The sequence below is a fragment of the Sinohyriopsis cumingii genome, chromosome 2 (assembly GCF_028554795.1).
Source record: "Sinohyriopsis cumingii isolate HCF-2022 chromosome 2, ASM2855479v2, whole genome shotgun sequence".
Taxonomy (NCBI): domain Eukaryota; kingdom Metazoa; phylum Mollusca; class Bivalvia; order Unionida; family Unionidae; genus Sinohyriopsis; species Sinohyriopsis cumingii.
Window position 1 is genome coordinate 28,155,382 of NC_142962.1, and position 66,627 is coordinate 28,222,008.

The window sequence follows — 66,627 nt, forward strand, 5'->3', positions numbered from 1 at the left end:
TCCAATACTACTTTTATTACTTGAATTTAACCAATATTACTAGTAATTACTACTACAACAACAACAACAACTACTACTACTACTACTGCTACTACTAGTACGGCCACTGCTACTATTACTACTATAATAATAATAATAATAATAATAATAATAATAATATTAAGTACTCCTGCAGTACTCTTTCCAATTAGCAATAACACGGTATATTTCTTCTTAAATGAATAAAATCGTTTAAACAATAAGGTAGATTTTGCCTGACCAAGGTGGTGTTCAACATTTGACGTCATGGGTCACGCGGATCACGGAATCTATCAAAGGCCAAATCTTGACAAATTCTATCGTACATCATCAGAATAATGTTTGATTCAATTGTATCGCCAAATGTGTCGATCTAAAGCAATTTCTCGTCGATCTTGCTCCTGTAATTGCAAACGATAATTATTTCTGTTTTGAGTGCGGACATTATGACCAGTTACATTTATTTTATTTCAAATACTCCTTTTTTCATCATCAACCTTGACTCGTCATTTATTTTATTTAGAAACAAATCTTTCACTACTGAACCAAATCAAAACACCAAAACAGAAATTCATTATAAGAACGATGACCTAAACTTCAACTTGAATTACATTACATTTGTGTCAATATATAGGTTCATATGTAATTGCTATATTCGTTTATCTCTTTATTGTTTTTTTTTTTACTAAGACCAGCTTGTTTTAACGTATACTGTTTCTCAGACGTACATACTTTCATCATAGTCAATTTGTTTCTCGTGATTACTGTCTTAGTATCAAGTAATTACGACTTAATATCTCGTAATTGCGAGATAGCTAAATCACAATTACGAAACACTATGTCGTAATTACGAGATGCATATCGCAATTATGGGGTTGCTAACTCATAATTACGGGATAGTAAGTCGTAATTAGGATATATTTAAGTCACAATTACTAGAAAGCAATTTCATAATTGCGAGATAATAAGTTATAATTACGAGATAAGACTATATTTCAATGTAGCACTGACACCGACTTCTGTAATTGACTAATGTTTAAGTAGTAAGCAATACTAAATAATAACTAAGACTGACTGACCACACAATCCTCTCCGCTACCTCTCTCTCTCTCTCGTTATTATTTGTGTCATTTATAAAACTGTATGTCTCTTGTTTTCATTTCCTAATCTGTATAAATGGAGAGAGATAAAATTGGAGACCTTTCGTTCTAATCGTTTTGCCATATATAACGTTTACTACCTGTAATAGCAAAGTATCTTTAAACGAATTAAGATACTATATTAATGAATTATATATCAACTTCATTGGTATCTTACTATATAATTTACTAGAAAGCCATACAAATATATTAAAGTGTCATAATCTAGGGTGTCATATGAAAGCATGAATAATAATGGTGTTTGGTCTGATGTTTACTTGTGGTCTATCTTTCTTCGTTTTGATATAATGTCACAGCTCTTGTCATAAACTTGACGATACGTTGTTCGGACGTGAATACGGTGAAATTTAATCTGTATAGCAGTTTATCTCTTAAGAAAGGTGACAAAGGTGTGCTTGACAAACGCTCGTTAACTTTATTTAATTTTGCAGATTTTAATTATCAGCACTATAAAAAAGGCAATGGTGACGCCCGTACAGTCTGAAACCATTATTCTGAAAACAGAACAATACAATATCCGCAACCGACGGGGCATCCAGGAGAAAACCAAATAATAGAAGACTTTGGTGGTATGGGAAGTATGCTAGACATAATAATACTAAATAACAATGGAACAATAAACCTAAAACCCATCATGCCACATAAATAATAATACTAAATGACAATGAGGCAATAAACATAAACACCACCATGTCATATACAGTTTACAAGACGATTGCTGGTATAGTAATATAATTAGCGTGGCGTAACTGCAAATATCTACGCATATTCTCGTATGATGAATATGGAATAAAAGCTGGACGAAGACTTGTACAGTGTCCAAGTATCATAAATATATAACTTTAAATTGTACTCCCTCTCATATGAATGAGCATTTATTCACTTCTTCTCATATGAATTGGGAAATAATTGCCCAGTCATCCATTTTTACTGAAAAAAACTTATATCAGCTGTTCGCTGTAATCATTTCTTGACTGGACTGCTAAACATGTTAAAATATGCGTATTCTTGAATGAATTTGTCTTAATTTCAGACTTGTTGGATTTTTCCTTAGGCTTGTGAAATATTATCGAGATTCTTGCTTACAGTTAGAGCAGATCAGATGGATTTATAAATGACCAGTAATGGAAAAGCTGCAGAATTTATAATTTCAACATTGGGAAAGTTAATGTTCGTTCATCTATAATGATTTTTGTATCAGTACTTTGGAATATTTAGTGCCAGCTGAAAAACAAAGGAATTTAATGGGAATATTGTTAAACTATTGTCATTATTTATATATAAGCATATTTTTATATTGCATTAGTGCGACCATCATGTTTTCATATTTTGTGTTTCCAAACATTGCCTAATTATAAAAATCATTAACCAGTTACCTATTTGGAAGAAGGTGTATATTTGACTATCGTTATATAACTCATTTTCCAAAATGGATTTTTGCTAATGATGGAAACTATATAATCCGTAGGCAATTTGGTTGTTGTTTTGTGTTTTAAACACGTAAATACAAGTGTGATCTTTTCCTCAGGGTATCGAAAGCATTACTTTTTATTAATATAAAGACAATAAAAATATAGCATAAAGATAGGAGCCGGACCTGGACGTCATATACTATTTATATTGACTTTGATCTTGAGATTTTGTTTCGATCGTTCCGTAGACGAAATCTATTCATAAACGATATAATTAGTCCCTCATCTTAATTTCAGTTCTTTTTCTGACTTTATTTGAAAGAAATTTCTCTAAAAGTTCATTGTTATTGACATTTACCTGATGTCCTTCATTAGACTGTTTATACTGTGTAACATCGAGAAACAAAATGGAAAGTAACTGGTCAGTTTTGACAGTGGAGAAAAGTTTTGCAGGAGAAAAAAAATCAAGGAAAAATTAATAATATATAGTAGATTCTTGTAAATACAAGTCTACCAACGTTTAAAAATGCGTGTTGCAATCATTGGATTAGTTTCGATTATACGAAAAATTCAATAGGCAGAGTGATTACAGACTGGAGCATGGATTATATTTTTCAGTTCGTTTTGGCCTGGTTTGGTTTTGGTATTATGTGGGTTTAACGCCATTTTTCAGCATATGATAATATTAACCTTAGTAACTGTCGGTCGGTATATCTGTTTGAGGAATGACCCGGACAAAACCGCGAAGAACCACCGACCCACGGCAATATACTGGCAAGCTTTGTAATGCCCATTTTGACCTAGCCCAAGACTCAAACTGAAGCATACAAAGGTGAGATATCAGTCATTAGTAAAAGGGACAGCCTTAGACCATCAGAGGCCCCCAATTTTTAATGGTAACTTACATGTAACGATTGCTAACATTTATAGATATTTGATTGTTGGTTCATAGATATTCAAAACAGAACAGATCGTTTATAATACAAACGGTTAAAAAAAAAAATCTCTTAATAATTGAGTCTCATTTGTTCAAAACCCGTAAAGAAAAATAAATCAACCAAATAGTCATGCATATGCACGTCAACTGTTCTAAAATTGTAAATAATGGAATGATTATGAGATGTACCCCTACCTCTGTATTGTATGTTTCGACATTCAAATTAAATGTAATTAGCTTCTAACATTATAACAAATTATGGCCTTCTTTATAGTGTCAACATTTATAAATAATTTCTTTTGTTGAAGTATATGTAAATTTATTATATCATCAACCCAGGATCTCTCTTTATTTCCAAATATTACATCTGTATCGGAGAAAAAAGCTGTTGCTGGTGTGACAGCACCTTTTATTAAATTATTAAATGCTGGTGTACAGCTTGTGTTTAATTGTCAGTACGCGGGCATCACACATTCTGAAATGTGTTCAAATTCGCCGTAGATCTTTAATATCAATTTTTTTAAAATTATAAGGTCTAAGTATTAATATAGAAAAAAACAAACAAAAGTAATATGCTTTCGAAGCAAACTGAAAACCTGTTCTGAATATAAGCTTAACTGGGATCGCATTGACTTGTTCTTCTTGGAGGTTAACTTTTCAACTAACTTTCCTTGTTCTTAACTATCACACTCAAATTCGAGAAATTAAGTCACTTTTACAGTGGAACAAGCGTGCTCTTAGACCACTTAGACAGCTATTAGCGATACAAAGTCTTTCAGTTGTCTAAAAAAAAATATCCCGCCTTCAAAAATCTTGACTAAAACCCCATCAGAACATGAACTTCATTTTTAATACAGTCTTTCACAGGTTTATATGTAAAGGAGAGAAGAAAAAACATTTTAATGAAAGGGTATTATGAAGGAGGTATAAAGATGGTGACTCATTTTAAATTTACATATGCTTTAAAACTTCCATGACCAAGGAGACTATTATCTGGGAACTCTAAATGAAAACATCTGATATATTTCTCAGTTCCAACTATTGATCATTTCGATTTTGGATCCGATTACGTTCAGGGCACTCTAAGATATAATTAAATTAAATCAATGTAAAATTAATTCACTTAATACTTTTTGCAAACATCTGTATCCTATAGTCTTAGCATTAAAATGGAAGGTACGAGTGCTTTTCACAAGATATGGTTACAAATTTGCATGATCTATGTAAATGATTGTATTAATGAAGATTGTGTTTTGACAACTTCAAATATAGATTCTTAAATTTCACTTCAATTGTCATTGTAGTTTGCAACAACCTTTTCTATATTTTCTTGACACACACTCTCAATAAAAAACGCTGTAAAGGTTTCTAGATAAAAATAATTGAAAACGATTAAAAACCATATTTTACAAGGAAATAGAATACTCTGTTCGGTAACTTGGAAGAACAAGATTGGCTTCATTGTTTTCAAAACTTCCACGTAAAGCCTGAACGTGTCCAAACCTTAAATGGATGCATCGGAAGAATTACACAGACACTTGGCTACAAATAATGTACTTAAAACAGTCAAAGGGTCTTATATGATTTTGTCCTTTGCGTAGGCCACACGCTGAAACAGCATCCCACCTGTCCTGGGATCGTCGCATATCACTTGAATTGTTCCACAATTATAACAAATCGGGGTGGGTGGGGTAGGGGTGGATAGGCAAGTTCCCCTGCGGATGTCCATAGTCACAAGCATTTCTTCTTGACATGTCACATTGGACTTGCTTATATATATATATATATATATATATATATATATATATATATATATATATATATATATATATATATATATATATATATATATATATATATATATATATATATATAAAGATCAAAAGATGTTCTGCTTGTGTAGTATAGAGCGAATAGCAGCTAAGCGCCTTTTTCAAGGTTACGTCGAGGCAGCCGGATCCAGAACCAGCGAAACTGAGCTACCGCGGCGCAACGGGGTGTTAATATTTATAAATTCTAGTCAAAGGAGAATATTTACCAAATGAAAAAGTCGATTATCACGAGCTGTGTAGTTATGAATTTCTATTTGCTGTTTCTGTATATCTCACGTACCGATAACTTCAACAAAACTGTATAAATGAATCCATCATTGATTCCCTGTCATCAAAAACTATTTTGTTTGACTTATCTGTTAATGAGAAATGAAACAAGATACGCGGTCATATTCATACAGTTATTTCTCTAGTAAATTATACATGAATTCCATTATTACCTTTAAGTTACTTATTTATTCTTCTACTACCAAACGAACAATTCATTTTCGGGTTATATTTTTCCGAGTCATAAATCACATCCTTATCACGAGAAGTTGATTCAATATAAACAAGCCATCTAATTTGCGTTGATGGACATTTGCAAGTCTATTTTGATAACGCAGATTGAATAAAACATTTTAACATAAAATATAATTTTAGTTATAGTTATATTGTAACTAGAATCTCTTTCTTAACAATAAATTTCGGTGTCGTTTCTTTTAATGCACCTCAAATAAGCCTGAAAATCTAGTTGATTTTATCATAGACTGCTTCACATATTTAGATAAATTAAACTGAAGACGAATGTACATATAGTATTTTCATGAAAGTATTCAAATTGAGCCATGTGTATCATTATAGTGGTCAATGTTGAATATATTCATTTTTGTATCCAAGAGATGTAAAATGCAGGTGGATAAGAAAAGACGTACTTTTAAATGCAGGGTCTTGAAGATAACTTAAAATAAATTTTGTGAAAATTTACTTTAAGTTTGAAATCTTGTTAAAAACACGCGAAGTAACCGTTGTACATTAAAATGCAAAATTAAATGAAAGCAATTAAGCTACTTAAAATGGTAGGTGCTGGACTTATCTTTGAAACTGATTAAGACAAACACTCGTGTTAATAGCTTACGGGGCAGGCGTGTTTCCCTCGATATAAAACAAAATATATTCCTATTTAACTCCTCATAAACTGGATAGAGTAATGCCACTATAATAAATGAAAAAACATCTAATTTTTCAAATAGAATCTATTTTCTCCAAACAATAATAATAATTATGGTATCGTTCAGAATTTTTTTTAAAAAAAGAGGCTTTATAAAAATTTAAGGAAAATATATTTAACCTTCAGCAAACAACAAGATAGACGACAATAAAAACAGCAGTGATCATAATAATAGTATTTTTTCCATCGTCATTTATTATTATTATTATTATTATTATTGTTGTTGTTGTTGTTGTTGTTGTTGTTATTATTATTATTATTATTATTATTATTATTATTATAGCTGGTGCAACAACAACAAAACAACAATAATCACCAAAAAAAGCACATATTTTATTGTATCCAAGCGAATATATCGAAGCATTCTAAATTCCTAATATTTTTGTTTTCATTTTCTCCTTTTCTATCGTGAATACTTGTTAAGCAGTAAGCGTTGTCGTACTTCATAATTTATCTATAGTCGACCGTCATAATTTTCCGTTTAGAATTCGGACACTCGTAGGTTTATCATTGTGGATTTTAGGTCATCTGTATTTCTAATCTCCACTTGTTCTGCAAAATACTTATCTTTGAAAAAATGAATATACTCAGCCTTCGTGCGAGTTAAAGTGGAATTTATATTAATTAATGGGATAAAGTGGAATTTATATTTTAAATGGAGATCAAATCGTTTCGCAACATCAAGAAGAACAGTAACAAGATTTCTTCTTTCTGATTATTCCATAACACAAACAGTGATACATAGCTTGGTTACCACCACCGCCTTCCATTTCCCAAACATAGATGTATGTTTTACGTATGTTTTAAACCAATGTATGTATGTATGTATGTATGTATGTATTATGATTACATGTGGATGTGTCAGATAATAATAAGAATACATTTATTTGTACGTATACGTTGCATTCATAGTTTTAATATTCTGTTATAAAAGAATACATGCACGATTGATTAAATTCAGAATCAAGTGTATTAACTTCAGAAAAATAAAGTTAGTATTAATATCATTTTCACGTTTCTGGGTCCAGACGGTATAAAAACATTCTATGGATGGTCCTGGTGCAAACAGTGATAACCATTCTAGGATGATCCAAACTGTATATAAATATTCTAAAAATGGCCCTGGTGCAAACGGTGATAACCATTATATGGATGATCCAGACGGAATAGAAACATTCACTGAATGGTCCTCGTGCAAACAATGATAACCATTCTTTGAATAGTCCAGAAAGTGAGTACCATTTAACGAATTATCCAGACGATATAGAACCATTATATGGATCGTCATGGTACAAACAGTGATATCCATCCTATGAATGGTCCAGATGGTTAACACCATTCTATGAATGGTAAAGGCGCCTTTCTCTGTATGGTCCTAGCTCAAACATTGAGGATTTCAAATTTTCGGTTTTCAAAACCAGAGCGGAAAATCTTTATGCATTTATTGTATTTTTAAAACTGCATTCAGTTCTTTAACATTACTTTAGATACGTTATTTTTGTTTACTAAAATTACTTTAAAACTGTGACTCGTGTTGGACTTTTAACAGCTTTATTTGTTAAAACGTTCATGTTTTGACCTGTTGTGTCACCCATCAGTGCACCTTATGAAAGTAAACTCGGTACTTAAGACCGATTCTTTCACAAGGCTGCCATTAAGTATTTCCATGTTATTATCGTCACATTTGAGGTTGCTGCTATTCTCGTACAGTTTGCAAGTTTATCACATATTCAGATATTCGCATTTTTCTATCACAACATGGAAGTTTATCACATATTCTGATATTAGCATTTTTCTATCGCGACATTCAACATAAATTCGTTTGAGAATTTTTCACACAATGTGCTCCAAAATAGTAACTTAGGCGAAGTAGGTGAGTGACGAAAGAACGATAACGTTTGTCAAATAACAAATGGTACTCGGTACAGTCGAAGTTAGTTTTTTTTTTCTATTTGATTTATTTGGTGATAAATTAGTAAAAGAAGACTTTAGAAGTGCTGAGACTGTAACGATATTTTACGAAGCATTTCTTTCTTAGAGCAGTCAGTTTGATTGTGTAACTGAGTCTACGTACTACTTAGATTTTCTTCGAGGTCACGTACACAATATCGAACGTTTCATATCTCCAAATAATTTTGCCTGTTTTCTTGCTTGTATATTTTTAAATATCGTGTAGATACCAACATGTGTGTTATGTACATCTAAAAGATTATTTGCAGACATATATACTAATGTCTCAATTTTAGGGTGCTCTTTAAATGTCAGTTAACTCGTATAAACATGTGTTCATGAGCACATGGCTTTTATTAATGTCAGCTACATGTAAAAATGTGTGCCCATGAGCGTACAATATTTCAATTGAAAACTCGGGGGCTGTTCTCTCATATACTGTTGAATACCAACTGAAAAGTAATGGTATTTCTTGATGCAGGTTTAAAGACGAGAGTGATAGGTATCTTTTATAAGCCAACTGAAACCGTAAATAATATAATGGGATGTTACATCAGTAACATGTCAATCCATGTTTCCCATCGTCCGAATGCCCTAATTAAGATAAGTGCTAATTTAGTCCGATTCTGTCTGTCGCTGAAAAAGTGATAGAGTAAAACGTCAATTATGAAGACGCCAATTATCCAGATTTTGCGCTTGTAGGGACTACTACCGTGTCCAACAAAACCTTGTATTTATCACAATGTATATGTATCTATACATGAAAAAAAAATTGCCGACCACGACACCAGAATAGAACAGCGAGAGAAATGACAATCAAACACAATCGAATATAACCACAAACAATACGCTCGTATTATCAATAAATCTTCTTAAAGAAAAAACAGTGTAATTAAAAAATAGGGAAGGAGATAATATATACAAGAGGAGAAAGTTTATTCCACCCTTCTGTCCCTTAAGGAGTGCGCCCTGACAATATGTAATTTGTCATAGACAAATGTCAAGCTAATCAATAGCTCAATAAAGGCACAATACATAGCATTCTGTGGTCCAAGCCCACGTAATTAACTATCAACCAATGATCAATGGCAATTTAACGGGAGATAAAAGCTACTCGTCTACCGGTACAGGTGTGAATATAATCCATGTCAGAAGAGTTTACCCACACCGAACCCCTTTGACACATGCATATACTATGGTAATGAATTTTAATTTAAATTACAGTATCTTACTAATATTTTGATTAGTTCTATTTTTTCTGCTCGTATGCATGTCGAATCTCTAAGAAAAACGGTAACATTTACTATAAACAGTCAAAATTACAATTATTAGACTCATTCAATCCAGATACCTCCATTCACATTTCCATCTGCTGACCAAATTTCCATCATCCGTCCGACGGATTATCCGGAGACGTATTTACCCAGATGTGTTCGGATAATCGATGTTGTGATGTACCACTGCACCTCTTTAAACTGCTCTCTCTCTCTCTCTCTCTCTCTCTCTCTCTCTCTGCTATTGATAATTGTATTTTGGACCTGACTTGTCAAAAATCAAAAGTTCATTTGTAAACAACATGCTTATCTCAATCTCTGAGTTCATAACACCAGAAATTCCCTACGAAAATAAGTGTTTACTTCATTTTATATTATAATTTTAGTAATAGACCTTGTAATTATAACTAACATTTTATCTTTAAAAAAGTTGGAATTTTTCAGAATGAAATTTTCCATTAGATACTACATTGTTTAAAACAGAAAATTTGACCCGAGGTCTAGTATAGAACAGTATAATGTTGTTTATCAAGAAGTTATTCATTCACGCTGTAAGCTCTGAGCAGAATCAGTTGTATTATTGTTGTGTCCAGTATTTCGTTTGGGCTGGAATTTATTTATTCAAATTATTTAATTCAAGCTATTGTTTGAAAATACAAACTCAAAATAACATTTTTGGAAATAGAGACTCGGATTTACAGTTAAGTTCAAATAAAGATATGTTCTTGGATTGTATTATTGTGGTTCAGCAAAAGCCTGTTGGCACATCACTACGAAACAGGAATCGCAGGCAAATCAACTCTTCCAACGTTAGATATATTTTGGAATACCAATGAAGTTTATTCTGAACTTAAATATTATGACCTGTGTTTGAAATTCGAGGATTAATTTTACATATTTCACTTTGTATTATAAGTAAATATATTATCTATTGAATTTTACAGAACTTAAGGGTTTTCGCTATTTGCTTTTACTTAGTTTCCAACCATAGAATATATATATATATATATATATATATATATATATATATATATATATATATATATATATATATATATATATATATATATATATATATATATTTACTATTGTGTGTTTAATTTATGTTAATGACAAAGTCATAAACAGAATGTTTGCATAGCAAATGTCAGTCTTGTTTACCGTTTGACTAGGTTTTTCAGTTGGAGTGCTTCACGTTTTAGGTCCAATTAAAATGTTTATAAATAGGGATTTTATATATAGATAATTCATTCCTGTTTTAGATCAGTCTGTGGAATCCACTTGTGATCAGAGTTTACATTTGTATTCAGATGTAATTATAGAAGAATTATTTATACTAATAATCGGAATTACTAAAGTGCTTATTCACCTTTGGATTAATACAGCTCATTCACTTTTTTAATACTAAAACACAACTTTGGCTTGTTATAAACTCATTCAATGACATTATGGATTGCATCACTGTGTTAAATCAGGACATTCAAGACTACTGGAATTCATCTGGAACATTACATTGTTGGACTAGTTATATGAGATTTGGGATTATTTGAAATTTAGCTCACAATATTTTAAGAATCTTTGAATTTTCATTTTGTATTGAAGGGAAAAAAATTACGTGTCAGTTTTACTTAAATTGTTGGTTTCACGTTCTTTCTTTTACATATTTTAAGAAAGAGTGTAGTAACTGAAATTGGGGGTTTGTTCGTGATAAGAATTTCTTCAAAACCTTTCAGAGATATTAAAAACTGCCCTTAAAATATAAATTGAATATGCTTCGGAATTTTCATTGTCCCTGGCAAATATTTTAATTTCACACATTTGGGATATCTTTAGTGAAACCAGCATCTAATACAGTGAACTTTCTTTCAAATAATACCCAGTAGGGGTTAGAACCTTTGAAAAAGGACACGTTGCTTCAGCTTGCCAGACATTATGATCTTTCTGAAGCAAACATAAGAAATAAATTAAAATAAACATTTGAATCTGCATTTTGTGGGAATGGAAATTTTGGACGATAGTATTTCGGGATTTTTTATTGGTAAGTTTATATCTGGTTTCAATATGAATTTAAAAGAATTACAGCAAAAAAGAAACCAGATAGTAATGGAAATCAATTTATGAAAGCTTCAGCTTCAAAAGGAAATCTTTGAAAAGCAAATTCAGAGAGAGGAAAAGAAGAAAGAGGTGCAACGATCGAGAGAGAAGAGAAAGAAATGCAAATTCGGAGAGAAATACAAGAGAGAGAAGCAGATATATATATATATATATATATATATATATATATATATATATATATATATATATATATATATATATAGATAGAGAGAGGGAGAGAGAGAGAGAGAGAGAGAGAGAGAGAGAGGAGGGGGTAAGGATAGGCAAACGCAGAGAAAAAAATGGAGATGTAATATAAATTAAAATAATTGAACTGGCATATGGTTCACTCTCCCTACCCCCTTATACACAATTTCGGGTAATGATAATAACAGAAATATCAGGTTAGTACTTACTATTCAGGAAAAAGTAGATAAATACTTTTTTCTTTTTGAGAAAATTGCTGAAAGTTTGAAATGGCCTAGAGAGTATTTGATTTTATTCTAACGTGTACATACTGGCTAAGCCCATGAAATCTAAACTTAGTATATCGACAATTGTGTAGAAATGAAACTGGACCCATGTCGAATTTGCAAGGGGAAAATAACTATCTGAAAGGTGGTGATCAGTCAAGAATGTCTACAAAGATTACGATAACCATAGACATCTCATATTAGAAGATTTCAAGAAATAGTGCGGTCAAGGTATATGCTGATGAGCAAAAGATCGATGTCAATATATATGCTGATGAGCAAAAGATCGATGTCAAGGCCTATGCTGATGAGCAAAAGATCGATGTCAAGGCCTATGCTGATGAGCAAAAGATCGATGTGAAGGCATATGCTGATGAGCAAAAGATCGACGTCAAGGCCTATGCTGATGAGAAAAAGATCGAAAATTTAGATAATGAAGCTCGCACAGCTGATGATTATTTCTTCGACTCACAAAGTTTCATTTGTCAGTAATTCTTCCTCTCAGACGTTTTTTTTCGGTTTAACAAAAATCACCTAAGTCTCATACAAGTGCTTACAAATTTCAATCCGGCACAACTTCTAGATATCAAACTTCTGATAAGACCGATCAGAAATCATATCTCTTCTTACGTGCACTTATTTCAAAAAAAAAGGGCGCGCGTATTTTCTGGTTTCAACAGGTTGAAATATAAGCAACATAATAAAGATAGAGCTATTCGAAATGCTACATTTTCGAAGAAGTCAAGGTCATAGTCCTGTATTGAAATCATTCCATTAGTGGTGTTAAACAAACCCCAGTATGATAGTTTGGAGAACTACAAACCATTCATGACCGAGGTTCTATATCACTTATTGGTGATTCTGCTAAGCCTATCCATACTAAAATATTAAGGGACACAGAAGCATCAATGAGTCTTTGTTATCGTGTGATATGCCTTTGTATGAGAAGTCTTCTAGTGAACGTGTTCTTATTTGAGGAGTAGAGTGCGGCTTTGTTAATGTTCTTCTTCATTGTGTCAAATGGGCATCAAACTTAAATTCCGAGTCTGTGGTTGTTGGATCAGTGTTTTCATTACCTATGGAAAGTGTATGTGATTTGGATTTTAACGTAGCTTTAACAATTTTTCAGTCATACTGTTACGAGGTCTACGATGTCTGCAGTGTGGCAGATTATAGTGATATCTAGCACTGGTGCATCATTCCAGAGACATGTAGCATGATGTCCCACCCAGTTACATTATCCTGACACCAGGCCGACCAGTCCTAACACTAACTGTTAATGCTGAGCGTCAAGCGAGGCAGCTGTTGGTACCATTTTTAAGTCTTTGGTATCACTCGGCCGATGATCGAACCCGCGACCTCCCGCATCCAAGGCGGACGCTCTAACCACTAGGCCACCAGAGCGGTACCTATGGAAAGAAGCTAATCATTTATAACTAGCCAGTAACCTAACTGGACATAAAGTTGTTGTTAATCCACTAGTAACTAACAAATCTAGTTTGGATCAAAATGTTTAAGCTACTGAGATTAAATCTAGAATTTGTATCCTGCTTTTGTAGTTACAACAGCTATGGCAAAATGAGCTCTTGAGAATGATGTTGATCAGTAAATTGTTCCTTTAGCTGACACATTTATTGGTCATTCCTCTGACGAGGTCACTTTTGCTCCTGGTTATTGTTGTAGGGTTTCATACAATGTTTCAGCACAATATAGGCTACACATGGTGGCAAGTATACAGGGTGAAGGAAGAACCTGGGAAAACCCGGAAAGAACCACCGACCTATGAGAAGCTACTGGTATTGATCAATAGATATTGGTAAGTAATTTTTTTACACTTGCTGACCTTCCCAAATCTTTCCAGTCTTATCAAAGATCATATTTTAAGTCAAGAATTTTCCAACAAGTTATGCATAAATTGGCTTTAAATCTTCTGCCCAACATTCTGAGAGTCAAAGGGCTTTTGAAATATTTCATCAAACTTTGAAGAACATAATTGGTCATATTGCTTTGAAAAGAAAGGATTGGGATGAGGGTATTCACTTAATTCAATTATATCATTAACACCCATGTAACAGAAACAACTTTGTCATGTAAAAATTTTAAAGGAATATTTGATAGAGACAGTGCAAAGAAAGTTTGGCATTTGCAACTCCAGATGGGCTTTGTCAGTAAAACGTGATGCCCTCTGGAATGAAAAGTTCTCTGGCAACATTCCAACATCTAATGAACATACTAACATCTAGTCTAGATAACTGATACATACATCAATGACATAATCATCTATAATTACATCTGAGATCACTTGGAAACAATTAAGAAATTCTTTTATCAACTCATCAATGCTAATCCAACAGCTAATTTAGGTAAAATTTAGTTTGGTCATATATGTACCACATTTTTAGGACATATTGTGTGACAAGGTCAAGTAAAACCTGTAGAAGTTAAGGTCAAAGTTATCTCCAAATACACAGTACCTATTAGTAAAATGCAACTGATACAATGTTTGGGTAATGCTGGCTATAACTGGAAATTTGTTTAAATTGCTGCAAAACTGCCAAACCTCAGACAAATTTGTTGAGTAAGAAATGAAAGTTTCATTGGTCTGACAAGTATGAGAAATATTTTGACAAATTAAAGGCCATACTTAAAAGTACACCACTAGATAATTAGATTGCAGATGTACTCTTATGTATATTTAATTTGTATTGTGTGACTGAACTTAGTCCATAACTATGGGGTGGGGTTTGGGACTGCATGACTTGGACTAAAATTGATACTGTGTTCATAACTTTTGAATGTAAGTTGTAAAGCATATGTTTACATAGCTAAGTTTGGTGATGACTGTAGGTTGTAAACATACTTCATTCCTGTTTTAGGTCAGTGTGTATAATCCATTTGTTATCGAGTTTACAGCTGTGCTCAGATATAATTCTATAGGAATTATTTATTTGAAATACTCATTGGAATTGATAAATTGCTCATTCCCTTTTGGACTAATACACTACTTTGGATTATTGTGAACTCATTCAAAGACATTCTGGATTGCATCACTATTATATTATGACATTCAAGACTGGAGTTTATTCAGAACATTTTATATTTCTGGACATTTATGATTATTTAAGATTTTTAATTTGTACTACTGTAAGTGTCTCTTAAATTTTCAAACAATGTATTGATGAAAAATAAATAGCTTGTTGATTTTGCGTCTTTCTGTTATATATTTTAAGACCTATATATATATATATATATATATATATATATATATATATATATATATATATATATATATATATATATATTGGGGATGGATGGATACCCAGCCAAGCCCAGTAACCTGGACCTTTCTAAGTTACAAGATAAACGTTTGATTTTGCTAAGTGTGGTTACCTTGTCTCTCTGGCTGTTGGTAGAAAATGTTTAAATAAAACACACAGAAAATGTTTTGTGATTCAAATAATGATGGTGTAATAAGGGGATGTGGACAAAAATATGGGAGTAGAAAAACACAGCCAATAAAAAAAATGATCAGACTGAGTACCTGGCAAAGTTTCTCTATCCATCCATATAAACAGGAACCAGCTCATCTCCATCAATCATTATAAACAGATGTTGCTAATAGCTAAAATCCTCTGAGATCATTATTATATATGCATCTGTACCAAATCTGATAAAAAAGTATCAGAAATCTGCCTCTTGGGTGGTAAAAAATAAGCTAATCAAAGGCCATATTATCTCATTAGTGTGTGTAATTGTTGCTTATAACCAAACTCATGCTAGACCTAAATGATGTCAATGTATATATCAAATTTTATCCAACTTTGTTCAGTGATACAGCCTCTAGCAATGCAGTGCTCAGGAAATCAGATTACTTCATTCATTTGAAGGGCATCTCACATAATGAAACACATCTGGTATCTTAAAGACACAAGCTTACATGACTGTGTTGATCCAAATCTGTCCTGACATACATTAGGCTCAGCCATAATTGATCTCTTATGAGATGTTGATGATATAAGTGTACTTATCAACTTCGGTCAAAAACTCTTCAAAAATAAAAACTGTAAAACCCCAGTAAATAAATCGTAAACTTAAAACAACTCTACACACAACAGACGAAGCAAGACAAACAACTCTACATACAACAGATGATGCAAGACAAACAAAAGAATGACATACGTAGTTGGCCTCATAAGCAGGCAAGGGAAAGCAGAAAAAATATAACATTTTTTTTCTACACTGTTGTAATTCATATAGAAAAAACATATTTATACAAATAACTTACATATTTAAAATAATCTTGGTCTGTGATATCCAGATACTGCATTGAAAAAGAACAGAAAAATTGTTCTATCATTTGACTTAATAATGTATATGCATGCGGATTTTATGAGCATGATCACATAAAGATATCATTATAGTTTACTTCCAAATTGAAACAATATGTCATTGTCTCCTCATGTACAGCACATACTACTGCGAGGTTTTGCGTATATTTTCATAAAACCACATTAAAGCAAACAAAAAAGCAGCTGGCTTTTGTATGGTTTCATCCATCAAGAGATTCTTTCCTTGGTCCACAGGAACTTCTACAACATCAATAAGTTCCCCCTCCTCCACTATACCTCCCCCTTTACCAACCCTCTGATCATCTGTCACCTCTACATAGTACAGCTCCTGTAGAGCACCTGTTGTTCCCACGCCGGCCCTGAAAAGAGCCGAGTGAATATATTAATCAATCACTTTGCAAATCCATCATACTGGGTTCAAGTGACCTAAATACAACTGATACATTCAAAACTAGATACCTTCCAAAAACTCTGATTATTATCATCCTAAAAAGAAAAATCTATTGTGTTATTTTGTTTTGTTAAGATATGCACATAGTATAATATAAAACTTTGCATTCAGTATAATATAAAACACAGCATAATATAAAACACAGTATAATTTAAAACACAGTATAATATGAAACTTTGCATTCATTGGGGTGGCATAGCAAGAGAAAGCATAGAAAATGAAAGCATATTTTTTTCCATATTTTTAATAAAGTAAATGCACTATCTTCACGAAGAAATAAGAACTGATAATAAAATCTTAAAATAAGCATTCCAAAGATTATAACCTTAATACACCGACAAATGTCATTATTTCCTACCACATACACCGCTTGAATACTGTGATACCATTCTTCCATCCATCCACTATTTGTCTTTCACTTCACTGCCTCGTAAACCAATATACTAGAAATTCACAAAACTTGCAAGTTTGATTATCCATGTGATAACTTATCTTGTCCACATTGTTTTTATTTTTATATTTCTCCCTCCCTTGGGTTTCTGACAAAGACAATTAGCCAGCTTAGTAACATTTCTTTTTTAAATATTACTATTTTATTTTAATCAATATTTCTATATGTAATGATACCATACATGTGTGTGTGTGTGTGTGTGTGTGTGTGTGTGTGCAGGATTAAGATGAGGTGTTGGAAGGAAAACAGTTCCAAAATGATGCTATTTCAATTAAGACAATTTGCAAACAGCATGAGGATTTGCAATGACAAGTCACTGAAGTTGGTCTATTATAACTGCCTAATAGCATATTTAAAAAAACTCTGATATGGTCATTTCTGTGGATAGACTTCAAAATGGAGCATCCATGCCTATATAAATGGAATTGTAAGTTAAATCTGTTTGCAAAAGTTTCAATATGTGTCATTACATCTAATGATTTTATAGATCTGTGCGTCCATCATGAATTTGAAGATTCATTACTTTTGTAAAAAAATATGTTAAAAGCAAAACTCATTTCCATTTACAGTTTGGCTATGAACTCTCTCTCTCTCTCTAATTAAAAACGTGCATGTGTGTGTGTGTGTGTGATCTGGCTTTTTAACATAGCTTTAACAATTTTTCAGTCATATCGCTACTATGTCGGCAGTGTGGCAGTTTATGGTGATGTCTAGCACTGGGTTATCATGCTACAGATATGTAGCATCATGTCCTACCCAGTCACATTATCCTTATACCAGGCCGACGAGTCCTAACACTAACCTCTTAATGCTGAGTACCTAGCGAGGCAGCTGTTAGTATCATTTTTATGTCTTTGGTATGACTGAAGGGTTCAAACCTGTGATGTCCCACATCTGAGGCACCTTATAAACAATATATTAGTTTCTGTTTACTTGTGTTTCTACTAAATAAAGATTTTGTATCTTATAGAAATTACATTATGTGAAAAGCACGCATTCATTATGTCCCACATCAACTTTTAATTTAAATCATAATTTGACTCCTGCTTTACAGATCTGCTGTGAGTATCCATGTTTCACAAGTATTCAGAAAGATGGATACATCAATAGAGTGCATCAGCTTGGAACCAACAGCAATGTTGCAGTCCTTCTATAATGGTCTCAGCCTTGTTAATAGTGCTGTACAGGCAATCTTAGCTAGTACCACCAGTTTGGAGCCTCATCTGTGTAATTGATCCCAGTTATCTTAAGCTTGTGACTGTTTCCAGCTTCTGTTCACTGACCTTTCTCTAAGCATGATGCCATTGGTGTTGTTTGTCATCAATTTGGTTTCTCTGCACTAATTTCCATACTGTATTCTGTGGAGGTTGTGTCGAGGCATTCAACCAAGTCAGCCAGCTCTTTTTCATCTCCTGCCAAACCATCAATATCATCTGCGAAGGGAAGGTTGGTGATTGTTTTTCCTCTGATGCTGGATTTGGTATAGCTGTAGGTTACCTTTAGGGGAACACGGTGACCTTGTGCTGGCCAATACATTTGACCCCCACAAAGCATCTAAAAGATGGACTTGACACAGTACAGATGGAAAACATCACAACCTGACTGACTAAACTTTAATGAAAAGACAATTCAGCACAGGATTGAACATCATCAGAACACGAAATTTCCCAGGTGCAGATATTGGAAGTGATCATGATTTATTGATGACACTATTTAGCCTCCTGCTGAAAATGACAAAAAGCCTAACCAACCAAGAATCAGATTTGATCTTGAAATATTAAAAAGATTCTAAAGTCACCAAAGCTTTCTGAGAAGTGATGGGTGGTAAATTTGCACCACTTATCACCTTTGACAACCAAGACATAGACCTAGAGTCCCTAACCACCACATTCAACATGGCTGTCAGACACCAAAAAAACTCTGATCATAAAAAATGTCCTTGAACTTTGTGACAAAAGAAGAGAAGTGATAAAGAGAAAGATGGTCATAAGGGAGCTAAAAATTAGAGAGATAAACAACATAATCAGGAAAAGCATGAGTAAGGCAGAGGAGTTTAGGATAGAAAGACAATGCTCCAAAATCAAAGACTGTCTGAGTAGAAACAACAGCAAGAAGGCATATCATTTGGTGAAAGATCTTACAACCATGAAACAAAGAAAAACTACAACCATCCAAGACAAACCAAGAAACTGCCTGATAGAAGATCAAGAGATCCTCAAGCAATGGACAGAATACTGCAGAGAATTTTATGATTATAAGACCCAAGAAGATCCAGCAGTACTAAACTGATTCTCAGTCAGAAGAAATTGATGGCAACCCTATTCCTTCGTGAGAAAGTAGAGACAGCAGTTGGGTTTCTGAAGAAAGGAAAGTCAGTTAGAGTTGGCAACATATCAGCAGAGTTTATTCAAGCCAGAGGAGAAAAGACGGTCACAGTCATAACAATAATCTGCAACAAAATACAGCAGACAGGAGAATGGCCCACTAGATGGACTCAATCCTGTCTGAGGCAACAACTTGACCCACAATATGTTGCCTTCCATTACTTGTCTAAATTTCAGTTTGTGTGAGACAAGATGTATATTAAACACCCATTTCTGATTGGACATCAATAAATAAAAGTTCAATAAATGGTCTGAGTACTCTTGTTATGATGAGATGTACATGTTGAACTGGATGGGAAGTAAGTATGATAACATTAGTGTATAGAAGTCATTCATGCTACATCTGCTCTCTCTCTCTCTCTCTCATACACATACAAACACAGACAGACACAAACAACCATACACAGACACACACACACACACTCTTACTATTAAATTAAAATATAGATTTATAATAATAATAAAAGATAGTGAAAAACACACACTAAATAAATTAAATATATCAACATAAACAAATTTTTCCATTTAACTAAAAAATATTTTTACCTGGAACAAATCAATTTCCCCTCTCAAGAATATCTTCACCTCAAATAAAACAACTAAGTTAGTAACCTTGGTGAAAAGGCAAACAGAATTTCATTCACTGAAAACTTGGGTGTAGCATCTTGTATTCAAACTGGCATAATATACATTTCAATAGACTGCTAAGTAATTGGAATAATTAGTCAAACAATAGCATAACAGAGATCCAACACATACCACTAATTGGAATAACTAGTCAAACAATAGCATAACAGAGATCCAACACATACCACTAATTGGAATAATTAGTCAAACAATAGCATAACAGAGATCCAACACATACCACTAACTGGAATAATTAGTCAAACAATAGCATAACAGAGATCCAACACGTATCACTAATTGGAATAATTAGTCAAACAATAGCATAACAGAGATCCAACACATACCACTAATTGGAATAATTAGTCAAACAATAGCATAACAGAGATCCAACACATACCACTAACTGGAATAATTAGTCAAACAATAGCATAACAGAGATCCAACACATACCACTAATTGGAATAATTAGTCAAACAATAGCATAACAGAGATCCAACACATACCACTAACTGGAATAATTAGTCAAACAATAGCATAACAGAGATCCAACACATACCACTAACTGGAATAATTAGTCAAACAATAGCATAACAGAGATCCAACACATACCACTAACTGGAATAATTAGTCAAACAATAGCATAACAGAGATCCAACACATACCACTAATTGGAATAATTAGTCAAACAATAGCATAACAGAGATCCAACACATACCACTAACTGGAATAATTAGTCAAACAATAGCATAACAGAGATCCAAACACACCACTAATTGGATCATACAGACCGATAGACCTAGACCGAACTTTCTTAGTTCACTGAGATGAAAACTGATGGATCCTCACCTAAAACTGGTAATTCTCTGGAATTTTTCTAACGGGACCTTGTATCCGCATTCTTCTAGTACTTCTGCCTGAGCAGTTTCTTGGAAGCTCATGTCTTTATCAATAATCCCTGCACACAGCTCATAGGTAATTCCATGACTTGCCGGAAATTTACTGGTGTCAATCGTTTCTATCCCATCATCCCGACTTGCCTCCTTCTGGACACTGCAGTAGTACACGGCTACAAAACAAGGCAATTAGTATAACAAGGCAATTAGTGTCACGGAATAGTATAAAATCTTTATTTATTAAATACACGTACTCAGGTTTCGTTTTTTGTGTACAACGATGCCCGAGGGTGATGTGTGTATATTGTACAATATTTCGAAACAGTGAGTTCGTTTCATCCTATGACGGACGTGCGAAGTGCTTTCGATGGGAAGAACCGAATACTTTCCGCGCACAGATGATGTATGACTGCATCGTCTGTGTATAAATGCCTCACCGTAAGACTATATCTTCACATTACGGAACGTCTTGTCAGTGAGCGGTCTACTTAAGGACTTGCACATCTTCAGCTCTAGAGATATGTGGGTGATTTATTAATTTCTTTCGTATAAGTTATAACTATTGCACTACCACGTTTATTTTTGTATATTTTCCATGTAGCTTCGACTTACGAAGTATAATGCAAATATTTTCTATTCTTGTTTGTGACTTAGCAAGAGATTTATATTAGCAATGTAAAGTTGCATTTTTAAGAAACGTTTAGTACCGTAGGATCCTTATCACTTCTGAACCTGTTTATTGCTTCGTAATTATTGTGCCGATACTGTAATCTGTATAGCTTGCCGCATATAACGTCATTACGTTTTATCATATATGCCCGTGTACACGGTGTTAGATGTATTTTCAGCTGATCGGAATCGACGTGGTACCAGCTTCTACAGCTAACTACAGAAGTTAACCATAGCAGCTGTAAAGCTGAACCACAGCAGCCGTAGAGTTGAGTGAACAGTGTTTGCTGGTCGAGTAGCAGGTGATCGGGAGTTGATGACCGAATTGGTGGGCGCTGATTGCTTGATTGACCAAGGAATTGAATGGTGGTCGGTAACTACCTGAAATACTGACTGCTTGATTGACCAGTGTGACCGGTAGCCCAAGTGTACTAGTGACGGAGTGTTTGTGTTACTCCATGCATGTAATTTTTTAGGCGTGGGCTAATTTTGGATTTTTTTAACACTGTGTTTTGGGACTGTAACGATTTTGTATGATATCTGTCCCTTTGTTTTCATCATTTGTACTATTTGAGTAAAATACCTCATTTTCAATATCTGAGTAAATATATTTTACTAAATTAGTAAAAGTATATTTTTTACTATTTGAGTAAAACACATCATTCTTTTCGTCGCGTGAAATTACTGTGAATCATTCACCTTTGTCCTTGTACTGTGTAAGGTCATTTATTTGTATTTTCATTTGTTGAATTATTAGGTTCGTGCGAATTATGTTAATTTGTCCAATATTTGGATCTTATACACGTACGTATTAATCATAATTCTTTTCTCATTCAAGTCATTCATCATTAAACATTGTATTTGTATCACCATCAAAAGTGTTCTGTTATAAATCCGAAATCCAACCCAGTTATCTTATTACATTTAGTATAACAAGGCAATTAGTATTTGTGAACAATTGTGCTTAATAATATTTAAAAGAAAACTGATTATTGGTAAAAATATGATTCTGTCTAATCTGTAAAAAAAACAAGCTTTTTTAAAGTTTTTTTTTTTACCAATATATAATAGTAGTGTAGAACTATTATCGCAACATCTATTATAAATGCATGCTTTACATTTAAAAAACACCAAATAAAGATTTCAGATTGATGTACATATTTTATTTAATTAAGTTAATTAAGACATGAATTACTCTTTACTTACCTGGCCTGAACTGTTTTACAAATACCAATACATCCCTGGAAACGTTGTAAACGAGTACTGCCACGCTGTAAACAAAAATGGAAAAGTTTTGCATACAAAACTACAAATTTGCCGTGGGAAGGAAAAATCACAACATTAATGCACCTGCTGTAAAACTGCCTATCGTGCGCTGTTTCTGATAACCCCTTTAATCAGGAAAAAAAAAAAACACTTGTACCTCTTGGCTTATGGCCATGGCCTATTTAAATTGATGAAAAACTGGCAATTAAACCAATTTCAATTGATCTAGGAATTATAAATGTTCCAAGGACAAAACGAATTAAGTATATAAAAAAAACACAACAAACGAACGAATATTTCAGACCCACTCAGCAATGACATCAGTCTTATTTATACGTTTCTTGTAAACTGACAATATCCCCAGTGTTGATATCAAAGCTCGAATTTCCTTGTTTTGGTTGTACTACTGGTTTAAAACAGAAACCACAATCCAACACAGGCTGAATTTTCTTCATTTTTTTACTCGCATACTTAATATCATTACAGCTTGTATAATGATGATTTTCAGTAAGTGCTGAAGGTATATCAAGAAGAATTATAATGGCTTTAAAACGGTAATACAAAAAAAAAAGAAATATGTATTGTTAACGAGAAAAATGGTTTGTCTTCAATCCCCAGCGCGACGAAATTTGCTGTAGTTCGCCGAGTGGTGTAAGGGAGAGAAATCTTTCAAAAACATTTGTTTAATGTCGCTACGGTTACCTGTTGTGAACTTTCATCACATCCCAAATCTTTTGTTTGCCATTCTATTGAGAAAAGAGAATTAAAAAACAGTTACTGGTTAAGTACTACCATCTACTTTTACATCTAACTTAAACACTATCGTGCGGAATAACAACTATAAAAAAGTTGGCTACACAGCAGTTAGGAAAGAGGAAAAAGTGAATATGTGTAAGGGAATCGGCACGAACATTATTACATCAAGACAAAATGTTGAAAAATAAAGACAGTCATTAAAGATACTTAATTGCTACTGTTAATTGCTACTGTTGAAGTTTTATTTTCTTGCTACTGTTAATAGCTACTGTTGAAGTTTTATTTTCTAAGCCGTGTAAATATGAGGTGTTGGACATGGGACACTTTGCGTGACAAATTAAAACATTCCATGGTTTGGTCTAAAACTCCGTAAACATTACACATTATTAAACAGCTGTGCATTTTGCTGACATGTTACTATTATCATTGACAGCTGTGCATTTTGCTGACATGTTACTATTATCATTGACAGCTGTGCATTTTTCTGACTAGTTACTATTATTATTGACAGCTGTGCATTTTTCTGACATGTTACTATTATCATTGACAGCTTCGCATTTTTCTGACTTGTTACTATTATCATTGACAGCTGTGCATTTTTCTGACTTGTTGCTATTATTACTGACAGCTGTTTATTTTCTTGACTTTATCATAAGTGATTTTGTTTTCATATTAAACTAAAGATATGCATTATGCATGATATGTAATATCAATACGGTGTGCACAACTTAACTTAGGTCTTCAGCTTTAGATGGATTCACTTGAACGTTGAAAAGCAACATTAATATTTCAAAATAAAAATTAAAACAATTATTTTTTTAAAAACTGGGATGGACAGAGTTGAAAAATGTTTGAACATTAAAATACAAAAAAGTATATAAAAAGCTGGCATGCCGCCTTTTGTTTGGTGTTAATTTAGGAGCTAACATTGTAATATTTGTAGGTTATTGTATGGTATATCACATTTTTCTTCGGATTCTGAACTATATATTTTAACAACTGGGTGACTAGTAACTTGTTACGAGTCTATGCTCTTCAAATAAGTCACCGAAAAGAGTGAAAAGCAACAGGCTTTGTCAAATTCAACAAATAATTTATTCCCTAGAATACAAAATGAAGATGAAGAAAAGAACTTACGGTATTGCGTATTAAATCCCAAAATAATCCTAGAATTACAGACACGAATCTTAATAATTTAAAGTTCTGAATTAACTTTAGAGAAATCCTAATTAAGTCCAACGCTGAAGTGTCGATGTATCTGCAATTACCTGTGTGGTGCTGATGTGCCAACAGTCTTTTGTTGAAACAAAGTAATATAATTCCAGTTTTGAATTCACTATAAATCCCAAAGAATGTCTCTGTCCAAGAATATTATTGTTATCAGCACTCTGTATTTCCAGAGAAGATATTCATTTTTGTTTTAAAAATGAACACTGAACATAAAAATGATTTTGCTAGATCATAAGCACGAATGAATAATCTTTCCAGCGACAAGATTGTATATTCCTCTACTTAACAACAGGTCACAATTAACATTTTCTAAACAAAAAGCCATTAGCTAATGGAAAATAACCTTCTAGGATGTTCTTAATGTTGACAAAATAAAATGTAAGTTATTATTATATAGTATGTTAATATAATTATAATACATAACCTGGACAATGTCAGGTACACCAGGTAAACTGTAGGAGAATCCCAATAACCTAGACCCAGACCCAAAAAATATTTACATCTATTAATAATGATCCTGATAATAAACCCAAACACATACAGAATATTTTAGCTATGTAATAAAATCAATAATTCAGCTCAAGTAGAAAATAAACTTGACTTTGAAGAACGTTAACTCCAACATGCAATGTTACGTTACAATAGCATATAATGAAACGTAAAAAAATGAAACAAATAATTAACAAACAATGCAGGTTAAATATACATAACAAACTGTGTTCGTCTATTTTGGGGGAGGTGCTGAAACTTAGCAACATAAAAATACTGGGATCATGCCATTCTTGCTTGCTTCAAATTCAACGTCATCGCTACTATAGACAGGAAGTATTAAAGCACTAAATATGGCATGCTGATTTTATAATAAAAAGTACAAATACAATGTATGGTGTTTCTACAATACATGAGCAATGAGTATTTTAATACAGCGTTCATAAGGACTTAATGAATCATGCCTCCTGTCAGTACCTTACATAATGCACAAAGACTTGAAAGAACAATGCCCAATAAGTATATATACAGCGTACACAAGTACTTGAACGAACAATGCCCCATAAGTATATATACAGTGTACACAAACACTTGAATGAACGCCCTATAAATATGCAGCGTGCACAAAGACTTGAGCAAAAAATGTCCCATATGTATCTACACAGCGTGCACACAGACTTGAACCAGCAATGCCCCATACGTATCTATACAGCGTGCACATGTACTTGAACGAACAATGTCCCATCAGTATATATACAGCGTACACAAATACTTGAATGAACAACGTCCTATAAATATATATGCAGCGTGCACAAAGACTTGAACGGACAATGCCCTATACATATGTATACAGCGTGCATAAAGACTTGAACCAACAAGGCCCCATAAGTATATATTCAGTGCGCACAAGTACTTGAAAAACAATGCACCATAAGTATATATACAGCGAGCACAAAGACTTGAACGAACAAAGACCTATAAGTATCTATACAACATGCATAAATACTTGAACGAACAATGCCCTATAAATAGCTGTACAGCGTGCACAGAGACTTTAATTAACAATGCCCTGTAAGTATCTAAACAGCGTACACAAAGACTTGAATAAGTATTTATAAATAACACAGAGACTTGAAAGAACAATGTCATATAAGTACGTATACAACATGCGTAAATACTTGAATAAGCAATGAATTAATAGATAATTTATCAAAAATCATAGTTCTGTTTTAGACATTTACCCACCCCACCCCACCATTACTACAAAAAAAGCCGCGTTTTATGATCGATGTACGCTTTGAAGATATGGTGATCGATGTTTGTTTGCTCAATATTATGCCATCACCCATGACAACAGCTAGTATAAACATTGCACCTTCTGTGCATTTCTTCGAAATACTGACGCTAGTCTAACTAGTGAATCCGAAAGTAAAATAAAACGAAATTCTTTTAAACGATGGCCTTGTACCCATATCAATAATCAAGTGAAATATATATGCAACTTATTAACAAACTATGCATAATAAAATACACATATGACACAGGAAACTGAAGCTTATTATAATCTGGTCTCCACAAAAATTCGCACAGCATATACTTTTTTGTAATATAAACTATATAAATATATGAATTAACAAAATATTGACACATAACTTTAAAAGGACTGTGGAAAACAATTAAAAACATAAAATATTGATAGTAAGGTGCCCAAAGTTTGTTCCAATGCATCATCTAAGTTAAATATTACCAGAGTTTTCTGAAACCTTTTAAAGTGAATTATTGGACACCGGAAATACCAAAAAAAAAAAGATAACGACAGCTTTTAGTCAGCAAGGACGGATTAACAACTAATATATGTTTTATGTGTTTCTGTAAAAGCCTATAGGATTCATTAATGGTGTAAATCTGAACTGCACTGGCTCACGGAGGGAAAAAAATACTACAGTGCCTAAAATATCTCTACTTTCAGTTTGTGCTGTATATGAACATTGCCTAACACAGTTGAAACTAACATGCTGTTACCAGAGTTAACTCCCTTGTGCTTATTTACAGCTCGTAAAGCTATCACTCGTAAAGAGGATAGTAAATGAAGTTAGAAGTCAGCTATCCCTTACCTGTGTATAATGTATCCTGAGAGGTTTCAAATAGTGAGACTCTTTACAGTCTGTAATGAACACGTTTGATATATTTTCCATTGTGAAAAATCAACAAACCCTCAAACGGTGTCAAGTACGAAATATCCCGATGAGCAACATATCCTGATATCCTGTTGGATGTCGTCGGAGCGGTGAAGATAGGTTCTGTCGTGGAACATTAGAACCCACATCTCACTAACCAGCGTCGTCAAGCTTGGGGGCCATCCATATATGACGTTATACAATTTTGGCATCCCCCCCCCCCATTCACCCTCGTCACATTTCGTCACAAATCTCACCCCACCCCCTTTGATGCCATAAAGCTTTAAACCCCCCCCCCCATTTTCAAACGTAAAATTGGTTTCAAATCACTTTGTATATAAAAAAAAAAAAACACAACAATACAACACTGTACTCTGCATTATTTAATACTTAAAAACGATATCTTGATCAATCCGGGTTTAGTCCTCTAGAAATTTATAGTAAAGAGAAAAATTACGAATACGGTAAAGACTTAGAACCCAAGAAATAAAGTTGCAGACATCTCATCTCATGGATTTATTTCTCAATGTTCTCTTCCTCCCATGATGATGCTACGATGCTACGTAGGTTACATTTTCTATGGTAGATGGTGCTGATGTTGTTTTTGTGACGTCACATTTTTTAACGTCCCTTTCCCCTACCCCCATCGTCACACATGTCGGATCTCCCTCCCACCTCTGTGGCAGTATATAGTGATGTCTAGCACTGGGGCATCATGCCGTAGACATGTGGCATCATGTCCCACCCAGTCACATTATCCTGACACCAGACCGATCAGTCCTAACACTAACATCATGCTGTTGCTCTTCTTCATGTGCTATGCCTGTATTCTCACAGGGGGAAATGAACTTACGACACAGTGTACATAATCCAACACTTAACAGTGAACGTATGTACAAGGGGCCGTCCATAAATAACGTTACGCATGATATCCTAGTGCTAGACATCACTATAAACTGCCACACTGCAGACATCGAAGCGATATGACCCAAACTGTTAGAGTTAGGTTGAAAATATATTAAAAAATAAAAATATAAACCACAAATACACACACGTGAAGAGGAAGGACTGCGCTTTATTAAGTAAACGAACAATCTGAGCGGGGCATATTTTAGCGTTGCTTTTTGAAACTCCTCCTCCACACAAGAAAAACAAGAACAAAACTTCACAACATATGGTCTTTTGAGAATGTTTTATATTTATTTTAATTCTCTCTCCTTCTCTCCATCGAGCGATTATTCTCTTTCTCTTTATAAATGTTTCAGTTGCGTCCGTATGGTTTGGGTTTTTATTCATGTGCACAGCAGCACAAACAGGTTATTTAATGTCAAGCCAATTGGAGCAAAGTGCCTTGCTCAATAGCGCGTCGCAGCATCTTCGTTAGCCAAGGTTCCGATGTGTTAACTCTATCTATACATGGGCAGATCGTTCAGATATTTCATAGATTGGTCATAGCGACAACTATTGGATTTCATGAGTTGTTCTCCCTTAGTATGGAATGTCAACTAACCAAGACCGTGTAAAAGTGGTGAATCGGCCGAAAAGGGTGGAGGTAATTGACTTCAAAAGGCTACTTTGTAAGTTTAACACCGAAAGTTTGACTATTACATGTGTATTTGAGGGAAAGGATGTATTTGTACAAACACGGACCGGTAGCGGAAAATTGCTTATTTATGAGTCCGTTCCAGTTGTATTCTCCCCTTGTCTTGATCGTGTAGGAAGAGTATTCAAATTTGAACAGCTTGATTTTGATTGGATGTGGTGGCTTGCTGCCGCATCGAATGAAATTCACAGGACGGAAGCACTGAAATATCTGAACGATCTACCAAGGTGTAGATATGGTTAACGCATCGGAACCTTGGATAGCGGAGAAGACGCCGCAGTGGACGACCCAGGCTGATCAGATTGTAGGATTCGAAAGTGCATCCTTTCAGCACTCTAACCACTGAGCCACCGCACTTCCTTGTGTCTACCAATGGAATTTTTCTATATAATCCACACAGGGTACGTAGTGTTTTCTATCACCTCCGCCCACCCAGGATTTGAATTGTCGAGTTCGCCAGACTCTCCGTAGTCTGAGCGAACAGAGCAACAAGCCACAGGTGCGTTACCGATGGAACTGATGATATCGACTGAAGTCCTGAATGCTTTTAAGTGATTAGGTCTAAGTATAGCATCAGGGTGCAGCTTGTAAGCACAGGAAAAGAAGACAACTCGTCTATGAATATGGGAGGAACCAAGAAACCAAAATGAAGGCCACATGAAATATCTGACGAAAGGAACAAATTACACCACCGAACCGAGCGTCCCTACAGAGGAGCCCAGAAAGACCAAAGAGACACCGAGACTAGCAACGACAGTCAGCAGTGCTCGTCAAATGGGGCTAGAACAAGGAAGGAAGGGAAGAAAGGAGGAAAGAAGGGAGAAAAAGACAAACGAGATAAAAGGTGGAAGTGAGTCAGCAGTACCCGTTCTTGCCCCATCATCTCGAATGTCAGCGGCAGAAGTTGTCGCAAATAATTTAAAAAATGCCGAAATTCCTATGCTAACAGGCTCTGTAGTACGTTTGCGATCAAGGATATGAAATGGGAATCGTAGGCCTATACCAAATCTCGGTAGCCGCAAAACAACATCTATAAGATACTCGGGTAGTTGCAACTACCACCAGAGGTGGACAAAACAAGGCCTCCAAAGCCCGTTTAGAGGCTGGCACCTAGTATTATACTGCATCAAGGCGAAGAATACAGCGAGTGTCCGATTTCGCTGGCGTCGTTGATCTGCTACTGCCTAAGAGATTACGGCCTCTTGCGGTATCAGACTGGTATCACCCTTCTAGCATCCAAAGGCCTCAGAATATTCTTCACGCCTGTCCCCCTCCCCTCCCGCCAGAACCAAATAATTCTTTTAAGGGTTAAAGAAACTATAAAAAAAACATCGTCTGCGAATTTTCAATTTCGCTCCAAAAACCCGTTTCGATCACTTCTTGGTTAACTAAATCCATTAACATCACCATTAAAAAAGACCCACTCGATAATCTCGAGTGAACATAGATAAAATAAGATTACTAAATTGTTAAAGGGTAACTCATATTCCGCATTAATTTACAATTTTGGAAACATTAAGTACACTCTGCACATTAAATTCTAAATTTAAAATGAAATGAGTACATTTTAACTAGAATGATCAATACAATTACATTTGTGCCAAACATTCGTTAGGGACATCCCGACGTTAAAAGTTGGACAGAATTGGACAAACAGAATGTAACTGGCATTTCATAATTCGTTACCGCTTTGCGCCTACGAACGTGCTTTTCTAACTTGATCTCAAATCAACATTGTGGCCGAATTAATTAATGTGTATGCCCTGCGTAAATTTAAATAGTCTTGAATGGCTAAATGACGAAATACGACGTGAATGCAAACTCAATCAATCATTGTCATCTTTCAGTTTCATACTGTCTGCCATCAGAGGTCGGCGAGTAAACATTCTGGAACCCAGCCACTGCAGACGAGGAGTGAAGGGGACTACATGTGCAAGATGACCCTACTCCAAAATCGAGATCGCGAGGAAGGACGGGGACTACCGTATACGGATTATTCCTGCTCAGTGAAAAGGCATCCTACTCACCAATCGGAGCCTGGTAGGTGAAGGAGCAAGGCACAGACAATATTGTAACACCCGTGTGTTATATATCGAAAAGACCAGAGTTCAAGGCTAAAAATGCTTTTTAGTAAACAATAAAGGTGATATAGAACATGCTTCTCAATATGGCATAGTGACTTTACATAAAAACAGTGTTCGTAACAACACTATCGGCATTTGATAATATAAATCAGACTTAATTGTCTAATTGCTAAAAGAAAATAATACACCATATTATGGTAAAATTAATTCTATTATTAAATTCCTGTGTATATTAACAGCTAAATATTGGATTTACTGTGATACATTCTGACATGGTAGCGTGATCTCAATAAAAACTATAATTTAGGTACTAGTGTACTTGAGCAGTGTGGTGGGAGATAGCAGCGGCTTTATAAAGAATTATATAGTAATTCTTTAGCATTTAAATTCAATGTCAATCCTGTAATAAATCTATCTAAAACTTCTCATAACAATTTGATTCAGTTCTGGGATTTCAAAGTGCCAAAGTTAATATCGGTTGTGTAAAAATATATAAGTGATGGTTTGCCGAAATTCTTTTCTACTTAGACGTTCATACTTTGCCGCTCTGACAGCTATGTGCCACTTTACTGTCTGCACTCATATTTATAGACTCCTATTTAGGTCACATGACCTTAGTTAGCCAATCAATGTTTGTCCTTCTCAGTGTTAGCCATGGCGGTAACCGAGTCAACTGTTCGAACTGCATGGAAAAATCCCTCTGCACACAAAATTTAGACAGAAGTAAGTTGTCCTCTCAATGTCCGTGGTGTGCGTTTTTACTTTTAATCTTATTTATATATTCGTACCTATGATTAAGTAGAACAGAACGAAACGTACAAGTGAATTTCGATGCGAATCGAGCGAGAGTACAACGTACTGCTGATGCAATGAGTCGTAATACGGTTAGAAATAGTCCCTATCAAATGCATACTATTTCGCACATTAAAGTAAAATAACAAATTCTACATAACCAAGAACTTACAATAATGAACAGTAACATTAGTTCTAACTCATTGTTTAACAAAAGTCTGACAAATGTGATTCTTTGGCTGGGCACATTGATTCCATCACTATCCAGCATGTCCGCTGTTTCGGCAATGAAACTCCTCCGGATGGTTAAGTCTCTAATTTATGGACTAGCATCATATTTCTGGCTTTGATTCCAAAAATCATGGAAGGTAAGATAATTAATTTCCTAAACCATTTATGTAAAATTGCAGCATGACACACACATGGTCCAACATGAAAATGAATATGATACAATGACTACTATTATGCGAACTTCTTTCCACTTAATGTTGATATCACAGGGCTTGTAGAACTGTTGATGTCTTTAAGTGAATTTCTTGACGAATTCATTAATACTCATGAAAACAGCGTGACATTACGAGGACAATATCAAGGTTTTATACTCACATTTAGTATAAAACACAGAGTACTCATTTATAAAAGATGCAGATAGCGTTCTAAACAATGGTGGGTGGGTGGCATGCGTTCAGGAACGGAAGAAGGAATGTAGTTTTTAATAACATTTTGGTGTGCTGAGTTAGGTATTACACTATACAGTCAAAGAGGGCACGACGGTTGGACGGTTGGTGCTCCAATAGCAAACCATGTGTCGAAACATGGTGGCTGGAGATGATGACCTGGTTCACCAGCAAACCAGCCACATGAGACATAATTGCCAGAACCCGTTAGTCATCAAATGGCTGACTTAATGGGTTTCCCATTGGCTCTGAAAACCCTTTACATCACAAATCCTTGGGAGGAAAATACAAATTCGACCTTTTTGAAGCACCGTCTAAAACAAAACTATAATGGTGGAAGAGATGGAGTTGATACCAGGAAATGGAAAGATTTACTGAAGATATGTGTGGTTCACTTTCGAATGACTAAAGAAATCTTACATGACCTATTTAGAGAAGGGAAAGAAAGATAAAAAGAAGGGAGGAAGTGCGTAACTGGAGAGAAGGAGGAAGTGGACATGACCATCTAAGACATTTGGCGAGACATATAATGGGTGGTGGAAGGACAGGAGGAACTGCAACAGCAACATTCACGGCAGCAACAAGAATGCCTAAGAGTGAAAGAAGAAGAAAAACATGATGTAACGCTAAGCACATTGCCAATGGAATCTTATAAATGACAATGTTACGGATGCCAGGTCTATCATACAGTTAAGTACACCGCGACAAATGTTTGATGATGAGTCAAGAAGAAACGTTTAATTATTATCTGCTAGAAGTTTTGACTCGCTTCGCAGTAAATAAAACTCAGTCTGATTAAAATCAGATATCCGCTGTCATACGTGAAGATATGACGACGAACACTTAGGGGACATGTTCGAATTAGCCAATGGAAATGCAGCTTTCCGAGATGTGCAATGAATCAAACCGTTCAGCACATATTCATGCTCTTCATCCACACTGCTCAATCTCCAGATGCGAAGATATAATACTTCATCTGATTGGCTGATAAAATTAGAGGTTATGGTAATAACATTGCTTGCCAGAACATGGCCCCCAAGCGGTCGCTGTCAGATCTTCATGTATAGCCGTGGAGATCTGATTTTAATCAGACTGAGAAAAACTTGAACGAATGGTATAAATATATTTTACAACATTCTAATCAACCACTGACTCGCACTGAGACGGAATGCATAGAAGACCTCATAAAACATAGGACCAGGAAAAGGAAATTGTTCCATAATATCTATTTCGTAAGACGGCCGTGTACAAAATTTTACAAAAGCTATTCGCACGGCTATCGCTCGCTGACAATATTTATACTGCAACCGGTGTCTGTCTCAATTTTGGATTATAATTATGATATGGTGTGCAAACTAGAGACTAGTTTCGTCAACTAGCGGTTTTCCCTAGAGAGAATGTTTTGATATTTCAGTTTTACTCTGAGTGTGTGTGTGTGTGTGTGATTTAGATTTTTAACGTAGCTTTAACATTTTTTCAGTCATATCGCTACGACATCAGTTTTCATCTCAATGAACTAAGCAAGTTTGTCTGTCTGTCTGTATGTATGATTTGACTGATCGATTGCTTTATTGATCGATTTATTTATTTGACTTCAACTTACATACATTCACATTTTCTAATAAACATTGAGTGAATGAATCTCGCGGGTAAAAACACAAATTTCCAGTATTGTCACCCAATCGATATCTTGTTCTACCAAAGGTGAGGGAGTATAGCATAGTACCACAGCAGTAACTTGTAAATATTGAATTAAGGGTAATCTGGTAAAAAGGTACAACTAATATATTTTGCAGATCAGTTACACGGCAGCCGTATGAAGGTCTTTATGTTTACGTAACTTGTACGTATGTCCGTGCAAAGTCTTGTTAGATGAAATGCATGGTAGCAAGGTGAATCGTCTAGAATGATTAGATCATAAATCCTTCCGTCACCTCTATCTACCACACCGACCAAATTAAAGAATCAGTTTGAAATCATTCATTATCTTTACCTGTGAACTATGTTCTCTAAGAATTATTACATGAGAACTTTGCCTCCACACACAAATTTTGTATATATCACGTAATCCAGTTTTGTGATCTAAAGACGAAATCCGTCATCGAAAACCCGAAAACGTTCGAGCCTACGCCATCAACATAGACGACAGTCATCTAGCAGGAAAACACTGGGTAGCTGCCTACGGTCCAACGACGTCACGGTGGAGTTTTTTATTTATATACGTTAACTCAGATCGACACTGATGTAACAGACTTCATTACCATGAGATTGCATTGATCACATTCAATAGTTTGTGGACAGTATGTGTGTGTGTTTACTTTACCAATGAATCGTCGAATTCCCTCTTGCTCATTCACGATTTATTTTTGAGGCTTTTTTATAAAAACAATGAAATAGTAGAATGGTGGTTTTGTGATCATTATGGTTATAGGTCTGTTGTGTGTTTTATTTAGCTTGACAACGTAGTTTAAGTCGGTGGCCAGACGATGCCGCCATGGAACATTGGGAAACATGTCAAACAAAGGAACAATACTAAAAAATCCACATCGTCATTTATCATTTGCATTAATCTCTCTCTCTCTCTCTCTGAAAACAATTTAGTCCTGCCACATATTCGCATTCAGTTAAATGTTTAACTTGCAATTTGCTTATGGCAAAATGCATATACGTGCTTACGTCGAATTCCTCAAAAGGTACTGTGGAGTAGACAACAAAATATTATTGAATTTCATTGTGCATGTTGTCTGTCGAAAGACGTATTTTTCATGTGTTTCCATCCTGTAAAACTTCTCAGAGAGGAGTATAACGATGTCATCTGTAATATTAAATTCCCAAATCCGCTTTACTGACCAAATGCAATGCTGTTTTTTCCCTTTCCCCTAAAGTGGCACATATAATATATCACACAGGACTGTACATCGACCCTCGCACCTACCGTAACTAAGGTCATCGCCATGTTCCAGTTGCAGTTTATCCTATCACAAGCAGTTCTATTTACGGATGGGATGCAGCGTTCTTCAATCCATATATGAAATAGTAGAATGGTGGTTTTGTGATCGTAATGTCTATCGCTCTTTTTCTTCTTAGCTCGAAAACGTGGTTTAAGTCGGTGGCAAGACCAATCCGTCATGGAACTTGGGAAACGTAAAACAAAGGAACTTTTACGAAAATGAATGATAATCATTTAAGAAAATATAGTTTTATCCACCAGCTTTTATGAGACGGATTTTCTCGTAAACTCTTGGTCAAGCTGTCCCGTGATATTCGTCAACCTCTTGTTATGAATAATGATTATTTAAGAAATGTCATTGCCCATGGCAAGAGCGAGAGAGAGAGAAGAAAAGAGTTATGGGCTCTCTTGAAAGAGGGTGCCACTCATAACGGTGTAAATACAGCTACATGTTGGGGAATCTTGGTATGCGAGAGTACTCGGGATCGAGCTGCAAAGACAGAAGCTGTTTGAGTTTCTGGCGAGCAAACTTTATTGAAATACTCAACATATAAAATTACATTCCAGTATCAATCTACATAAACTTAAATTGCGGATATAAGAAATACATATAAAACTACAGTATTATTTCACTTACCAACATTATACATTTGTATAATATCTGCCGTTTAGAATATAATACAGATAATTAAATATCGAATAAATTCACGATAGCAAAATAATCTAAAATTCAATATTTCAGACCAATATCGTAATTGAAATATATGTTACTGAATTTATTCTAAAATGTCAACATATTAAACTCTATTATTTAAAGAGTATTTTATTTCTAAATTAACTATTACTGAGTATGAAGTTGGTAGCGAACGTTGCTTTTTACTATAATCATTAATATAATTATAAGTAAATATAAGTTCTTCAAACAATTAAACTTTCCAACACATTATATTAAAGAATAGTAAAGAAATATTAAAATAATCTAATGTTTAAACATACTGATGTTAGATTAACATCTTAACAATAAAAATTCTTATAACACTAAAAGTCTTATACTATGAAAAATTGTACGTATACGAATATCTTACCTGCAAAGACAAAAGCTGTTTGAGTTTCTGGCGAGCAGACTGGCGTGTGCCCGTGGCTAAGGCTTTATATATCAGTTTCTTAAGACAAAGCCAAATATGGCTTCATAGTCTCTTACAGATTATCGTCTGGGTTTATGTACATTATTACGTAGGTACTTCTGCAAGATCAGCTCATTTGCCCTCTAGATAAATCTTTGGAATCTGTCTAACTCGTCTATTTACGCAACCTAGCTAATGTACATTTTCCTGACGTGAGATACAGGGCAATGTATGTATAAGACGGTTCGTATTTGATCATAAGGGCGCAATCATTGTTAAATAGTATATAAATTATAATACCGAAATAAATAGATTTAATTTCAATATCTTTTAATAGAAAATTACTTTCAATATAATTTGATCAAAACTTACTTTTAATACAATTTAGAGAAAATTTCAATCTTGTTACTTGTACTAAAAAATTCTGTCCTAATAGAACTATATAAAAAAGATACATCGTCGTTTGAAATAGAATAATGTTATCGTCATGTTCAGATAATGCAGTTTATCCTTTCACAGCCAATTATATTTACGGATGGGATACATCTTTCTCATGCCGGCGTCAGTCCATAATTAAGTCCCTCTTTGCCCTCCATAGATCCTCACCATGTAGTTTTCAAATGACATGATCTCTGACTATTCTTCAAAATTTTATAGGAGTGTTGGTGGCAGTAAAGTATGGTATGGTATGGTACGGTTTGGTCTGGTCTAGGGGGCGAGATAAGTTCAGTATGAAAATACTGATTGTATTGAAATTGATAGAAATGTTTTATCTCGCTTTTTTATTATAGAGATTACCTTACAGGTTTTCAGTATGTTGTATAAAGGGATTGGGGTAATACGGGAATTAGCATTGCGCCGTAGATTAACATGCGGGAGATAGTATGGGAGTCATACAGGAGACACTTGGGGTTCATACGGAAAATCCTATGTTAAACTCGCCAATTTCTAAAACATTGAGATAGTAATATAAGATTATAAGTGTTTATATAGTCAACAGTGTATCTGGGTCTAATGGAGTGCTAATATTAACATTTTATATACAATCTAACACATACTTTTACAATTCAACACACAATATATACTATCCAAACACCCCGTCCACTGCAATCCAGCACACAAGTTTCGATTACTATCCAAACACACAGCACATTAAACATTAAACATCAAGTATCCGCTCTGTGATCACTATCAAAACAGCCACCCATCCCACCATCCAAGGAAAAGTAGGGTAAGTCTTTATATTTATATATCTACTTTCACACAAATATACAAACATACTATCGCACACAAAGCTAAGGAAGTGTTTATAGACACATTACTATACATTACATACAAACATCCTATCACACAGAAGGGTTGGATATGTTTATAGACAAGCTAATATACCCTTACATACAAACACACGCTATCACAAGAGAAGGGGTAAACGGGACCTTTAAATTTTAGTAGTCAAGAACACAGACATACAAACGCTGTTTCAGTAAACAAGATTAGTATCTCTCTTTGCTAGAGTTATGGTTTGCCATGAAAAGGTCCGTTAGGTTTTGTTAACTAAAGGCTCCCTAGCCTTTTTATATAAATTATTTTCTTACACATCGCTGTGTCTGCGATCCTGATAATGATTCACGATGCCTTCACATACATGGCGTAGTCTGGTCAGGCGCGTAGCTAGGACATATTTCGTCATAAGCACGTATAGAATGATGAAGTCATTCCCCTCGTCGAGCAGCGAACAACAATGTTCATTGCAATACTAACAAATCATTAAAATAATTTGTTTGAATTACATTGTTTTTTCTTGCCAAACTTTTCGTACGCATCTGAGTTTTCTGCGTATTGGAAGCTACGCGCCTGCCCGGTTAAACTGCATGCCTAAAACAATTAATGACGACTCTACACTACTCCACATCTTGCCCGACTTGTCTTTAGAACAATTGACAGCATAGGATAATGTATATGTATATATAGTCTATAACCGGATCGTAGCGGATTCAAATGTTCCACCAATGCAGCAGAGCTGAGTATGATAACTATGGCTGAAACCACGAAAAATAATGTATTTGGGTGCACCTGCTGCGCATGCCTGGTGTACATATGGCAATAGTACCACGAATACTACTACAGTTGATATATGATAACTTCAATTTGGCTATAGCTGATTTTCTATTGTCTTCTCAAGAATTCTTGCCTGCAATGGTAGCACGGCCTTCACCTCCTTCTCCATCGTTACCATTTGCTGACGATTTCACAGAGATACAAAAAGGAGCGCTGGAGAATATTTTGCAATGACAATGAATTATAAAAAGCATTTATGCAACAGTAAGATGAGGAAGAAAACAACATGAAGACGAAGAAGCAGAAAAGGGGGAAACTTTGAATTGTGAAATACGCACGGAAGGGGAAAAATGCTGTGTGTGTGTTACAAGACATTCTTAGAGAGTTAACCTATCTGCGAATTCTTTAGCACAAACCCAAGAGAATGAGACCTTCACGTGCCAAAATGTTTGAACCTTTCATCGCTACATCCATGCCACTGATATACAGACAGCATCTAGGACTTGCTTGTGGAATGGAATTGACTGATGCTGTTAAGTCCATTCAGTTCTTTAAAATAAATCTGTCTTTTTCACGGCCGCCTTTTTTTTAAATTAGAAATAGATACTACTCAATGATTGCCAAATCAGGAAATCTTAAACCCGTTTCCCATTGATTTAATGTGCATGAGCGTGTGCTTGAGTATATTATTCATGCTATAAAAAAAATCAAGACAAAGAGACGCATACGTATTCTTTGGTAAATTCTCTTTGGAATCAAGACGTAAATTTCATATCAAATAATCCATTTCCTCTCATTCACTGTCTCTTTACCCAGTTTCTGCACATGCATGTTTGTTTGTTTTCCTTACTGTTTTCTCGACTCCTGGCATTTCTTGAGAGGTATAGGTTCATCTTCTGTTCCTGAAAATATATCTTCCTCCTGCTTGATTTCTGTTTTCCAGGGACATTCTGAAATTCAATGTCCTTTCTCTTGACAATAATAGCATGTATCTCTATGTTTGTTCTCTTTTCTCCTATCGTTACTTTGCTTTGATGTTGTGGACATCTTGGAACCCAATATCCTTTCTCGGTACAAATATAGCATGCATTTTGATTTTTATACCGAGGGGAGTAGTCCATAGTCTTATATGAAGCATAATTTCGAATGAATCTCTTTAAGTCGCTGACATATGCGTATATGGAGTGGGTGTGTGGAAAACGTAGTAAAATCAAATTTTGGAATAACGATGAAACGATCACATTATTAAAGTGAGAAACCAGGAGAAGAAGGAAAGTTGACGATTGTCAGTGTTGTCTCATATGCTAACTGAAATGTTAGACAAATATTTGCCAGTGATTTAAATCAGGATATGATTTAGCCTGAAACAATACCCTCAGCTTCTACGACAAGACCAATTAAATTATATCATTAACACTCTTGTAAAGCATAAAGTAAAACAACTTTATCATAACCAAATCTTAAAGAACTATTTTGATAGAAATAGCTCAGTTAATTATTCAGTCAATTTAGTTGTACCTGTCCCACACAGTGAGGATGCAAAATGATGGCATACTATCTGAATGTAGCAGTTCTGGTTTAACCAGTCTTCGCAATTCAAAAATATTAAACAATCTAGACCAGGAATTTTCACATATATAACAACAGAAGAAGAGCAAACTAAAACAGCTATTATATGAATATAAGCACATGTTTCCAGATGTTCCAACAAGAACAAATAAAATCTCTCATGTTGATATTGTAGATTCAACACATGTGAAACTCAATCCTCCCAAGCAGGAATGTTTGAAATAAGAAATTAAATATATACTAAATAATGATTTTATATAATGAAGCAAGAGTAACTGGAGTTCAGCAAGTATTCTTGTGCCTAAAACAGTAAACACATTCTGCTTGTGTACCGACTATAGAAAAAGCAACATTTCATGAAAACAAGTTCACCTCCAGTGTCAAGAATAGATGACTGTATCGACAAAATTCTAAATACGAAATATGTCACCAAACCAGACCTTTTGACTGGATTCTCGCAAATGTCACTCACAGAATGAGCAAAAAGAAATTTTTCATTTGCAGCTCCAGATGGGCTTTGTCAGTATAAAGTGATGACCTTTGGAAATAAAAATTTCACTAGCAAAACTCCAAAATCTAAAGAACCTGTTAACATCTCTAGGCAACTGTGATACATACATTGACATAATCGTCTACAATAACGTACGGAAAGATCAATTGGAAACAAGTTGGAAATTCTTTGATCGACCTAACGATGTAAATCTGATGGTAAATTTAGGTAAAAGTTCGTTTTGCCATGTATGTACCACATTTTTAGGGCATATTGTGCGACAAGGTCAAGTTAAATCTGAAGAAGTTATGTTAAAGTTATGTCTGAATATCCAGTGCAAATTAGTAAAATGCAACTGATGCAATATTTGGGTATGGCTGGATATGTTTGGCAATTTTATTAAAATTTCTCCGTAATTGCCAAGGTTCTGACAAATATGTTGAGTAAGAAATGCAAGTCTCATTGCTCTGACAAGAATCATAAATCTTCTGACAAATTAAAGGCAATTATTAATGGTACACCGCTAGATACTATGATTTCAGACATAATGTCTTGTGAATAGAATATACTGCTTTCTTTTTCTGCATAGTTTGCATAATTAAGCTGAGTGTCATTCATAAGACATCTTCCTAAGTAATTGTAATTATTATAGTATCATATGCATATTTAATAAATATGTAAATGAAAGGTCTATTATATAAATCTTTCTTTTTATTTATGAGAGGAGTAGTTGTGTATAATAAATTTGTAATGTGTGATTAACCTTTATACGTAATTGAGGGTGAGGTTTGGGACTTACGTGACTATGATTATAACTGATATTGTGTGCTTAACTTTTGTCCAGGAATATAAGTTGTAAACAGAAGGTTTACATAGCTAACTATTGTTAATGGCTGTAAATTATAAAAATAATTCAAACCAGTTTTAGATCACTCTGTATAATCCATATGTTATCAGAGTTTACATTTGTGTTATGATATAATTCTAGAGGAATTATTCATTTGAAAAGTTCATTGGAATTACTAAAGTGCTCGTTTACTTTTGGACTAAGATGCTACTTTGGATTAATGTGAACTGGTTTAAAGACATTCAATATCGAAGCATTGTATTATATCAGGACATTCAAGACTACTGTAATTTATACGGAATATTCTATATTTTTGGTCTAGTGATAGGACATTTAGGATTAGTTTGGTATTTTTAACAAAATGTGTCTCGTAAGTTTTCATTTTTGTATTGATAAGGAAAAAAAATAGCTTCTTGATTTTGCTTAATTTGTTGGCTTCATTTTATGTTAGATATTTTAAGACCTATATATCCGTCCCACAACTTATGGTGAGACTTTTTAAACCTAGGTCATATGTCAGGATGTAAGAAACGAAATAAATCTATTAAATTTGCGCCAAGCGCACCTCCGCTACACGTTGCAATAAATAAACAAAAAATGTTTATTTGATAATAAAATGAAAGATGCTAACCTTTAATTGCTATTATTTATCCCTCTTTTGTTTCGTCATCATCATTACAGTAAAGAATATATCCATGAACTCCATATATGTAGCGTAGGCATCCGTACTATAGCATCTATCGCTTATGTCAGATAGCACACAACACAATGTTCGTTGACGTGAATATAAAGAAAAGAATCATGTTTGGGTGTAATCCGAGGTTTTGAATATGTTATCCGACTGAAAACTGGATCCAACAAAACCGCAAACAACAGAGGGAAATATCAGCCGATTGCTTGAAGGCATCTGGAATTGGGTCACAATTATTAGTTCCGGTTCAGTACAGTACTCTGAAATGTAGTCCCAGTCTATTTTCAGAGTATTTTATCCTGTCTACTTTTGGTGCTGACACAAGAGGTTGATTTAGGCATTCTTGGTATGGATTTAATGATTTTTATTTAGAACATGAGCTTGTGGTGTGGTTGTCTGTGTGTTGGGGACTGTGGAGTGAGTAATAAGGCCTTGGTGATGACCCAGAAGTGAAATATGTCCATTGCGTGTTTCTTTTTTTACAGTCCAGTCTCGCAAAGAAATGCCGGTGAGCCCATGAAAAGAAGTTCACCGTGAAGTCATCTTTAAAGGTATTTTAGATTAACATACGAGCTGTATTGATTGGCATACAGTTATAAGTTCAGTACAGTTAAACAAATGTAGAACTATAATTAATTGTGATCTGATTATATCTGCCATTCGCACGACACGGTGTTAGGTGCAAAATAACTAAGAGTGTATTATATCCAGGTTAACTAAATGACAGTATCTTGCCAGTACAAATTATTGTTTTAAAATACATTCACTGTAAGTGCAAATGGGTTACAAAAGTATTAGTAAAGAAAGTTATTGCTGTGTATACTATTTACCCGACAACATCAAAGCCCGTTTATGTCAATTATGACCACAGATGCCAAACTAATAGGAGCCGGGATGGTGAACTCATTTTTGAACGTACCGACAGGATATCAAATACAAAAGTTATTTTATTGCAAGCAAGTTGACCTCGAAAGCCGACTTTGTGTTTTTTTAAGTGTGCCGATGTTTAAAAATTTTTTAAATAATTTTTTGTTGTTGACTGTTTCTATATTTAAAAAGTTGGACGACATAGGGAAGCCAATTTTGATTCCATTTTACCGGTATTCACGGGAATTTTGAAAATAAATTGAAACAATGGAACAATATTTAAAGTGGCACAATATAGTGCTTCGTGCACGGACATCGATGACCCAGCGTTGCCCGGAAAATCTGGAGAAAATAAAATCATTCAATAAATTCTTGAAGGTCACAAGTGAAGATGACACGGACGACACTATGATCATGGATTAAGTTCCAGTCTACTTCGATCTCATTCCTTGATAGACTGTCAATAAATTGTGGGTTAAAAGTGCACAATTTATGCCCGATTGGTGCAGAGATTTTTTAAAAAATCGGACTTATTTCTTGCAGTTTCCGCTTCAGGAGATGTATTGCCTCCAATGGCAATTTTTCAAGGCATGAGGAAGTTAAACAATGTTCAAGAACTTAACGGATTGATGGGCGGGTGTTGGAAAAAGGTTCGGTTGATCAGACGATGCTGCAGTGAATTACCGAGTTTTATCTCAAGTACACGATTTTATATTTTTTTAAAATGATATTCAAGTTGGAGTGCATTTTCTGACATGTAATTTTCGAATGATTTAAAGGGTGTCCTACAACTTATTACTCGAAAAGAAAAAGATGTGTTCCAGAACATACAGTGCACAAAAATGACTCTAAAATTGAATTTATGGCGTCTCAAGAATTATGGGGTCCCAACATATACAGTAAATATGGTATATACGGATGGATACCCAGCACAGCCCCATCTGGATTTTAAGATAAAAATTTGATTTTGCCAAGTGTGGTTCCTTACCCTGCTCTCTCTGTTTATTATTGATAAGAATTTTGTAAAACATCCACACAGAAAAATGTCGTATGGTACACAACAATGAGTTTGAGATGGCGACTGGGGAAACCAGAAACAATGGGAGTGGAGAAACCTGACCTGGCCCAGTTGATCTCCATCGATCATTCTAAACTGTTAATAACCGAAATCCTCTGAGATCATTATGATATATACATCTGTACCAAATCTGATCAAAAAAGAATTAGACGTCAGCCTTTGCATTGGTGAAAAATAAACTAAACAAAGGCCATATTACCTCATTATCTCACCAAACTTGCCCTGGACCTAAATTATATCAACATATATATCAAGTTTTATCCACATTGGTTCAAAAATATTGCCTCTAGCGTTGCAATAGTTGAGGCAATCAGATGCTATTACCTCATTAATATAAAGAACGTCACACATAACGAAACACATCTGATATCTTACAGACACGAGCTTACATGACTATGTTCATCCAGATATTTCGTGACATACATTAAGCTCAGACATAATTGATCTCTTATGAGATGTTGATGACATAAGTGTACCAAAAACTCTACACACAACAGTCAATGCAAGACAACTCTACAAACAACAGATGATGCAAGACAACTCTACACACAACAGACGATGCAAGACAACTTTACACACAACAGACGATGCAAGACAACTCTGCTCACAACAGATTATGCAAAACAACTCTACACACAACAGACGATGCAATACAAATCTACACACAACAGCGCGCGCGAGTGTGTGTGTGTGTGCGTGATTTGGATTTTTAACGTAGCTTTGACAATTTTTCAGTCATATCGCTACGATGTCTGCAGTGTTACAGTTTATAGTGATGTCTAGCGCTGGGGCATCATGCCGCAGACATGTAGCATGATGTCCCACCCAATCACATTATCCTGACACTAAGCAGACCAGTCCTTACACTATCCTCTTAATGCTGAGTGCCAAGTGAGACACCTGTTAGTACCAGTTTTGTAAGTCTTTGGTATGACTCGGCCGGGGATCGAACCCACGACCTCCCGCATCCAAGGCGGACGCTCTAACCAGCAGGCCACTGGAGCGGTCACACAACAGATGATACAAGACAACTCTGCAAACAAAAGATGATGCAAGACTATACGAACAACAGAGGATGCAAGACAACTCTACACAACAGACGATGCAAGACAACTCTACACAACAGACGATGCAAGACAACTCTACACAACAGACGATGCAAGACAACTCTACACACAACAGATGATGTAAGACAAACAACTCTACACACAACAGATGACGCAAGACAAACAACTCTACACACAACAGACGAGGCAAGACAAACAAAGAGAATGACCCGCTCACTTGGCGAGGGAATGCAGTAAAAATATAAGATTATTTTTATTCTTTAATGTTGTAATTTACATGAAAACAATATATTTATACAAATAGCTTACATATTAAAAATAATCTTTGTGATATGCAGATACTGTATTCAACAAAGAAAAGAATTTTTTTCCTATCATTTTGACTTAATAAAGTATGCGCATATTGATTTTACAAGCACGATCATTATACCATTATTGTTTGCTTTCAAACTGAAACAATATGTCATTGTGTCCTCATGTACAGCACATACTACTGCGAGGTTTTGCGTATATTTTCATAAAACCACATTAAAGCAAACAAAAAAGCAGCTGGCTTTTGTATGGTTTCGTCCATCAAGAGATTCTTTCCTTGGTCCACGGGAATTTCTATAACGTCAATAAATTCCTCCTCCTCCACTATACGTTCCCCTTTAGCAATCCGCTGATCATCTGTCACCTCTACATAGTATAGTTCCTGTAGAGCACCTGTTGTTCCCACGCCGGCCCTGAAAAGAGCCGAGTGAATATATTAATCAATAGATTTAAAAATCTTCCATCCTGAGTTCGAGTGACTGACTGAAACATAACTGATACACTGAAAACTAGATATCTACATAGATAAACGGTTTGTCTCTATTTATTCGTAAAGTTCTGATATAGTTATCAATTGAGATACATGTATCTTTAAGATCCAATTTTATGTGTTTTATGTACTAAAATATAATTTATACATACCGTATAAACATTTTTCCATGTCAACTATTCGTTAAATATTAAAACAATTACATGTGGTAACAATTTAAACTATGACATCATTAAGCTATGACATCATCTTGTTTATGTTATGTTTATATCATCGATCACTTAGAAACAGAATGTATTTAATGACGCAAACAATGATACTGAATTCAGTTTGAATTAAGTCTGATGAAGCATCAAAGCGAAACCGGTCACACATTCTACGTGTTGGTGTTATTTATTATTATTATTATTATTATTTATTATTATTATTATTATTATTATTATTATTATTATATATATATACTATATAATGGTTCTGTATCTTACAGAAATTACAATATGTGAAGAGCACCTGTCATTTACTTATAATTACAATGTTGGCAGGCAATTGCTGCTAATGACATACGTTTATTTGCCACAGCTGTAATATTTCATTTATAAATCACCTGATAAAACCCCATCTCCCTCCACCACAAAAAATGGGGATGAAAACAATTTGTGAATAAATAACACAGGATTTTGTTTAAGCTTTGTTTTAGTGCATCATCATCGTCATCATCGTCATCATCAATTCTGTAACCCAAGAGGGCGTTGGGGTACCACAGATGATTTCACCACCAATTCTCTCCGTATTTCATCTTATCCACTGCACTTTGAGAATCTCCAAATCCCATGCTTGTCCACTCTTTAGTTTTGTCTTCCCACCTCCTTTTCTGACTGTCTCTTCCTCTGCACCCTCTCACTCACTGTGCCTTGCAAGATTATTTTTGCCAGTCCAGATGATCGTGAAGCATGACTGTATGACTTCAGTTTGCATTTGTTTCACAGGAGGTCTTCGTAGGGTCCAATGGCTCAATGGATCTTATTGTAAATGTCTTTATTGGTTACATGGACAATGCCCGAGCATTAGCATCTCATTTCGAAGGTATGAATCCTGCTTTGCAAATCTGTTGTGAGCATCCATGTTTCACATGTATACAGAAAGATGGATACAACGACAGAGTGCATCAGTTTTATTTTGGAACCAACAGCAGTGTTGCCTTCCTTCCATAATCGTCTCAACCTTGTTAGTAGTGCTGTTGTCTTGGCAATCTTGGCAAGTAATACCAATATGGAGCATCCATTTGTGAAAATAGATCCCAATTATTTGAAGCTTGTGACTGTTTACAGCTTCTGTTCACGGTCTTTATCTCTGCACTAAATGACATCGGTGTTATTTGTCATCAGAATGGTGTTTTCGGCGCTAATCTCCATATTGTATGATGTGGCAGGTTGTGTCGAGGAACTCAAACAAGTCAGCCAGTTCTTGTCCTGCCAAGCCATCAATATCATCTGCAAAACAAAGTTTATGATTGTTTTTCCTCTGATGCAGATGGTTCCCTCGTGGTCTTCCAAGGCATCCTCCATGATCTTTTCTGGAAATATGTTGAAGATTGTGGGTGATAGCTGACATTCCTTTCTGATACCAACTGTTGTTCAGAACCAATCTACATTGCTGCCATTGCTGAGGACAATATTGCTGGCTTTGTCATAGATATGTAACTCCAACCAGTTTTGAGCTGATGATGCACTTCCTAATAGCTGCCCATAAGGCTGCATACCATAACCTGTCAAATACCTTCTTGAAGTACTAGTATATGAAAACGTGGTATACATTTTATTGATGCTGACGATATTTCTCGCAAAGGAGTCTGAGACTGAAGATTTGTTCTGAAGTGCAAATTCCTGCTCGGAAGCCTGCCTGCTCTTCAGCTTGAGGTTTTAGTCTATTGAGAATTACTTTCAGCACGACTTTGCTCAGCTGGCTGATCAGATTGTTGGTTCTGTTGTTTAGGTATAGCTCTGGAAAGCACGATGACTGTGTGCTAGCCAATACATTCGGATCCCACAAAGCATCTAGAAGATGGACCTGGCACAGTCCAGGTGGAAAACATTACAAACCGATTGACTAAATCTTGGTGACAAGACAATTCAGCACAGGACTGAACATTACCAGAACATGATATTTCCAAGGAGTAGATACTGGAAGCGATCATGATTTATTAATGGCAATATTTCGCATTGACCTGAAAGTGATCAAAAAGCTTAACCAACTATGTATCAGATTTGACCTTGAAATACTGAAAGATCATAAAATCGCCAAAGCTTTCCAATAAATGATGAATGTTACCACTTATCACCCAGGGAAACCAAGACGCAGACCTAGAGTCCCTAACCACCACATTCAATACAGTCAGTGAGATTATTGGCAAACAGTGTTGGACAAAGAAACCTTGGATCATAACAGATGTCCCTAACAATGTGACAAAAGAAAAGAAGTGAAAAAGGGAAAGATGGTCATGAGGGAGCTAATAATTATACAGAGATGAACAACATGATCAGGAAAAGCATGAGAGAGGCAAAGGAGTCCAGGATAGAAAGACAATGCTGCGAAATATAAAACAGTCTTAGCAAAAACAACAGCAAGAAGACATCAATCGGTGAAAGACCTCGCAACCATGAAACAAGGGAAAACTACCAACATCCAATACAAATTAGGAAATTGCCTCACAGAAGATCAAGAATTCCTTAAGTGATGGATAGAATACTAAGAAGAATTGTATAGTCAAAACACCCAAGGAGATCTTGCAGTACTATAATGCTCTCAGTCAAAGGAAATCAACCACAACTCTATTCTAAACGAGGAAGTAGAGACTGCATTAAGTCACCGAAGAAAGGAAAGTCAGCTGGAGTTGACAACATACCAGCAGAGCCTATGCAAGTAGGAGGAGAAAAGATGGTCACAGTCATAACAATAACCTGCAACAAAATACGGCAGATAGGAAAATGGCCCACTACGTGGACAATCATATGTGAGGCAAGCACATGACTCACAATACGTTGCCTTCCATTCCTTGTCTAAAGGTCAATTTGTGGGAGACAAGATGTGTATTAAACATCCATTTCTGATTGGACGTCAATAAATAAAAGTTCAGTGAATGGTAGGAGTACTAGTAGTAATTATTGTTATCTAAGTATTAGTATTATTGTTATCTGAGTACTAGTATTATTGTTATCTGAGTACTAGTATTGTTTTCTGAGTACTAGTGTTATTATTTGAGTACTATTATTGTTTTCTGAGTACTAGTATTATTATCTGAGCACTAGTATTATTGTTATCTGAGTACTAGCAATATTTTCGTCTGAGTACTGGTATTATCTTTGTACAAGTAGTATTATTATCTGAGTATTAATATTATTGTTATCTTAATACTAGTATTATTATCTGAATACTAGTATTATTATCTGAATACTACTATTATTATCTGAGTACTAGTGGTATTATCTGAGTACTAGTATTATTATCTGAGTACTAGTATTAGTATCTGAGTAATAGTAGTATTGTTATCTGAGTACTAGTATTATTATCTGAGTACTAGTAGTATTGTTATCTGAGTACTAACGTTATTGTTATCTGAGTAATAGTATTATTTTTAAGCTGATATGAACAAGTTGAACTGGATGGCAAGTGAGTATGATAACGTTACTGTATAGAATTATTTTATGCAATGCTTTTCAAGTGCTACATGTGCTCTCTCACACACACATACACACACACACACACACACACTGATGATTTACTATCCAGATAAAATATAGATTTACAATGATAAAAAAGTGAAAAACATACACTAAATAAATTATGTCCTCGACGCAAACAAATTTGTCCTATAGCTAAAGATATGTTCACCTGAAACAAATCTAGTTTCATTCAAGAATATCTTCGCCTTGAATAAAACAATTATATTAGTAACTTGGTGAAAAGGCAAACAGGGTTTCAATCACCGAAAACTCGAGTGTATCATCTGGAATTCAAAGTATACATAATATAGATTCCAATAGACCGCTAACTAATTGGAATAAATAGTCAAACTATAGCATATGATACTTTCCAAAAGACCGCTAACTAATTGTAATAACTAGTCAAACTATAGCATAATACAGATTCGAATAGACCGCTAACTTGAAAAACTAGTCAAGCTATAGCATAAAATAGATTCCAATACACCGCTAACTGGAATCACTAGTCAGACTATAACATTAAAAAGATTGCAATCGACCGCTAACTAACTGGAATAACTAGTCTAACTACAGCGTAATATAGATTCCAATAGACCGCTAACAGGAATAAGTAGTCAGTCTTTAACATAAAATAGATTATAATAGACCGTTAACTAATTGGAATAACTAGTTAAACTACAGCATAGCATAGACTGGATCACGGGTATAAATAGTTACATAATCGGAAGGCAAAACAAAAACGTACCTAACCAAGTAGGGCAAACATGAAGAATGTACTACTTAACATGGGCAAAGTCACATCTTTATAACTTCTAACGTTTTTAGCCAAATGCTGTTAAAGTTTCACAATATACAACCGGGTAGTGATTGTTGTTTCAAAAACGGAGACATACGTCAAATTACACACACCCCTCCATGTTTTTAAGAAAAACAGATATGCAAATGAGAAGGTGGTGCATTTTCAGGTTTTCCGAATGGGTCTTATAAAGGCTTTCCACAATAAAAGCTTTTGAAGTGAAGATGGTTTTCTTTTTTCTCTTCTCCTAAAAGCACAAACAGGCAGTGACAAAAGGAAATTGTAAATATATGAATGATCGTTTTGCTAGATATGCATGACCGCTCCGGTGGCCTAATGGTTAGAGCGTCTGCCTCGGATGCGGGAGGTCGTGAATTCAATCCCCGGCTGAGTCATACCAAAGACTTAAAAAAAAATGGTACTAACAGCTGCCTCGCTTGGCGTTCAGCATCAAGAGGTTAGTGTTAGGACTGGTCAGCCTGGTGTAAGGATAATGTGACTGGGTGGGACATCATACTACATGTCCGCGGCACGATGCCCCAGTGCTAGACATCATTATAAACTGTCACACTGCAGACATTGTAGCGATATGACTGAAAAAATGTTAAAAATCCAAATCACACACACAACACAGTACATGTATGTAAGTTGAAGTCAAATAAATAAATCGATCAATAAAGCAATCGATCAGTCAACACATACATACAGACAGACAGATACACAGACAAACTTGCTTAGTTCGTCGAGATGAAAACTGATGGTTCCTCACCTAAAACTGGTAATTCTCTGGAATTTTTCTAGCGGGACCTTGAATCCGCATTCTTCAAGTACTTCTGCCTGAGCAGTTTCTTGGAAGCTCGAGTCTTTATCAATAATCCCTGCACACAGCTCATAGGTAATTCCATGACTTGCCGGAAATTTACTGGTGTCAATCGTTTCTCTCCCGTCATCCCGAGTTGCCTCCTTCTGGACATTGCAGTAGTAAACGGCTATTAATAAAAGCATATATATATATATATATATATATATATATATATATATATATATATATATATATATATATATATATATATATAAGAAGGGAAGTACTGAGTAATGGTAAGTAATGATTCTGTCGTTCTTTAAATAAGGTACAAATAGTATTAAAAGACCCCTACCAGCTTCTTTAAAGTTCATACCAGTATGTAATATTAGTGTAGAACTGATATCATTATAAAAGCATGCTCTACGTCTGATGAAACAACAAGAAAAGGTTTCTGATAAATTGATATACATATTATATTTTATTAAAACACGTGTTGCTCCTAACTTACCTGGCCTGAACTGTTTTACAAATACCAAAACATCCCTGGAAACGTTGTAAACGATTATAGCCACGCTGTAAACAAGATAGGTAGACTTTTCTATTAAAAAAAAACAATAAAAAAACAACAAATTGCCCTGTGAAAGAAAACTTTAAACATTTAAGTACCTGCCGTAAAATGGTCTACCGCGCGCTGCTTCTAATAATAATAATAATAATAATAGTAATAACATTTCTTTAACGAGGATAACACATTTGGTCATGACCGACCCATCTGCCATGTGGTCCTCAAGTTTTAATTGACTGTTAAAAAAATAAAAGATCATACTCATAATCATCTATTGTCGCACACTCATTCATACATATATAACATGGATGAATATGTATAACTATACTGGGAAACACACACACACACACACACACACACACACACACACACACACACATATATATATATATATATATATATATATATATATATATATATATATATATATATATATATATATATATATATAGTATGTAAGCTGTATCAATCATATACCACGAGTAGTATATATTTTTAATTAAAGAAAACGAGGCTTGCCGAGTTTCATTTTAATTTAAAATTTATACAAAGAGTTGTATATTACTGATACAGCGTGCATACTATACATATAATTTATTTATATCAGATACAAATACAAATATTTGCCCTTTGAACAGAGTTAAGATTTACTACAGGCAGCTGTGTCTTGACCAAATGAATGAACTCTTCACATCCGCGAGTGTGTCCGCTACAAATTATAGTTCTATGCCTTTAGTGGTTATTCACAATCACCTTTGCATATTGATAAGTTGGTTGTTTTCTTTTTTTAGTTTCTTTTTTTCTTCACTTTGACTAAATCCATATAATACGCACTTGTGATTTAAACATGAAAGATGGTTTTAATGATAAAAGTAGAGCACTGCAAATACTTGCTTAGCTATGCCATTCACATGAACGCTTAGCCATTCACGTACCGGCGCATGGAAATAAACATGGAATAGAAACTAAGCGAAGTGACAAACCAACAAGAGGTAATTAAAACATTTTAATATATTTACAGTTGATCTAAGTCATTATTCTGCTTTTGTAACAGTACCAACTACCATAAACTCTCTCTCTCTCTCTCTCTCTCTCTCTGGTCGGTTTGGCTTTAAAACTAAAACTCTCTCTCTCTCTCTCTCTCTCTCTCTCTCTCTCTCTCTCTCTCTCTCTCTCTCTCTGGTAGGATTAAATTTAGAGAGAGAGAGAGTATTAAAGTCAAACTGACTAGACAGAAAGAGATGGAGAGAGAGAGTTTTAAAGCCAAATCGACCAGAGAGAGAGAGAGAGTATGTGTTTATGGTCGGTGGTACTGTTACTGAAGCAAAATGATGACTTATATCAACTGTAAATATATTAAAACGTTTTGATTACCTCTTGATGGTTTGTCATTTCGCTAAGTTTCTATTTCACATTAATTTCTACTCGCCAATATAAATCTATGAAAATTCGGCGATTATTGGTGGAATTTCAGTCCTTTAACAAAGGCTCACATACAGGTTTCATCTATACTAATACATATAGGTTCGATCATGAGCACTCAAAATTTTAAGTTAATGAGTTTTTAATATCGTGGTGTTTGCATATGTTTACTATGGGAACTGAATTAGTACCCGAGTCCTTAAGAATTCACTCTCCAGCTAAAGGACACACGGTACTAATGGTATGGAAAAATGGGAACTAGCTTGGAAATGGGTGAACCTAAAATAGAGTATATATGGGTAAGGCTGACCAGGATTGGTTAATAATGTAAGGTTTATTGTAGGAAAAAGAACCTTTTGAGAGCTGATCCTAGTTGTAAGTAAAAATTAGAGACATTGTTTTATTGATGGAATTTCAGTCCTTTAACAGTCTTGAGTTTGGAACACTCATTACTAAAATTAGCACCTGACTCTATGGTGCGGAATTGAATTCACATGTTTCAAACACCTGCAGATCCAGAAAATTTTTAATATCATGGGGTTTGCATAGGTTTACTTTGGGAACTGAATTAGTACCGTGAGTCCTAAACGAGCGATGTTGTAGTTTGCCGAGTGGTGTAAGGGAGCGAAATCTTCCAAAAACATTTGTTTAATGTCGCTACGGTTACCTGTTGTGAACTTTCATCACATCCCAAATCTTTTGTTTGCCATTCTATAGAGAAAAGAGAATAAAAAAAAGTTGCTTGTTAAGTACTACCATCTACTTTTACATCTAACTTGATTGTTATCGTGCGGAATAACAGCTATAACAAGTTGGCTACACAGCAGTTAGGTAAGGGGAAAAAGTGAATATGTGTTTGCGAATGTGCACGAACATTATTACATCACGACAAAATGTTGACAAATGAAGACAGTCATTAAAGATATTTAATTGTTACTGTTGAAATTTTATTTTCTAAGCCGTTTAAATGTGTGGTGGTGGACAGGGGACACTTTTCGTGAGAAATCAAATGTTCCATGGTCTGACGTCAATCTTTGAAGTCAAACTCTCTCTGTAAACATTATACATTATTAGATAGCTGTGCATGTTACTATTATCATTTACAGCTGTGCATTTTTCTGACTTGTTACTATTATCATTGACAGCTGTGCATTTTTCTGACTTGTTACTATTATTACTGAGAGCTGTTTATTTTCTTGACTTGATCATAACTAATTTTGTTTACATATTAAACTAAAGATATGCATTATGCATATGTAATATCAATACGGTGTGCACAATTTAACTTAGATCTTCAGCTTTAGATGGATTCACTTGAACGTTGATAAGCACCATTAGCAATATATATATATATATATATATATATATATATATATATATATATATATATATATATATGTATATCATGAATCTGAAGGTTAGTTACCCATCCACCAATATCCAGCCCCCCCCCCCCGCGACAGTCTGTAGCTATAACAAATGTGAAATTAACATAATTTAATCTTCGATGATCTTGACCTCTAATAATTTGATATGATACCGTTATTCATAAGCCAAGGCAGCATCTAAATTCCAGTCATTTTAAGATTTAAATTTGATATCATCCGTGAAATAGAAAGCTGTCTATGTTATTCAACTATGTGTGTGTATGCGTTCGCGTTTGCATGTGTCTGTAAGAAAAACGGCAATTATATGTTTATAACCTTCTTTAGTGCCGGCGCGAGGGTTCGAGGGGGTCAGTAATTTGCCATTCATTGTATGTCGGAAGATAAATTGCTGGAAAAATTAGATATGATCATAATTAATTACATATGGAATGGTAAACTACATTACCTACCCAAAGAATATTCATATTGCGTTAAGGGGGGGGGGGGTAATCTTACTAAATCTAAAATATAGGAAGATCGCTGATATTCAGATTCAGGAAATTAAAAGGAACTCCCGCGTATGTCTGGGAAGCTATATACATAAATTGGATGGGGCTCATTTTAAAAGAACAAACAAGATATCTACAGAAACAATACGTTAACGAGACTAATAGAAGCTCCAAGAAAATACCTGCATGTTTAACAAATACTTATAAAATATAGAGAGAAAGGTACATATGGGAAGAAAAAGATGATAGAAAAGTTTACAATATTATAAGAGAGGAACATACCAAAGGCACTCTTATAAAAGTCCAATGGAGAAATAGCCAAGTCCAGTGGACTGAGGTATGGAAGAAATGGGCGGGGCTTAAATCCTTGAAGATCCAAAGCAGGGACGTCATTTGAACTTTTTTCAGGGGGGTGGACAAAACTTGATTGGGGGTGTGTGCAAAACTTGATTAAGGGGGGAGGGGCAAAACCTGACGGGCAAATGCCTCCCCCCTCCCCCCATGACGTCCCTGATCCAAAGTATGCGCCAAAAGTAGCTGCGTGATGTTTGGCTGACCGATGCAGTAGCACTTAGAAGGTACATGATTATAATCATGCCAAAATGCACACTATACAAATGAGGAAATTTTTTATATATATAAAAAAACACGTAATAACACAACGCAAGGCTAATACAACAGAAAGAGATATCATAAAGAATTTATTAAACAAAAAAGGGGGATATCACGACAATAATTTACCCTGTATGGATAGGACACCCAATAAAGAAATATTATATAAAATAATGGATTCTATCTCAAAAATCATGATATGCTTTGTAGAAGTGATTATATTGGGGAAAAAACAAATGGACATACATGTACACATACAATGACTAGCAAACTAATATCGAAACGTTTCATGTAGGAAGGACCACTGTCGGGGTTGTTCCAGGTATTCGCCCTGCTTAGTGGGTTGCATCGAATGTGCGCGTACTGGATGCCCCTACCTTACATGTCTGTTTCTGCAGAGGAGACATTTTCTTTCCCAAATATGAATCAAATGCTTAATAGAAAGACGTGATATCCCCCTCACCCACTGACTAATTTGCTTCATTCAAAATTAACAAAATAACTAACTAACCATCACTAAACATGAAAGGGTAAATTCACGTGCTAATATAATATATTAAGCACCGTCGGTAGAAAAATAAATACAGACGGTGTCAGGGATCTGTGTGACTTGAGAAGTGCCTGGTATACATACCATCAGGCGATGCCACAAAAGTCTACACGAAGTGGACAGGCCTATGGAGAACCCCGACAAAACCGAGCTGGCAGAATATGGACAAACAAACATATAGAAATTAGGCAATATGAACACGAATACTAAACAGTTTTACTTATTAACTAACTATGCTAACACACACAAACAAAACAACCACCCCATCGTGTTTTCTGTTTCGGCCTTTTTTCCATATGGTCTTTTAAGACTCTAGCAAAGAAATAAACAAGTTGAATTGAGAAAAATGAAGATAAAGTTGGATAAAAGCACTCCTTCATAAGACGAGACCTTTACACAGGAGAGACCTAAATGGCACACATATCATACACATAACACTACAGGAACATTAGGATGGTTTTCTTTTGTTTTTACTTTATTTATTTTTAATTTTTTGAAATTTTATTTTATTGTATTTGTTTTGATCTTTTGTAAAGCTCACACAAATATGTCTCTCATTTATAGAACAGGAAATTCCTTTGGAAAATGCACCAAAAATAACATGAGAAAAGGAAAGAATAAATTCTCCTCCCCCCTTTAAAAACAATAAAAATGTAGACAACTTGACCTAATTTTATTATAAAGCCAGTCCTCACCCAAACACAGGGTCGCATCCACACAATATGGCACTGAACACATAGCAGCAAACACATGACAACTGGTAGATGTTCTGTCTAAAGATCACAAATGGGTAGTAGTTAAGCATGTGCCTATGGCAGGAGGTATAGGCCCTATAATCTCAACATTTTAACCTCGGGAACGCTGAATAACCAAACCGGGTACCCCCGACAAGGACCAACAAAAACGTATGGAAAAAAATCAAACCGAATTCCAAAATATATTTAAATAAATTTTTATTTCCATATTCCTTGTTATTTTTACGGGAAAACAACACTACTGACCTATGGGGGATACATGAACATAAATCCTTCATAAACTTTCGACCATATGGGAAGGGGGTCACCTCAAAGGTTACCACCTAACATAACTTGGAGCTCGCGAGGGGCCCCCATATAAAGAACTACACAATGACATAAAAGAAGTATGCATAAAAACCTGAAGGAACAATGCTCTATAAATATCTATGCAGCGTGCACAAAGAGTTGAACGAACAATGCCCTGTCAGTACCTTTGCAAACACGCATAAAGAAGTGAACAAGCAATAAACTATAAGATAATTCATCAAACATTATAATTCATTTTTAGACATTAAATCCCCTCCCCAAGCCCAGTTTTAGAGTCAATGAAGGTTTTAGTTTTTAAGATATTGTGATCGTTGTTTAGTCAACAGTTCAACAGTATGCCATCACCCATGACAACGGCTAGTTGAAACACTGCACCTGCTGTGCAGTTCTTCGAAATACTGACGCTAGCCTGACCAGTGAATCAGAAATTTTAAAAAAAGGAATTCTGTAAACAATGGCCTTGTATTAATATCAAATGAAACCAGAAGTGTATTACCAATCTCTACCAATTTGATATAAACAAGCTTTAGCTTGCGCATACATACGTGTATGCCTTTTTTTTTTTAAATAAGCTATACAAATGTATGAATTAACAAGATATTGGCATAACTTGAACAGGTTTGGGAAAAATAAATAAAATATTGATAATAAAATGAACTGATCAAAGTATGGTCCAATGCATCATCTACGTTAAATATTACCAGTATTTTATGGAACCTTTTTAGCAAAAGGAACGTAATGTGAGTGACTAGGTCATCGGACGCAAGAAAAGAAGAAAAAAAGCATGACAGCTTTGCGTCAGGAACGACGAATTAACAACTAAGAAATATGTTATGTGCTTCTGTCAGAGGGATTCAATAATGATGTAAATCTGAATTGCACTGACTCACGAAGCGGCAAAATACAGTACCTAAATACCTCTACTTTCACTTTGTACACAGGTCTCACTGGATAGTTTCATATTTTGACACCTCCCTAATTTTTAAAGTAGAAGGCATGAACCTAATTATCATAAGCCTGGCATTTATAAATTCACACATAAGCTAATTCTGTAATGTGGTTTAGATTTACTTTGAGTTAGACTTGAAAATGGGTTGGCTTGTGTGGTGACTGTATGCATAAGGCACATACTGATTCTTTTAGCTGCCTTGTCACAGGAAAATATTCAAAATAGCTCTTTGCTGGCAAAAATGAATATAAAAAGGAGGGGTTGGTGGCAGTGTTGGTTCAGTACAAAAATTATGTTTCTTTTTATTTGTATCTTCCGTGTAATATTATTCTCATTTTTCTGCAATAGGTCATTGTCGGATGAAAATTCACCAGTTGATGTCTAGTGAGACCACAGCCGAGACTAACAGCGTATTACCAGAGTTAACTCCCTTGTGTTTGTTTACAGTTCGTAAAGGTGTCCTTCGTAAATAGGCCAGACAAGTTAGAAATCAGCTATCCCTTACCTGTGTATAATGTATCCTGATGGGTTTCAAAAAGTGAGACTCCTTACAATCTGTTATAAACACGTTTGATATATTTTCCATGGTGATGCTGGGCTCCAAGTTAGAATAACGCAACAATCCGGAATCCAGAGTTATTGAGCCCTTTCTCGTCAAATTGCGTGACCGTATCAAGCGATATAAACAGATCAAGCGGCTGGTTTTGTATGTCGAAGTATATGGCCGAATGATCGCACACGTCGGAAATTGAAGCATACTTGTCAACTTTTTAAAAGCCAAGTAGGGAGACTGAATACAAATAATAGGGAGACCGACTTACTTAATCGGGAGGTTTCTAGCGTCATTGTGAAGCCTCGTTTTCACTAAATATTTACCGATCATCCGGATCCCATAAGTGTGAATTTCTAAAAAGGACGCGCCATTTCATCTTGTGACACGCCTTATTTTCACCCATGCATGCCCTCTTATCATATCCTGGCCAGCTGTGGCCAAACTGCACAACAGCTTAAGGTTAGTATTAAGTAACAAGCAAGAAAGCCAGTGTGACTAATTAACACATTATCCTTATCATTGCAATTATCTTGTGAAAAGGACTGGCCCTCCGACTAGTCCTTCGCTGTAAGACATCGACTCTGATATTATATTTTTTTTAGGGTCGATGTCTTACTGCCCATTTAACGGCGCTGTGGAGCGTGTTTTCCGGTTTCGATTAACATTTTAAAAGCAGGGTAAAATTTTCAGGAATAACTCACACTTGGCAGCCCGTATCAGCGTTTTTCTACAAATTAAAGTCATAATGTTTTAGTCCGACTTTACTTAATCTAATTTATTTTTTTTTCTCCTGATAAATTCAAATTCTCATACAAGCATATGGACTAGTCCTACAATGTAAGACATAGCACATGTTTTTGTTTTAGTGATATGTCTTGCTACCCAAATAACGGGTTTGTAAAGCGTGTTCCGAGTAATCAAAGTTTCAGGAATATCTCACAGTTGGCAACCCATATAAACACTCTTCGACAAATTGATACGTCATTAATATTCTTGCTGTGCTGTTTGTTTTTTTTTTTTTTTTTGTTTTTTTTTTAATCATGATGGAATCAAAATCTGACACTAGCAAATGGATACATTTTCATGTTTCGTTGACATACATTTGAATTTGTTGAAATGCGACGGTAGTCGAGGTATATCAAAGTATGTTCAAGTAGGTTCATGTTGGATATATGTTTCTTGAACGAAACGAAACGTTGCTTATAGTTGCAATAGGCATAATATATTTGCATTCGTTTCGATAAAGAATAATAATTCAACTTAACCTGATTTCGGCATTCTCGGCTTTCATCGCTTTCCAGCCAACTGAAATGTAGGCCAACGAAACTTGAAAACAGGCCGATTTCTTTTGTGAGAATTTGAATTTATTAGAGAAAAGACATCAGAGTAAGTAAAGTCTGACTAAACCATTATGACTTTACTTTATAGAAAAGCGTCGTTATTTTAATTGCCAATTGTGTGAGATATTCCTGAAAATATGACGTTCGTTACGATGTTATTCGATATCAAAACACGCTACACAGCGCCGTCAGCTAGGCAGTAAGATCCTGACTCCCGAAACATAAATATCAGCGTCGAGGTTTTACATGTAGGACTAGCATATGGACATGTTTTCAAGTTCCGCCGGCGTACATTTCAGTGAGCTACAATGCGAAGGATGTCGGTGAATACCGAAATCGGTTTTAAAGAATGATAAGAATCTTGAACGAAAGGAAGCTGTCTTAACATTTTCTTCAAATGTTTGATCTCACTTTTTACAGAGATTACCTTACAGGTTTGCATTCAGTTGTATGAGGGAGTTGGGGTTATACGGGAATTAAATCACGCACTAGATTAACACGCGGGAGATGATATGAGGTCATACACGAGACATGGAATACGGAAAATCTTATGTTAAATTGCTCAGTAGGTTGAACATTGGGATGATAATATAGGGTAAAAAGTGTCTATATTGTCTAACGGGTTGGTAATGTTAACACTGCATCTTCAATCTAACACGCACCTTTATAATTCAACACACCATATACACTATCCAAACACCCAATCCAGCACCCGATTTGTGATTACTATCCAAGCACCCACCCACCCCACCATCCAAAGAAAAGGAGAGGAAGTCTTGATATAAATACTTTTGCACAAAAATACAAGCATACTAACGCACAACAGGGTAAGGAAGTGTTTACAGACACACTACTATACCCTACATACAAACATGCTATCACACAGAAGGGCTGAAAAAGTTTATAGACACGCTATTATACCCTTATATATAACCACACAATATTACAAGAGAAGGGGTAAGCGGAACCTTTAAGTTTTCGCTGTAAACAACATAGACATACACAAACACAGACATACAAAATCTGTTTCGGCAAATACGATAAGTTTCTCTCTTTTCTACAGATCTGCGTGGCCATGAAAGGACCGTTTTGTTAACCAAAGGCTCCCTAGCATTTCTATATTAATTATTTCCTTACATACCGCTGTGTCTGTGATCCTGGCAATGAACCACGACGCTTTCGCATACATAGATTAGTCCGGGCAGGGGCGCAGCTAAGCCAGTGATCGTCATAGGCAAGTATAGAATGACGAAGTCATTCCCTCGTCGCGTATCGAACAACAAAGTTGATTGCAATGCTAACAAATCATTAAAATAATTGGTTTGAAATGCATTCTCTTTTTCTTGTCAAAAATTTCGTACGCATACACAGGCAGTTACGCGCCTGCCTGGTTAAACTGCGTATCGTTTTGAAACAATGATGGATGAATGTACGCTACTCCACATCTTGCTTGAGTTGTCTAGAGAACAACTGACAATGTAAGTTAATGCATATGTATATACAGCCTATGAACGGATCTTAACGGATTCAAATGTTCCACCAATGCGGCAGAGTCGTAGTATGATACCTATGGTTGAAACCACGAAGATAATGTATTTGGGTGCACTTGCTGCGTATGCCTGGTGCACATATGGCAATAGTACCACGACTACTACTGCAGTAGGAATTTCAGAATATGATAACTTCGATTTGGCTATGGCTGATTTTCTATTGTCTTCTCAAGAATTCTTGCCTGCAGTGGTAGCACGGCCTTCGCCTACTTCTCGATCGGTACCATTTGCCGACGATTTCAGAAAGATACTGAAAGCAGCATTGGAGAATATTTTGCAATGACAGAATGAAAGATATGAAGCATTTATTCATCAAGAGGAAGGAAACAGTGTGAAGAAGAAGAAGAAGAAGAAGAAAACATGTGAACATTGAATTGCGAAAGACGGATGGAAAGGAGTGAAAACAAAAACGCTGTATGTGTTTGTGTGTGTTTGACAAGACATTTTGACAGAGTTAAAGTATCTGCGTCTTCTTTAGCTAAACACAAGAGAAAGAGAAATTCACGTGCCAAGATTTTAAAACCTTCCATCACTACATCCACGCTCACCTCCACACCGCAACTGAGATGCCAACAGCAGCTATGACTCGGTCGTGGAATAGGATTTAGACAGCTAAAGCTGACGATGTTAAGCCCGTAAGTTATTTAAAAATTAAAAAATTAAAAATTCCACAAAAACAACGGTCCTTTTCAGGGCCGCCTCAATGTCTTAGAAAAGAGATACTACTGGCAAATCATATAAATGAGATCTCTTTTCCACTGATTGAATGTCATGCGTGATTGAGTGTGTGTTTAAGTATCTTATTCATGCTATGAAACTCAAGAGAAAGAGACACCTGTGTCTAAGTAGTATATTCTCTCGTGAATCACAACGAAAAGTTCACATCACAAAAGCCCTTTACTTCTTATTTACACTCTGTCCTTTTTCCAATTTCTTCAAAGGCGTGTTTGTTTTCACTGTCCTCCAGTTTTCTTCTTCTGTTTTTAAAAAACTCTCCTCCTCCCGCTTCTCCTGCTTGATCTATTGTCTTATGACATTTTGAAAACCAATGTCTATTCTCCTGACAATACTGGTTTGTATGCATACCTTTGTTTATCTTTTCTCCTATCTTTACTTTGCTTTGACTCTGTGGACATCCTGGAGTCCAATGTTCTTTCTCTTGACAAATATAGCAGGTATCTTTAATTTTATATTTTTATATATTTAGCCAAGTACTTACCAGATATTTTGAAGCGGACATGTTTGAGCCTGAGAGAATATCCTCAACATCTACCACAAAACCAATGGAGTCCATATCCACCAAGAAAGAAAGTCTTTCAGTAGCTTACGAAATGTATTTTTTACATTCCAGAGATGCATAAAATTGACTCCCCGAAAATTAGGAACCGCGGCCTTACACCAACACCGTGTAAATTAAGGAGTTAAAGTGTGAATATGTCGCTCGAAAAATCAGCAGGTTTCATTACAGATGTATGGAATTCCATGTTAGAGACATTGAGAAGACAGTACCAAGCTTCAAAGGACGATCGTTTGAGATTGTGCATCCAAAATTACAGTTTAAAGTCTCCTGTCTGCATTGAGTTTAGTACACGTTCAATATTAAAACCATCCAAAGTCATTGACAAAATTCAATACGTCCAACAATCAAATGATGAGTTGAACATGACCGATGGAAAATGCACTTTTCACATTACCCACGTGTCGGCTCCTTGACTAGTAGACCAAACAGAAAGTGTTATTGATCGACGAAAATCGTTATACCACACGCTGTATCCAAATTGACAACCCACAAGACCAGATGCACTTAGCCGGTGCCATCTTCCTGGGGCGAAGATATGTCGAGAACGAGAACAACAATACAGTGGAACAGTGGAATGGAAACAAGCATGGGAGAACATTCGACAAGCGGACAGAGCCAAAGAAAGAAAGACATTCTTGAAATGCAAAAACTTAAAGCCGTGTTGGCGCCTCTCTATACCTTCAACGTGTACCCTCAAGCGAGGCTTTGGCGTTTAGAAGACCAGATTTCCCAGATGGAAAATACATTCACGTATATAATCATCATCAGAATTTCGATGCAATTGCTAATATCACACGATTCCTCGGATACGTTTTCCGTTGTGAGAAATGTTACCAAGGATTGTGTAGTCGGGACCAATAACTTTAATTAGGAGAGATATGGCAGAGCTGCTTAGCGTCCAAACCATGCATTGCTCTTCTTGCAAGCGAACCTTTGTCAGCTCCACTTGCTACGAACAACAAGCGTGACAAAAGCGGTTGCTTACCCAACTAACAACATCGCATGAAACAACCTCAACAATAGAAATATGCTTGCAAATTATTGAGACAGTGCTCCAGTCATGGACATTTTATCTGAACCAATAATTCACAGGTCCTTTTTGGCCAAGAGAGAAAAGACATCGTTTTCGTGACCAAATCGTTGACTTTGAATATCAATACTACATCCAAAAGTATGTTAATGAACCTGACGAAGACTTCAAGGAAGTCCATTACAAGAAGAAAAAGAAACAAACAGACTTTATCCTTTTTTGTACTTCGAATGTACACACGAGAATGGCATTGACGTACGTAATTTTTGTGTAGGTCATTGTGCTTGTGAACAGTGAATACAAGAATCTATTTCTTTTAAATGTCCCAATTGTAGTAAGATTCCAGGAGAACGTGAAAATAAATGTTTCTGGGATCCCGTACTATTCCTGATTTGGCCAAATGGATCTTACACCTTACGGATCACAGCTAGAATGAGCAGAACATCCAACGCTCCGGGGACGGCCATCGATATGCTACAGTCATGTCTCACGCTTTCTCTTAATACGACGGACAACATCTTTGAAAATTATTCAGAAAAGGCACCGAGTCACTATAAACCGAGTCAAACTCGTTTGAATTAAAGTGGAACTAACGCAATTTAACGATTCCGTGACTTTTGAGTAGAATGTTTAATACGTTTGGAATGACATAAATAACCAAAAGTTATTGTCCACACTTTCTCAGAACGGAAGCTAAAAATAATAATAATAATAATAATGAGGACTTTGTGTAGCGCCTAATATTTAGAAGCTCTAAGCGCTTTACAACATTAGACAACACCTATAAGATATATATATATATATATATATATATATATATATATATATATATATATATATATATATATATATATATATATATAAGATAATGATATGATTACAAAAACAAACACCATGAAATTAGAAAACATTAAAAACAAAACATGCTGAGAATATTTAAGGTAGGAAACATTATTAGATCTTTAAGTTTGTTCTTGCAGTCGAAATAAGTGAGTTTTGAGAGCACTCTTGAATGGGATCACTGTGTCTTTGTGTCCAAGTTCAGTGGGCAATTCATTCCACGTTGCTGGGCCCTAGTATGCAAAAGAACGCTGTCCATATGACTTTGTTTTCATAGTGGGAATAATGAGTATACGATTGTCAGAAGAGGGGAGTAAGTATTTTGCTGGTGTGTACACATGGGTGAGGTCAGATAGGTATGTTGGACTAGAGTCCGACAGTGAAACGTAGCACAAAGAACAAATTTTATGTTTGATTCTGGATCGAATGGATAACCAGTGTAGGGTACAGAGCAGCGGGGAGGTGTGCTCTGATCGTGGTACTCTAAGTATGATCCGAGCAGCAGTGTTTTGAACTTTTTGAAGTTTCTGGAGCAGATATTGAGATGAACCAGACAGAATTGAGTTACAATAGTCCAGTCTTGAAAGTACTAATGAACATACAAGTGTTTTAGTGGCATCAACTGAAAGATATTTGCGAACTGAGCTGATGCAGCCTTGCATATGTTCATGACATGTTGGTGCAATGTGAGAGTACTGTCCAGGGTAACACCTAGGTTTCGTACTGATTGTGTGAATTTAATGTTGGTGTTGCTGATATATATTGTTTTAGGTAAAGATGTGAATGAGAAAGTCGTTGTGTTGTGATCAGAATGGCCTCAGTTTTATCATCATTCATCTGCGGCTTGTTACATGT

General features: G+C 35.2%; 2 protein-coding genes across 4 annotated transcripts; both read right to left on the reverse strand.

The window, feature by feature from the left end:
* Positions 1-15,803: 15,803 nt before the first annotated feature.
* Positions 15,804-28,314, reverse strand: LOC149804529 (uridine diphosphate glucose pyrophosphatase NUDT14-like). Of its 2 annotated transcripts, none has more exons than XM_089941137.1 (5): positions 28,040-28,314; positions 24,153-24,196; positions 23,391-23,455; positions 21,469-21,688; positions 15,804-17,068 (listed from the first exon to the last, which is right to left on the reverse strand). In XM_089941137.1, the coding sequence occupies exons 1-5, from the start codon at positions 28,118-28,120 to the stop codon at positions 16,834-16,836; spliced, it is 645 nt and encodes a 214-aa protein (XP_089797263.1). In that variant the 5' UTR covers positions 28,121-28,314; the 3' UTR covers positions 15,804-16,833. The 2 variants fall into 2 exon arrangements, with proteins under 2 accessions (XP_089797263.1, XP_089797273.1); XM_089941147.1 differs by lacking the exon at positions 28,040-28,314 and adding an exon at positions 25,475-27,119.
* Positions 28,315-46,246: 17,932 nt separating this feature from the next.
* Positions 46,247-60,085, reverse strand: LOC149804530 (uridine diphosphate glucose pyrophosphatase NUDT14-like). Of its 2 annotated transcripts, none has more exons than XM_089941159.1 (5): positions 59,665-60,085; positions 54,776-54,819; positions 52,630-52,694; positions 52,086-52,305; positions 46,247-46,724 (listed from the first exon to the last, which is right to left on the reverse strand). In XM_089941159.1, the coding sequence occupies exons 1-5, from the start codon at positions 59,914-59,916 to the stop codon at positions 46,490-46,492; spliced, it is 816 nt and encodes a 271-aa protein (XP_089797285.1). In that variant the 5' UTR covers positions 59,917-60,085; the 3' UTR covers positions 46,247-46,489. The 2 variants fall into 2 exon arrangements, with proteins under 2 accessions (XP_089797285.1, XP_089797293.1); XM_089941167.1 differs by lacking the exon at positions 59,665-60,085 and adding an exon at positions 57,842-58,078.
* Positions 60,086-66,627: the final 6,542 nt, after the last annotated feature.

Coding starts and splice junctions, on each gene's coding strand:
- LOC149804530 (XM_089941159.1), bottom strand. CDS start 59,916: ATGCTTCAATTTCCGACGTGTGCGATCATTCGGCCATATACTTCGACA. Junction 54,820..59,664: donor TCAGGATACATTATACACAG/GTAAGGGATAGC, acceptor TTTTCTCTATAG/AATGGCAAACAAAAGATTTG. Junction 52,695..54,775: donor GTGATGAAAGTTCACAACAG/GTAACCGTAGCG, acceptor TCTTGTTTACAG/CGTGGCTATAATCGTTTACA.
- LOC149804529 (XM_089941137.1), bottom strand. CDS start 28,120: ATGGAAAATATATCAAACGTGTTCATTACAGACTGTAAAGAGTCTCAC. Junction 23,456..24,152: donor GTGATGAAAGTTCACAACAG/GTAACCGTAGCG, acceptor TTTTGTTTACAG/CGTGGCAGTACTCGTTTACA. Junction 21,689..23,390: donor TGTAAAACAGTTCAGGCCAG/GTAAGTAAAGAG, acceptor CTTGTTTTGTAG/CCGTGTACTACTGCAGTGTC.